At 38.3% G+C, this 54,270-nt stretch overlaps 6 protein-coding genes across 10 annotated transcripts; 4 read left to right on the forward strand and 2 right to left on the reverse strand.

Moving 5' to 3' along the window:
- The first annotated feature begins 7,305 nt into the window (after positions 1-7,305).
- On the forward strand, positions 7,306-26,038 carry LOC131436249 (angiotensin-converting enzyme-like). Of its 2 annotated transcripts, none has more exons than XM_058604883.1 (7): positions 7,306-7,705; positions 13,922-14,137; positions 17,956-18,514; positions 18,583-19,940; positions 20,005-20,088; positions 24,460-25,556; positions 25,611-26,038. In XM_058604883.1, the coding sequence occupies exons 1-7, from the start codon at positions 7,700-7,702 to the stop codon at positions 26,005-26,007; spliced, it is 3,717 nt and encodes a 1,238-aa protein (XP_058460866.1). In that variant the 5' UTR covers positions 7,306-7,699; the 3' UTR covers positions 26,008-26,038. The 2 variants fall into 2 exon arrangements, with proteins under 2 accessions (XP_058460866.1, XP_058460858.1); XM_058604875.1 differs by lacking the exon at positions 7,306-7,705 and adding an exon at positions 7,767-8,234.
- A 3,014-nt stretch (positions 26,039-29,052) lies between these two features.
- LOC131436267 (prostatic acid phosphatase) lies at positions 29,053-31,510 on the forward strand. 2 transcript variants are annotated; one of them, XM_058604904.1, is made up of 4 exons: positions 29,053-29,128; positions 29,533-29,731; positions 29,789-29,887; positions 30,157-31,510. In XM_058604904.1, the coding sequence occupies exons 2-4, from the start codon at positions 29,597-29,599 to the stop codon at positions 31,228-31,230; spliced, it is 1,308 nt and encodes a 435-aa protein (XP_058460887.1). In that variant the 5' UTR covers positions 29,053-29,128; positions 29,533-29,596; the 3' UTR covers positions 31,231-31,510. The 2 variants fall into 2 exon arrangements, with proteins under 2 accessions (XP_058460887.1, XP_058460878.1); XM_058604895.1 differs by lacking the exon at positions 29,053-29,128 and adding an exon at positions 29,191-29,340.
- A 3,582-nt stretch (positions 31,511-35,092) lies between these two features.
- LOC131436276 (endonuclease III-like protein 1) lies at positions 35,093-39,016 on the reverse strand. The gene is made up of 3 exons (XM_058604917.1): positions 38,898-39,016; positions 38,261-38,839; positions 35,093-35,662 (listed from the first exon to the last, which is right to left on the reverse strand). Exons 1-3 carry the CDS (start codon positions 38,931-38,933, stop codon positions 35,219-35,221), a joined length of 1,059 nt encoding a protein of 352 aa, XP_058460900.1. The 5' UTR covers positions 38,934-39,016; the 3' UTR covers positions 35,093-35,218.
- Positions 37,704-38,269, forward strand: LOC131436285 (ubiquitin-like protein 4A-B). The gene is made up of 2 exons (XM_058604928.1): positions 37,704-37,818; positions 37,882-38,269. Exons 1-2 carry the CDS (start codon positions 37,771-37,773, stop codon positions 38,233-38,235), a joined length of 402 nt encoding a protein of 133 aa, XP_058460911.1. The 5' UTR covers positions 37,704-37,770; the 3' UTR covers positions 38,236-38,269.
- Positions 39,017-40,205: 1,189 nt separating the features above from the next.
- LOC131436291 (uncharacterized) lies at positions 40,206-42,103 on the reverse strand. 2 transcript variants are annotated; one of them, XR_009230610.1, is made up of 6 exons: positions 41,918-42,103; positions 41,498-41,855; positions 41,020-41,440; positions 40,860-40,958; positions 40,471-40,797; positions 40,206-40,387 (listed from the first exon to the last, which is right to left on the reverse strand). XR_009230610.1 is itself a non-coding variant. In XM_058604943.1 (5 exons), the coding sequence occupies exons 1-5, from the start codon at positions 41,924-41,926 to the stop codon at positions 40,752-40,754; spliced, it is 933 nt and encodes a 310-aa protein (XP_058460926.1). In that variant the 5' UTR covers positions 41,927-42,103; the 3' UTR covers positions 40,206-40,751. The 2 variants fall into 2 exon arrangements, 1 of the variants encoding a protein (XP_058460926.1); XM_058604943.1 differs by having other exon boundaries at positions 40,206-40,797.
- A 5,823-nt stretch (positions 42,104-47,926) lies between these two features.
- LOC131436302 (nuclear pore complex protein Nup107) lies at positions 47,927-50,988 on the forward strand. 2 transcript variants are annotated; one of them, XM_058604957.1, is made up of 4 exons: positions 47,927-48,068; positions 48,113-49,381; positions 49,435-50,035; positions 50,108-50,988. In XM_058604957.1, the coding sequence occupies exons 2-4, from the start codon at positions 48,206-48,208 to the stop codon at positions 50,923-50,925; spliced, it is 2,595 nt and encodes an 864-aa protein (XP_058460940.1). In that variant the 5' UTR covers positions 47,927-48,068; positions 48,113-48,205; the 3' UTR covers positions 50,926-50,988. The 2 variants fall into 2 exon arrangements, with proteins under 2 accessions (XP_058460940.1, XP_058460948.1); XM_058604965.1 differs by having other exon boundaries at positions 48,128-49,381.
- The last annotated feature ends 3,282 nt before the right edge of the window (positions 50,989-54,270 follow it).

A 54,270-nucleotide genomic window follows, 5' to 3' on the forward strand; every position in this document is an offset into this window, starting at 1 on the left:
AAACAAACTTGTTCTTTTATTCCACATGTAACCATTCGCTAATAAAGACGCAGTTAATCTATTCGTGTGTAATTTTCTTATCGTCGCGTGTTCCGAAGTTCTTTCCTCGAGTTGTTTATTGTTCGCCTGTCCCTGCGTAACCTGTTTCGTTGTCCCACATAATCCACTTGTTGTCTATAATTAAACTACATATTAGTTATAAAAAATTGATTTCTTTTACTTGAGTAGAAAAGATATTTATTTGAATCCAAAAAAAAAGGATGCCACCTTCTATATCTATAGAGTAGAGTGCCTATAACCAGAGTGACGACTTCTCATCCGTGATGTTGACAACAATTCAAAACATTCCATTAGCTTTACATTGAATTGACAGGTCGTTTGCTCGTTTGGAACTGGTAGCTGTCATTCCAAACGAACAGCTGTCGTCACTCTGATTATAGTCACTCTACTATAGAGTAGATCAACATAAAAAGAGCTTAGCGCTTTTTCGATTTGTTTACTTTTATGATTCCTGTGTGGATTATGAAGTTACGCCCTTGCGCATTTTTCGTGAAATTGGTTGGTTTTTGCGACTAAGATAAATCTGCGGGTAATTTTATAGTATCATTTACTATTTCCAGTAGTGATAGGTTCGTAAACCATCTGAAATAAAGAAAATAAATAGTTTCGCCTTCCTTACTAACAATTAAAGTATCGCCCTGTTTGTTGGCATGGAACACGGAGGGCGAAACTAACATAAACAAATGGAATTACAGTTTCGCCCTTTATAGTTCTTTGTATTACTAAAATTGAGATTTTTGTAGAAACCGTATTTTTAGGCAAAATTGTAGGATTTTGAAGCATTTATTGGTAGGAGAGAGTAACTCGATTTGTTTACTTTTGTAAGATTTGTCCTACTTTGAAAAACAGCTGATTTTTCCAATATTTCTCTACCAACAACTGTCTTTCGTGATCACCTTTGTTCGTTCTTTTTCGCTGATCTAATTTTTTACCAGTATTTAGAGTTGTGTTATTATTGTGGTACAAAGTATTTGGTAGAATTCTAACGTTTAGTATATTTAGAAAATAATTTTATTCCGACCTGAAAAACTGTTTCGTCTACTAGTGTTACAATTGTAGTAGAAACACCTAGAGAAAATGAGCAGCTATCAAAAATTGAGAATTAATTTTAGTTTTGTTGACTGTGAACAATCAGGCAGCTAAGGCGAAGATTTTCTGGCATAATTCAGAAAGCCGAAACGATTCTTTCAACGGGCAGACCGGGCAAACGGTTTGCTTGCGTGGGGCGGCCCCACGCAAGCAAACCGTTTGCCCGGTCTGCCCGTTGAAAGAATCGTTTCGGCTTTCTGAGTTTCGGCCTTCTGAGTTTCGGCCTTTTGAGGTTCGGCTTTCTGTGACGTACGGCTTTTTGTGTTTTCGGCTTTTTGTATTTCGGCTTTTCGTTTTTCCGCCTTTCGTATTTCGGCCTTTTGTAGTACTCCCGGTTAAAACCGGAACTAATAAAACGATAATAACAATAATAATAATGTACACGATACAATTTCGAAATTCAAATGATTAACACAATGTTTATGTAAGGTGGAAATGTCTCGCATTTCTTGATTTTGGGTAGCTCCGAACAGACAATGGGTAATGTTACAGACATAACTGGAGGACGTAAATACGAATTAAATTGTCATGCTTCTTTCACATTTCCGGATATTGATAATCATTCGTATTAATTAGCGGACCTTACACGATCATTAAAAGTGACATTACTAAAAAAATAATATCATTTTAATGAATGTGTATGGTGCAGTAATGACGAGTGTTCTATGCAAATTTGAAATATCATTACTCAGTCATCATTAAAATTAACAAAAATAATTTGTAAAGGCCGCTATTGATTGATTGTGTGAACTATGCAACTTTTACTGCTTGGCTCCCCCAATCGAACGACGTGGAAATATTGAGAGTAACCAAAAATACAACATACAACGTTATAGTTGTAAATTCACATAGGGGAAAGGGGGCAAATCGGGGTTTTCTTGATATCTCTTCTGGTTTATGGTTCCAGCTTCTGGTTTATGGTTCCAGCTATCGAAAAAAATTGGAAATTCGTTTCGAAACACCCTCGAACTTTACCATGCGTTTTCGTGAATTTTCTTGAAGAAGTATTATATTTATGACACTAGTATTTTGTTTCGGTGCGTCGTTATAATCGTTCGAAATTGCTAGGTCCATAATTTAATCGATGAATACCGGCATTCATGAATTAAATTTTTGATCTAGCAATTTCTTTTCTAAATGGAACTGGCTTCTACAGGAGACTCGATTGAGTCACGTACAAGTTCAGTGCTGTTTCATCTGTTTCAGAAGGCCAAATTCATGTTCAGAAAACCACAAAAGCGAAATAGTAGTTTCAAAACTGTGTTCTTTGTTACATTTACCCTTTCAGTCATTTTCGGTTTTCAGTGAAAATCGTCTACTGGGCAGTGCACCGAAGCTTCGAGAATCGGAAATGATAGAAAACGATGCACAAGGATTTTTACCTCTTGATACTTGTATCTATTGGCTTTTTAACGACAGTTCGACATGTAGATGGTGCTGTTGTACAAACGATTATGTTTTCGAATGAAGCTGTCAAAATACATAAGAATATTTATTCTCCAGTAAATTTTTATTTATTTGTAGTTGAAATTCGATGATCTAAATGACGAAAAATATATCATTTTTGCGATTTTTTTTCAGAACTATTGTTCAACGCAATACATTTAAACGGTCATGTTTTTCATGGAAAAATATTGAGAAATAAGTCAGTGAAGAGGTATTTTTGAGAACACTTCCTAAAAATCATGATTTGCGGTGTCCACTATATCACAGCGCTGACTAATCAGAAGTCAACAAATTAAAGCAGTATAGATAGAGTAGAAGTTTTTCTAGGCCCCAACGTTTTTGTATGATCTTTTAAATATTTTTTTATTTTTGGTGATTGTTTAAAGTCAAAACTACGATTTTGCACGAAAAAATCAGCCATTATGTAGCTGTAAAACCTCCCCAAAGTAACAAATAACAAAAACGAAAACGTTGGGGTCTGGCATTCTACCTGTAGAAAGTGTGTTTAATGTTTTTTGTCTGTAAAATCGAAGGGAACAATTTATTACTCTAGGAAGCCCGTAGGGTCTAACATTTTCAATATATACTAATTTTTCATTTGTATTTAGTTATAATGAAACATTTCAAGAATGTTTTTTCAAGTTTTCAAGTCAATTGAAACAGAAATCTTGAGCCTGTGCGCCGAGCTCTTACCTCTTCGCAGTATCAGATAAGCAAAGATAAAGGCCCATAACTCGCTGAGTTTTGTTCCGATTGGCTTGAAAATTCCACAGAATATTCTTGAAATGTTTTAATATAAGAAAAAGTAAAGAAAAAAAATGATTTTTTAAAAGTGTTAGAGCCTACCCGCCCCTTAACCACAGACTAACAGACAGGACACTCAAATTTGATTCTTCAATCATTTTAACGGTCATTTCGAATATTCCATTATTTGGGACAGTACTCACATGTGTCATGATGGCGCCACGTTACCCTATCAAAAACATGATGTCTGTCATCTAGACTGCCTTTATTTTTTTCATTTACCAACAGAGTTGCCATTCATACAGAATTACCTGTAATGTATTGATTTGTATACGTCCATGCGAATTTCATGCAGGATACAGATTTAATACATATTGCCAAAGATAAACTGAAGATTACAATGTTCCATACGTTTCATTGAAAAATGTTGGGTCAGTAATCGTGAACCAGTTGGTTCAGTAATAATGTAATTTTATTGACCCTCCGTTAACAAGCGTCGACTAGTTCCGACAAAATGCCATGGAAACAATACAAGTTAGAAAGGAAGCACACATATGTTTACATTCAGCATATAATGATTTCTTGCCACAACTGATGCTTCATGGGATGAGGCTATAACAAACTAAATAAATTCTAGACAATGGTTCTAAGTAGTTTTCACTTTCTTATTCTAAGAATCACTGATATAAAGCGAAATTTCTCAATATCGTTCATACTGTAACTTGATATTTTTCCAAACATAAACAATCATTGTCATAGTTACGACGCATCTAGTGATCAGACACTTGTTGTTTTGCTTCAAAATACTCAAATTGACAGTGAACCGAGCTCATCGAGGGGTCCTATTCAAATGATACCTAAGAAATCGCAGACTACTCTATCTTGAGTTTATCTTTGATATTGCCTAAACTATATACATAATTGCGCCTACTTCTCATCCTCCAACTCAATAAAAAATTGAACCCGTTTTGTTACAATATTTACTTGCTTCTGGTCTGCCGCCACTTAATTTCGGGTGAAAACTACCAACACAATAAAAAATAGTCTAGATGAACAAATTTGAATCGAATAAATGGTTACCCTCCAACATCAAGAAAAAGTTAAATATATTATCAACATAATCCAATAAATCATTGTGACGATTCATTTTCAAATATTTTGATGAAATCAGGCATCCCTGCAAGCAGCTGATCGGTGTTGACAAACGAGGGGAAACCAACTAGTAAAAAAACTTTTACATAACACAAGGGGTGTACATATAGTAAATAGTTCGCGCAGTACAATATAGGTGGAACTAGTGCATCACGAAAAATAATTTTTATTAGAATTTACTCATACTGTCATGTCTGTTAGTCTGTGCCTTAACATAAGAGTTATCTTTATACAAAAAAGAACCAACAAAAAGTCTTAAATTCATTCCAACTTCAGCGACGGCATAAAATTTTTAATACTTTTCACCCTGTAACTCTGGAACTGGAAACCGAATCCGAATGAAAATCAGTAATTGGATTATAAGGCCTTTTGTTTGATCCTACGTTTGTGAAATCGGTCAAGCCATTTTCGAGAAAAGTGAGTGAGTTCCAGTGTGAAGTATATGACCACTATTTCTTGTGCTTCTGGAATCAGAAACCGGAACCCAGGATAGCCAGTATCAATTTATTTGGCCATCAACTAACATTGATTACTGAATTCCAATAATTTTGACTCATTTAGATTTTTTTAACATTTTTTGCTTCGTTGGTTTAAGATGGGGGAGAATTTTTTTTACCACTGCATATTTGTGAAGGTTGCATGAAGACTACATGGTTTAATATTGATCTATTTTCACATAAATTTAAGAACATTGCGTTTTATAAAAATAAAAAACAATGTAGGTCAAATCTTGGGCTGACTATCAATGCAAGATCGGCGATTTATACCCTAGACTACCGAATGGGGTTTGTTATCGCAAGTTGAATGCAGCTAACTCAATCTGTCAGGGTTAACTTTCGTTTTGATCAGAACTTTTAGAACCCAAGATGCACTCGACCGAGATGTGTCATCTGTAAAAATCGCTCTTGTTTCGTATCACTCCATTATGAACAATCGAGAGGTTACATCAAATATTTATAACTAACCTAGCCAGTCAGCATTCGGCTTGCGGATTTTGAAAACAAGGTAAATTAAAAAAAACCTTGGCTGATAATCATTTGTCGCAGACTTGTCAATCAAAATAAATATTCAAAAATTGCTATCGGTTATCAGTATTCGACATTCCAGAAACCTTTTGTAATCCACCCAGTGGTTCTGTAATGCGTTTCTCATATAACATATGTTTTTAATAATATTACCATTTACCAATAAGCACTAATAATGGCATTAAAATAACCTTTTATGAGCACCAAAAATGCCTCTAGCTCTATATCTGCAATCTGAAAGCTCATCTGTTGTAAATCAATCAGAATTCAGCTTTCAGAATGCACATAGGCATTATCTATGAATAGCCGTATATTTTGCCAAAGTAGGCCTCAATTCAGTCTCAAGTGCGATTGAAATGCCAATAACGATTATTTGCTGTTATAATACGGCATTAGTATGTGCTTATTGGTTACCAGGGTACTAAGGGTTTTTTTTCAAAAGACTTCTCTTTGAACATTGAATAAGAACAAAAAAGCATAACCTTTTCAATTTTTAACAGTTTTTTCCTAAGTTGATAGGAATTATTCGTTTTTTTGCATTTTCGCTCTGAATGACGGTTTAAAATTTCAAACACATCTCACCCTGTTGTTCCGGAACCAGAAGTGAAGTCTGAGCAAAGGTCAAAAGTAGTCTATTTTTTGATTCTGAGAAAATAAAGAGAGTTCCGTTTTTAGAGCTTTCGATCACTATTTCCGGTTCCTCCAGAGCAGTGAGTTAGAAACCTGTATAGCTGAAATCGGTTCGTTTGGCCAGCACCTAGCATGAGACTTGTTTGAGCTCAATTTAGAGTTTTGAGCTCAATTTAGAAGATTTTTTGCGTTTTTTTTTGTTGCATATTGCCCTCTATATAACCGGTGGCAATTTCATACACTCTGTATTTCCGGTAGGGGAAGCCAGATCTAGATAAAATTCCACATCAACTTATAGAAGAATAATACTTTTCATTTAAATCTGAGTTGGCGAAGATCGGTCTGGCCCATTCTGAGAAATTGGAGTAATTCTCGGTTTGGAGCACACGAATACTTTGGAATATTTGGTCATCCATTAACCATACCTGCCTGATTGAAGAATTATACGGCAATTCAAATGCATTTGGCTTGATTTTCCCGCTTTGGCTTGAGTTTTTAGACTTCTTAGCCTATAATTCCGGAATCGGAAGTTGTATACGGATGAAATTCAGTAGGGTCATATAGGGTTGTAAGACCTTTCATTTGAGCCTAAGCTTTTAAATATTGGATGAGCGGTCTTTGAGAAAATCGAGCGCATTTATTTAATTTATTTTGCACATTTTACCCCGTAACTCCGGAGCCGGAAGTCGGATCTGGATTAAATTCTACAACAACTTATAGAAATATAATTTGGATTAGAAATCTGTTTGGTGAACACTTAAGTACTAAGTTTGTCCCAACTATTTCTACCTCATTGGGCGAGCATTCCGGAACTCCGATATATATGGATCACCGGGATTAGAGTAATGTCAACGTAAAAATCTGCCATCAACTTCTACATAGTAATGTACTGAACAGCGCAATTCATTTGGGAATCATCACACCGCGATCAAAAGAGTGTTATCAAACCCATTGAGCTGAAGATACGAGTGTGCTAGATGCGTCTTCGATGGTACATATATCAATCAACGGGCTCGATTTTGTTGTTGTACCCAGTCGAAGCCTTATCATGACGTAGCTCTAGATCCTACTTAGTCCCAAGTGGGAGGGGGTTGAGCTGCTCGGGTGATTGAGAGATGATTGTGCTTTGATGGGCTTAGAAAAGTACATGTAAATAATACTGGAAGTTGAAAGTCATTAACCACCAGTCAATCGCAGCTTGTCGGAGCGTGAAGGTGGTGCAAAGTTAGCTGTTAAATGAGTAAAGCCGGTTGCCGGTTCGCACTTAGGCCATAGTTAAAAAGCGGTACGACGAAAAAAAAACACACACGAAGCGGAAGGTATAGGTGGCTGACGGAGAAATTATGTGATTGAAATATTTAATAGGGCTATTGTTGAGCAATTTGCCTACGATCGGTGTTGTTTGGCTTAAACTGTTCGAAGGAGGGAATTTTCAGTTCAGGAAAAGATTTTCGGCAGTTGCCCAGCTAGCCGTAACTGAGCGTGTGACCAAAGCGAACTGCGGAATAGCGGATTGATTGAAGGTGTTTTTCGAATGATTACAAATCACTAACATGCAGGTAATGGACGATAAAGTTTTATGTTAATTGCTGTAAAGTGCAACCAAAGAACGATAACAAAGTGCGAGAGTGTCAACTTGTTTGAGAGAACATTTTTGGATGTTCGACAGAGAAAAAAACCGAATTCGCTTAATGTTTGAACAAATGGTTTTTATTGTTTGATGTGTTCTGTAGTACAACAATGGTTAAAATTGCATATGAAGGTCAAGATCTAATTTTTTTTGTGAGATGAGTATTTGCGCGTTGAGTTTGTATATCAGCTATCATTCTCGGATAACTGTTTTGATAAATTAATGATCGTTCAAACCAATTAGATTGCCGTTCAATTGAAGGCGGCAAATTCCCGACGCAGTGTGTTTTTCGGTTGTCTGACATGAAAATGATCGAATACAAATGTAAAATCAATCAGCCAACATCCGATCAGATCAGATAAAGCCAACAAAGCTGTCCGTTCTTTTGTGAATACGCTGGAAGCAAGGTAGTGATGACATGTGATTACGCGATTATTTCGGCTTTTGTGTGTTGGGAGGTAATTGTTTCGAAGTGCTTAACAAGTACCTCAATATATACAGTCAAACGTAAAATTATTTGTACTCATAATAATTCATATGACCAGATATATTGTTATTCGTTTTAATTCGAAGGACAAACCTCAAGTTCTGAATGTAGTAAATTCAAAGTAAATTGTAAATTAAAGGAAATTGAAGCATGTGTAACCGCTTTTACAGTACTAAGAAAAAAAAAATTATAGGTTATAAAAGATATAAGAAGTTACGGTTTTTGTCTCCCGGGATGAGTAGATGTTTATTAGAGTGGTATTACTCTTGAATACGAAAAACAAAGCGACCTTGAAACGTCATTAATGACAAAGATGCTTTTTTAAGTTGCCTAGTAAAACTTCTCAATTGGTCTGATCTACACATGTTTTTAATATTCAAAAAAACATACATACATTCATACATACATTGCTGTATTCCTTTGTTCTGAAAATGTGAGCGTTTTATTTTATGATTATGCCTATATTTAATACAATTTATTTTTTCCATAAACTGATTTCTCAGTGATATTTGTACATGTGCATTTTTTCTGCTAAAATTCATTGAATTACGTTTCGACCTTTAAGTTCCTGTAGTCCATTCCATAAGTTGTGTTATGGAAAAAGCGCAATCTTACCACAAAGGCAGTAATAAAATCAACCAAAAAACAATTGTGAAACTCGTGAAAACTACTGCGTAATGTAACCAAGAAATAAGATGAAGTTTAAAAAAACATAACAATCTCAATTTTTAGTGAATAAGTTTCACGTTTTATTTTCAATACAACTGCTCTTAACACAAACATGGAACCTGTAAAATAATCTGCACATGAAAAATCGACAACGAATTGCATCTTTATGGTGAAACATGTATTTTTACGCCTGAAATTCTCAAGCGCCTTTGAATTAACGTGTTTTGATGATTTTACATCATTTTCTGCGAAGATAACAGTCTGCTATTTTTAATGAGGATCATCAAGATAGTGTTTAAAATATGTATATTCAAACATTCTTAAAATTTTCAGACAATTTTAATCAAAGTAATGTTTTATTGAACCTGAAATATCTCGAAATGAGTTTTTCTTGAATATTTTACAATATGGCATCGATGGTAACAGTGAGTTGCATAGAAAATGGTTCAGCAAAGTAATGATTTATATTATCAAAATAGCAGGAAACATTAACATGTTAATATTTCGGAAAGAAATGCTCTACGTTTTGTTTTATCAGTTCAAATCTTCTATGTAGTTGTATTAAACAACAATAGAGTATGTAGTCATTCATCTTAGCGGGCCCGACTTTTGTGATACGCACTGTAGGTAATATTTGGGTAAGCTCATGTGCTGGAGTTGCAAAAACAAGTTGTTCAAACGGTAATATATAACTATGAGAGTAACTATGATGAACTTAACCTTTCGTTCAATATCTTTAAAAAGTGATGTCAGGTTTGCTCATTTTTTTACGAGAATACAAATTATCTGATTGATTTTGGTTTTCATTGCGTATGTAATGCTGTATTTCTGCAACTTCTATGATAATATTCTCATGCCTGCGAGTTTTGCGTTGATTTCAAACAGATAAATCTTGCACTACCTTTTTGCAAGTTTTGAATTTTACAAAATTATTTTTCTAAAACTGAAGAAAACTGCACACACACTGATTTGTAGCAATTTCGACATATATTGTAGCCGATACAATTATAAAAGTCGTTTGTAAAATTTTTGATAAGTTGCACAATTGTTATAGTTACTCCCATTTTACATGACGATGTGAATTTTTTTTTGCAGAACTTCTATAACTGCTAGTAGAACATGAACAAGTTGGTGATTTGCTGCCTAATTGTTTTAGATGTACTTCAAGTTGTTCTACAGTGATTTTTCCGGTAGTATTATGAAACTTAACAGTGACAAGTTGCACAACCGATTTTAAGATATTTTAAAATCATTCTGAACATATTTAACATAAATTACAATTCTAAAACAATTGTAGAACATCTTGAAAGTTACGTTTGCTACTTGGGTAGGCTTAGTTGATGTATAAATCTATTTAGTTAGACATAATTAGTTGTAATAATGCAGATTTTGATTGCTTGATTTCTGTGCTAGTAATGTTATTGTAAAACCCAATGTACAAATACCAAATTAGAAAAACCGAAAATAGCTACGCTAATATACCACAGACTAACAGACAGGACACTCAAATTAGATTCTTCAATCATTTTAACGGTCATTTTGAATATTCCTTTATTTGGGACAGTACTCACATATGTCATGATGGCGCCACGTTACCCTATCAAAAACATCCTGTCTGTCATCTAGACTGTGTTTATTTTTTTCATTTACCAACAGAGTTGCCATTCATACAGAATTACCTGTAATGTATTGAGTTGTATACCTCCATGCGAATTTCATGCAGGGTACAGATTTAATACATATTGCCAAAACTATATACATAATTGTGCCTACTTCTCATCCTCCAACGCAATACAAAATCGAACCAATATTTACTTGCTTCTGGTCTGCCGCCACTTAATTTCGGGTGAAACTTCCAACACAATAAAAAATAGTCTAGATGAACAACGTTGAGTCAAATAAATGGTTACCTTCCAATATCGCGAAAAAGTTAAATATATTATCAACGTAATCCAAAAATTTATTGTGACGATTCATTTTCAAATATTTTGATGAAATCAGGCATCCCTGCAAGCAGCTGATCGGTGTTGACAAACGAGGGGAAACCAACTAGTAAAAAAACTTATACATATCACAAGGGGTGTACAGATAGTAAATAGTTCGCGCAGTACAATATAGGTGGAACTAGTGCATCACGAAAAATTATTTTTATAAGAATTTACACATACTGTCATGTCTGTTAGTCTGTGAATATACTTTCAAACACATTTATAGAAATATCCAACAAATTTCGATAATCGTTTTCATAAGTTGATGTGTTGTGAACCTGGATTCTGGACCTGGAACAGAATTTTGAACTTGGATCTCGGAACTGAATGCTGCACTGATTCTGGAACTGAGTATTAAGCTTGAAGCATCTGATCCTAGATGAAAATCTGGAATTAGACGACCATCTCGCGAATTATTTTAACTTTAAGTTAAAATTTGACAGCAGTTTTTCTTGGTCCAGTAGCGTCCTAGGTCCTAGCAACATTTGAAGGGGGCGGCAAAGTCATCTTTGGGAACTTTTTTTTTGCTCTCCGAAGATCTTTGCGGATTTCCGGATTTTTGTTTTTTGTTCACTAATCCAACGATGGGAGCGGCAAAACTCTTATTTTGCCCTGGGCGTCAAATTTCCTCGTTACGCCACTGTCTTGGTCGAGTAGCTAATTTAACTAATACTTCGGCTCATTTCAAAGTTTGACAGATGGAAAGTTATTTCAGTTTATTTTGTACTGCAAATAAGATGCTATGAAGTAGTATAATAATTGCAATAGCGAACGTAAGAAGAACTTCCAGATTAACTTTGTTTGACAATGCATTGGAATTGAGTACTTTCTTAAACTGAAAGTATAGAAAGAAATCACACAGAAGACATTTTTTCTATTGGTTTGAAATTAGAATTTTCTAGCCAGATTTTTTTCATTGTCGGAAAATAACTATCGAGTTGTCAAAAATAACCATACTTTCGAACAGGGTTATTTTTGACAATTACAAAATAACTGGTCGACTGTCAAATTTTAGCTAAAAGTTAAAATATTTCCCGAGACGATATTTGATGCGTCTCGAAGACAACAAATTTGTGTTGAATGGCTTCGATGCGATTGATGTCAACTTGATAGTGAGGTGACCACACCACTACTGAGTATTCTAACGTAGTACGAATCAGCGCAGCAATTTTAGGCAATGTTTGTTAGAGAAATTTTTAGTTACACAAATGATGAAGCCTAGAAGCTTCGAGGCTTGGGAGATTATATATTCTATGTGATTTTTAAAATTCAGCTTGGTGTCTAAAATAACGTCTAAGTCTTTGATAACGGAACTATTTGAGAGAAGTTATAATCATACGATATCAATGAATGTTTGCAAGTATATGACATAACTTTACAGAAAAGTTCAAATCGTTGAGATAGAGTAAAAATATGAACGGTCCTAAATGGCTGCCCTGAGGAACTCCAAAGTGCACAGTAAAGTATGCTATTATACAATCACCAATTTTCACGGACTTTGCACGGTTGGTAAGATATGATTGCAGACAATTCAAAAATGGGCCATTTGATGGTTAATTTTATCGAAAACTGCTGAGAAATCTGTATAGATGGCATCTAATTGCTGACGGGATTCTAACGAACGGATAATGAATGACGTATATGATATTAGATTCGTGGAAGTTGATCGATTGGGCATAAAACCATGCTCAGGTTTTAAATATGTAATTACAACAGTTATGAGTAAGAAAATCCAGTACTATAACTTCGAATAATTTAGACACTGCACATAAAGACTCCTCGGTAGTTACGGACGTCGGTTTTATTTCCTCTGTTGAACACTAGGAATATATATGATTCCTCCCATGACTCTGGGAACGTGCCTGAGTTCAAGGAGATGTTAAATAGTATTGATATCGGAAGCGGAAGGCTAGTTGAGCAATTCGTCAGAACAATCGTTGGGATGCCATCGGGCCGAGCATACGATGTTAAATTCAATTTATAAAATGCAGAACTAATCATGTCTGTTGTAATAGATGGATGAGATCCAACCGAAGAACGGCTTGGAACGTTGTTCGCAGCATTGGGAATCTGTTTACTGCATGAAATCTCATTGAAGAAGACACTACTAAAGTACCTGCAAACCAGTTCAGTGCTATCGCATAATGCTTGTGATTACTTGAGAGGTGATACGTGCATACATTGTATCCATATCTTGAAAATTCACCTCTTCTTCTGATTTGCATCTGCTATCATTCTGATTTGCATCAAACTATAAAATCAAAGAAATGAAGACGAATCAGTCGAACTATCAGGAATTAGTTTTCGCTTATATTGGCTCAAATTAACTGGACAAACTATTCGGCAATTCTAATCACAACGAAAATGACATCAGAAGTAGCATACTCAGTAGTAACAAAGTGAGAAATCATGTTACTATCGGACAAGTGAAATTCAACCTTGAAACAGTAGCGGGCAGGTAGCTGCTTCAATTATGCTGATGTTGAAAGTTCCTAAACTGCAAGCACACTTCGCTTCGCTCGATAGAATGCTTTATCTAAAAAGTATGATTGATATTGGGTTCGTAATTATTACGAACAATGTGGGTATTGTTCAGAGTTTGTTGATAATGCAAACACGGCGGCTGATCAATGTAGAGACTCATCTAAATGATATTCGCAGCTGTACTGTAGCTATGGTGTATAGGATAATGGTACCCATGTTCATCTTAGTTTGCGTGTATATTGTCCATAACTAAACTTATGTAAAGTGTTTGATTAATTTAAACACGTTAAGCAGAGTGGAGATGTAAACAATTATCAACACACTTTTTTCAAACCGGCATGAAGTACGCTGGTATCTAAACAGTTCGAGCGCGTCAAACAGATTCACACCTGTAACGATAGTCAGAATCATTTGATCTGTCACTGGACATCGCAAACCTTGTACAATTAGGAATAAATCGATTCACTCATAAACAAATTAATAAACATATAATCTTTTCCGTTTCTTCTTTTGACAGTTCTTGTGGCGTGTTTTGCCTTCATTGCTTTGCGTACTACCGATCACGTGTGCCATACCCCAGGTGGTGGTGAAAAGTGACGTCATACCCGAAGAAGAGATCGTCGCCATATTGCAACAGTATGACACTGAAGTGCACGAGTACTGCAATCGCCAAGTGCAGGCCAACTGGAATGTAGCTACCGATACGGAGAATGTAGAGTTCCAGAACGAACAGGTAGGCTTCCTTAGATATTGGTATGATATATTTTTGGGCATATTTTTCGTGATTATTTTATTTTTAACAGTATTCAGCAGAAAAAGCTTTGTATTCTTATTAGTACCTTTAAGAACCTAAAATCGCCAAAAGAACTATTTTTGCCTTTCTCATATACAAAGGCTATGCAATCACTGTGAAAACCGCCTTTGAACCGAGACCGGGAAGACCAGGGATTATTCAACTCGGTTCGTCGCGTAAGCAAAATGTCTGTGTATATGTTACAATAATATGCGCTCGATGGAACGATTTCCACAAACTTAGATTCAAATGGAATGCTTCTTGGTTCCATAGTCTGCTATTGAATGTTATCCGAATCGAACTTCCGGTTCGTACGTAGCTGGGTGAAATATGTAAAAAAAAACAAAAATAAGTGCTCTCGATTTTCTCGTAGCCCGATGGACCAATTTTCACAGGCTAAAGTTCAAATGATCTTTATAAGCGTATAGAACCCTATTATATTTCGTTCGTATACGACTTCCGGTTTCGGAATTACAAGCTGATAAGTATAAAAATTTCAATTTCAAGAGTATATTTTTACACGTGACTCTGAAAATCCGAGCAAAATACTTCCAAGTAGCCGTATAATCCGTCAATTAGGCAAGTCTGGTTAGTTGATGACCAAAAACATTGATCTTCCAGTATACCAGATAATCGTTTCCGGTTCCGGATGTACTCCAATTTCTTTGAAACGGCTGGACCACAATTTCCACAAATATAAATTCAAATGTAAAGTATTATTTTCCCATAAGTTGGTGTGGAATTTTGTTCGGATCTGGCCTCCGATTCCGGAGTGTAAGAAATTGCAAGCCGTCAATTAGAGTGATAATGGAATACACAGTTTTTTTTTCTAAATATGGCTCATAGCTATTTAAATTTATGGATTGTAAGAATACTAATATGTTAGCTTGTGGCCAAGTGACCCATTTTTAGTTATATCGGTTACCAGCTCCCGGTTCTGAAAGTACCGGAAATAGTGGTCAAAAAATCAAAAACAGAACTCTCTTAATTTTCTTATAAGGGTCTGGGTCATTTTTCACAAATTAAGACTCAAATGAAAAGTTTTACGGTCTATTGACTTCAGTTCAGTAGTCCAAGGGACTATGAAACCTTTTTCTCTGAACGACAAGAATGCAAAAATCTGATGAAAATACTGAGTGTAAAACCTGGACACGGGTTTTGCAATGCACGAATAGTTTAAGAACATATTTTTTGCAAGAACCAGACAAAAAAAACAACTTGGAATGCAAACATTGGACCAAAGCTGCTTTTATTCGATTCAACTGCCGCTACGGACGAAGCATGGTTTGCTTGTTTGTAATAGGCGGCCAGATCCATACTGCGCTCCACAGCGACAGACGGCAGAAAAACTTCGAAGGCAAGAGCCGGATAAAAACATTTATTTCGGAAGAACTGGTTATATTTTTTTTTCGCAAAAAATATGTTGTTAAACGATTCTTTCCCTCCAACATACTTAAACGGATTTTTCAAACTGAGTTGGACCTATTTAACTCCGCAACGTATCGAGTTCTCTCTAACATTCATGTCTTTTTTTTGTTTGCTGCAATTAAAGGGCGATCTAACGTTGTGTTTCACAGCAAGTAGCTTGTAAAATCATTTATAACTTATTTACAACGTCATTTGTTCAAGTGAAGGGTTAATTTTAGTGCGAATAAAATCGTTTTCCACCTCTGTTATTTTTGCAGCACCCAAGATTCTGTTTTAAACGATGAAAATTTTAAGTTCCAATTTTAGCATTGGAGAAAATGTTATGTTGATTATTTTCAAATGATTTTATTTGTCGTGTACGTCACGAAATGTTACTTGAAGGACCGTACAGATGCGCAAACCGAACCAAATATTCAAGATTATGATGAGAAATAGTGTTTCACCGATTTATTCCTCTAGCGTTCAAACAAAGACATCATATTAACAAGATATCCAGCTCTCACATTTCCCGAACAAATCTTTGGTAACATCCTTTTTTGTGAGCATGGCGCCCTCAGGCGAGGCCGCATCGTACATAGAAGTAGGGGAGAGAAATGTCAAATTCGTACGCGCCAAAATAGCAGCACTGCGCACCCATACAATTGACATGACATGTTGAATGAGACGCCGTGCGATGGCATTGCTGTACTGAAGATTGATTTCGCTCCAAGCTGGGTCTGGTTAAAAATAACCTAAACCGACCCGAAATAAAATCCGGATCTCGATATTTGTCTACATATCTTCTTATAAAATCAAAACTGATTACAAGAAATAAAAGAAAATTAATTTTCCTACATTTTCAAATGAACACTTCTTGTAACAGGAATTATATGAGTTCACCATAAGAGCCTGTGTAAAATTCAATTATCATCCTAAGACAGGTTCACATAATGACAATTAGATGGCGCGACAGGTAGAATTAGTTTTGCGTTAAATTACCAGCGGCCCTCACACGATTGGAAAATTGTTGCAATTGGAACAACTGAATTGTAGAGGCGCTGCTTGTTTAGAGATGATACTTTCAGCAAGAGCTGTCAAATCGGTGGGAAAACTTTTAATTACTACACCTTTTCAGCGATTTCTTATAAAAATGGGCAAATTTATTTGAAAAATCATAGTAGAAGTTGAAGAAAAAGTTTTTACTCTGAGGTGGTAATGTTGATCTTAATCCATTGTGCGAAATCTACCGTTTATTCAGAATGGAGCATTAAACTTGGTTTGATACAATTTTCAAATGCCTGGAAATAACAAATAAAGTATCCAAAATAAATAGTACTCGATCGCTATACATTCTAGTACTCGAGAAATCAACATTACACTGGTTTCGGTTTAAAAAATGTTAATCTGATAAAACCTAACCTTACCCAATTTCACACATTTCTGAAGATTTTTCATGTTTAATCGAAGTTTGCCCTAAAAAGAGTAGTAGTAATCACTTTGAAATCGATTTTCTTCTACTCCGAGTGTACTTTTTTTGCTGATATCTATTTGTACTATTGAATAAACGATAAAAATGGTGCAAATCACTACTGCCGATATGAAAATTTTCGAAAGAATCCTCCCTTTCTTGGTTCCATTTTTCATTGGCAGGTGTCGCTACCGGTAATTCAGCTTTGCGACAATGTGCCAATCATTAAAAGTGTCATTAATGAAAAGTAATTTCATTTTTAATGAACGTGTAATGGCAGTAATGATGAATTCTAGCGAGATGGACCGTAAGCGGTCTCAGCTGTCAAAAAGACATAGCAAAGAAAAAAAAATGATGAATTCTCCATACAAGTTTGGAATATCATTACTTTAGTAATCATTAAAAATGATATTTATAATTCTCGTGTAAGGGCCGCTAATGGAGCCCTGTCCGCTGTGACTGAAATTAAATGAACTGTCGAGTTTTGCATCGCTTGCATCGGTATTGTTTTAGTGTTTGTATGACCAACAATAAACTGGTTCAATTGGAAGTATATTATGCAAAGAAATACGCATTTTTTTTGTCGTACCAGACCTAAATAACATTTGCTCGAGACCAGATGCTGCTTTGAACATGAGTACCAGACTTCTATGGGTTTCACACTTTCCACAGCTAACATACCAAATGATCAGCAGATCCTCCTGGATTAGTTACTCAATTTTGACCAAGTTTAGTCACACCCGACCTGGTGCCATTCGACGGCTTTGCCAAACACTGGCATTTTACTTTACACTCAATAACAATTATAGAATAAGCCTGATAGATTTATTTAAAAAAGTAGTATCTTCATCACTAATAAACTTCTTCTCTATGTTTTTCTAAGAACGAGGCCAGTTTGGCGTATGCGAAGTTTCGGAATGACTACTACGAACTATATTTCAAGACAGCCATGGTGGAGAATTATCAGAATGAAAGTGTACGAAAACAGCTGGTTCTGTTGAAGGATCGTGGCATAGCCGCATTACCGGTGGTAACACTGGAGGATTTCAACAAGGTTATGCGAAGGATGGATTCCACCTATCAGTTGGCAGAGATTTGCCCATACAGCAATCAGAACTGCAGTGCCGAGGATTCAAAGTGGACACTGACACCGGAGATGGAGGAGGTAATGGCAAATTCGAATGACTATGAGGAACTGCTTTATGTCTGGAGTCGATGGCGCGAAGAATCGGGCAAGAAAATTCGAACAGATTACAAGCAGTACGTTGACTACGTGAACGAAGCAGCTACACTGAATGGTTACAGTGACCATGGTGAAATGTGGCGAGCACGGTATGATAATCCCGATCTTCGGGGAACGTTAGAACGCTTATGGACGGAGGTAGAGCCTTTGTATGATGAATTACACACCTACGTGAGGTATAAGTTATTGGAGCACTACGGTAAGTGTTGACTAACACAACATGTTGGCAAGCGTTACTTAACCTTTTTAATTTTTTCTTTCGACTAGGCGACAAGATGGATCGCGATAATAAAATGATTCCAGCGCACGTGCTTGGAAATATGTGGGGTGAAACCTGGATTCACTTGTACGATCGTATTAAACCATTTCCAGACGCTAGCACGGTAGACATAACATCTGAAATGAAAGAAATGGGATTTAGTGCGCGGAAAATATTCGAACTGTCGGACGAGTTCTATCAGAGTTTGGGATTACCCAGCAGTGCTATGAGTTATGGTCCAAAAGCTGTCATTGAGAAACCTGCGCAGAAAATAGTGTGTCATCCATCAGCTTGGGACTTTTGTGATGGCGAAGATTTTCGCATTAAAATGTGTACTAATGTAAATAAGGAAGATTTCGTAACAATCCACCACGAGATGGGTCATGTAATGTACTACATTCTATATAGGGATCAACCACAATTGTTCAAAACTGGTGCAACGCCGGCATTCCACGAGGCAGTTGGTGACACCATTGCACTATCCGTTTCGACTCCCAAGCATTTGCAGAAAATTGGACTTCTGACCGGCTACACGGACAGTGAAGCCGATAACATCAACGCTTTGTTTGAAGCTGCTTTGGAGAGGATAGCGTTTCTTCCGTTTGGATATCTGGTAGATCAGTGGCGTTGGGATGTATTCAGTGGAGCAATCAATGAGAGCGATTGGAACAGACATTGGTGGACTTTGCGGGAGAAATACCAAAAAGTGTATGCTCCTGTGGCACGCACCGAGGAAGACTTTGATCCGGGTGCGAAATATCACATTCCGGGCAACGCCCAGTTCATCGCGTATTTCCTAGCATACGTATTGGAGTTCCAGTTCTACCGGTCACTTTGCATCGAGTCGGAACAGTACGATCCGAATAATAGTACATCTAGTCCATTGAACAAGTGTGATTTCTACAACAGTCGAGCCGCGGGAGACAAATTAAGGGAAGGTCTATCGCTGGGTTACAGTGAAGATTGGCGGTCTACACTGGAGAAGTTGACCGGAGAACGGGAGATTAGTGCACAAGCTTTACATGAATATTTTGCACCTCTGCAGACGTTTTTAATTGAACAGAACAAAAAGTTTAAGAACGCAGAAATGGAAGCTATTATTGAAAGGTACAACGAACAGTACTCTGTTGCCTGCAATCGTCAGGTGAAGGCGCAGTTCGCGATGCAGGTGGATGTGGGAAACACTACATTACAACAAGAGCTGGCACAAATACTCAAAGAAAATACTCAATTCGTTCTGGAAAACTTCAACAAATACTTTGCTGACGTTGATATTTCATACTATGAAAAGCCGATAATTCGGCGTCAGCTTGAATATTTGACGCAGATTTCTGTGAATCGCCTTTCATCTGACGACTTCAATGCGGTAGGTTTTAGCTTTATTTAGAAGAAAAACGCAGACTAAAATCTACTTTTTTCTTTTCTTTAAGCTTAATAGTGCTCTCGGAAGAATGCAAAGTATCTACAGTAGTACTTTGATCTGTCCCTACGACCAACAGAACTGTACCAGCGGTACAATGTGTTGGATTAACAGAGCGTGGATATAATAAAAACACGTCCTACGTGACTGACTAACAAACTTATAATGGTTATTTATTTCTGCATTGTATTATGTACAGCGGTTAGTGTAATTGTGTGTGTGACAGAGTGTGAGGAAACTGTGTAATACACCGATGTAAAACGATCCTGTCTTTGTTGTGAAAGATGCATATTGAGAATCTAACACTCCTCCTCAACGAAGACGGTATCGGTAATGGGTTTGATCCCCATCGCGTTTCGATGTCTCTCTAATTTGACCCGCTCTAGAGGCTTGGTCATAATGTCCGCTTGCATTTCGGATGTCGGGATGTACTTGACATTGATCATCTCACGTTGTACCAAGTCTTTAGCGAATGCGTGTTTGGTATCGATGTGTTTCGATCGCTTTCCAATGCGATCCGACTTCGCCAGTTTGATGCAGGACTGGTTGTCTTCCCACACAGCGATTGGCAAAGGATGTGCTTCGTTAGTATCCTTTGATAGCTTTAGATGCCATAGAAGTTCTTGACATGCTTCTGCCAAGGCGATGAACTCTGCTTCTGTCGATGAAAGCGCAACGCACGATTGCTTGCGCGTACCCCAGTTCACCAATCCGCCGCCGTACTTGATTAGGAAACCAGAGTTTGATTTTCTGTCTCCTTCGTCGCTGGCCCAATCGGCATCTACAAAACATTCAAGGTTTCCGCTTCCGGGGCCTAGGTGCAGTCTCAAATCCTTTGTGCCGTTGAGGTATCTCAAGACACGTTTCGCTTCCGTCCAGTCACGGTTCGTCGGTTTGGAAACTTTCCTCCCGAGTAGTGAAGTGCTAACGCAGATGTCTGGTCGAGTATTGACCGCAACGTATAACAAACTTCCAACCAAGCTACTATAGGAAATGTTGTTAGGTAGCTCCTCCTCCTCCTCCTTTTGTTTAGCGTATGCCGGGTCAAGGGGAATTTTCGATGTCTTCGCGTGTTCATGTCCGAATCTGGTCACGAGCTTCTCTATGTAATTTTTCTGGCTCAGTGTGTAGTGGTCGCCTACTTTTTCCACTTGAATGCCGAGGAACTGCCGCAGCTCACCAAGACTGGATAGCTTGAAGTGTTTCTGTAGCACGCAACGGATTTCCTGGAACTCGCACTCCGAATGGCAGAAGACGACAATATCGTCGACGTAAATTAAGATGAATGTCGACTTTCCGTTTCGCTTGCGCACGTACATGCAGGAGTCCGCTTCGGCTGATTTAAACTGCATCTGTTGAAGCACGCCGTCTATCTTTTTGTTCCAGACTCGCGCCGACTGTTTAAGACCATATATACTGCGTCTAAGGCGGCAAACAAGTCCGTTATCCGTGGCGAACCCCGGTGGCTGTTTCATATATATGTCTTCGTTAAGTTCTGCGTACAGGTATGCCGTTTTGATGTCGAGGTGCTTAACCATCATACCTTCTCTGCTCGCGATCGTCAGCATAGTTCGAAGGGTTGGCTGTCTAACTACGGGGGCAAACACCTCGTCGAAGTCACTGCCATATTGTTGTGAGAACCCTTGCGCCACAAGCCTGGCTTTATATCGTACTTCCATTCCGTTTTCATTTTTCTTTTTCTTAAAGATCCATTTGCATCCGATGACCTTTTTGCCTGGAGGGGGTTGAACTAAATCCCACGTTTGGTGTTCGTTAAGCGAGGTCATCTCATCTTTCATCGCTTCTTGCCAGTATAACTTGTCGGGGCTGTTAATCGCTTCGTTGTAGTTCTTAGGCTCATCGATACTGTGCGTCGTTGCTCTGGTAACGTCGGCGTATCTTGCAGGAGGTTTTCCTTTATTTGAACGCTCGGAACATCTTGTTGGTTGTTCGGCTTCCTCTCCTTCTATGGAATCGTCATCGCTGAATCCATGAAAACTGTCCTCTGAACTATCTGTTACAATATCGTCGAGATCTTCCTCCGGGTCTGCGTGTTCGACGTTTACCGGGTCTGCGACTTTATTGTTCGTCTGATGAAGTTCGAATTCGACCGTATCGCTGTCCTCATTGCTAAATGTATTTTTTCTGTTCCGGACTGTAGGAGTTTCTTCTACGAATCTTGCATCGCGACTTATAATGATTTTCCTCGTTGTCCGGTCTAGGAACCTGTAGGCCTTGTGCTCTGAAGAATAGCCGACGAACGTTAATTTTTGGGATGTTTCGCTGAGCTTCTTGCGCTTTTGTTTCGGTATGTGCACCCATGCGTTGCTGCCGAAGATTCTCAGATGACTAACATTCGGTTTCACGTTGAACCACAGTTCATAAGGGGTAACACTCACGGATTTGGACGGTAACATGTTCTGGAGATACACTGCTGTGTTTAAAGCCTCCGCCCAATAGCACTCCGGCAGGTTCGCATCAAATAGCAAGCATCTTACCATCTCTACTAGGTAGCGATTGCGACGTTCCGCTACACCGTTCTGTTGTGGACTATAACCCGCTGTGAATTGAGCACTAATGCCGAGTCGTTTGTAGAAACGTCGCAAATGTTTGCTGGAGTATTCGCCTCCTTGATCCGAGCGCACGATTTTCGGGTAGTGACCAAATTGATTCTTCGCGTATGCGACGTACTCTTCCATCTTGTCGGCTACTTCTGACTTTTCCTTCAGCAGGTATACGGTACAAAAACGGGAGAAATCGTCGATTACTGTCATAAAATAGCGATATCCGCTCACTGAAGGGACTTCCACTGGACCGCACACATCTGTGTGAACTATATCCAAGGGGGCCGCAGTACGTGATTTCGATTCCTTAGAAAATGGAATGCGTGTGCTCTTACCCTTTAGACAGCATTCACAGGAATCATCGATGTCGCACTCGGCTATCGCGAGTCCGTTCACTAGGTTGCGCTTCTCCAGATTCCTAATAGCATTCGGCTCCCGATGGCCAAACCTCTTATGCCAAATGTGTCTACAATCCTTACTGTGATGATTCTTTGTGAGGAGAACGGTTTCGTCGGGACGTTTTAACTGGTACAATCCTTGCTTAAGATTTGCCACCGCAACTGTCTCGGTATTACGCTTAATTTGGCAACCGTTGGTACTGAAAACTACTACTGCTTGCTTTTCGATGAGCGCTGATACCGACAGCAAATTCATCGCTAGTGTGGGAATGTACAATGCCGAGCTTAGGAGTATCTTTCTGCGGTTACCGTTTTCGTCGCAGCACTCAATTTCTCCGCGGCCTTCACCTTTGACTTCGGCCACTTTCCCGTCTGCTAATTTGACGGATTTCACGTCACTGGGGCGCAGCTCAATGAAAAAATCTCGATCCGCGACGGTGTGGCTCGTAGCGCCAGAGTCAATAATCCAGCTTTTGCTCATGTTGTCGCTTCTGGTGACACAGGTCACGAATGTGAACGAGACACTGTTTGTTTGTTTTTTCTTTGTAAGCTGTGCTTGAACATTACCTTGTTTTTCTGCCTCTCGAATGAACTGCCGGCAAAACTTTTGTTTATGCCCCGGCTGCTTGCAGAAATGACAGATGATTTTCTTCTTTCTGCCTTCCTCCTTAACCTTCAGCACTGCGTCCATTTGAGTGCCCTGGCGCTTGGAAGCTTCATCCAAAAGCTTCCGCTTCACCAGCTCCAATGTTAAATCAGCTTCGGCCCGGCTCTCAAGGGCGGTTGTTAAAGCGTCGAACGAGTTTGGCAAGCTGCGCAGAATCATTGCGACGGTAAGGTTTTCTGCCAGCTCTTGTCCAGCGTTTGCGAGTCTTGAAAAAAGATCCTCCATGGCAAACAAGTGTTCCTCCATATTTTCCCCTTCCGAGTAGCGTTTATCGCAAATGCGTTTCAGAAGGGAGACTTTCGAGGTTAGGCTTGTTTTCTCGTGGTGGTTTTTCAGAGCGAGCCAGGTTGCTCTTGCGGTTCCTACGGCGCGAATCAAGCTATGCTGATTATCATCAATCAGGAGCCCGATAGTTGCTCTCGCCTTAGCGTCTCCTGCGTTCCAAACGGCGGCATCTTCGTTATCCGGCTTGACTCCTGGCTCGACGAATCGCCATAGTTCCTCGCGGATAAGAAGCAGTTCGACTTTGAAACGCCAGCTTGGGTAGTTGCTATTGTTTAATTTTTGGATGCTAAAACGGGATCCATCCATTTTATTACGATTTACTTTATTTTATATGCAGGCCCATAACCTGTTGGATTAACAGAGCGTGGATATAATAAAAACACGTCCTACGTGACTGACTAACAAACTTATAATGGTTATTTATTTCTGCATTGTATTATGTACAGCGGTTAGTGTAATTGTGTGTGTGACAGAGTGTGAGGAAACTGTGTAATACACCGATGTAAAACGATCCTGTCTTTGTTGTGAAAGATGCATATTGAGAATCTAACACAATGAGCTTGGATCCTGATTTATACGGTGTGATGGCAGATTCTCTAGATTACGATGAACTGCTGTACGTGTGGAAAGAATGGCGAGAGAAGACAGGACGTTTCATGAAGAATGACTACGCTCAGTACGTACACTTGATGAACAAAGCGGCAGGAATCGCTGGATTTGATGACATGGGAGACCTTTGGAAACAGGCTTTCGAACAGGATGGATTCGTGGACTCGATGAAACGCTTATGGGTTGAACTGAAACCATTTTATGACGAGTTGCATAAATATGTTCGTCGTAAGTTGTTAACGTTATACGAGGACAAAATGGACAAAAGCAATCCAAACATACCAGCACATTTGTTGGGAAATATGTGGGCTCAATCCTGGGTCAATCTGTATGAACGCATAAAACCGTTCGAGAACGCTTCTGACCTGGACATTACCAAGGCATTAGTCGCAAAGAATTACACCATCAAGCAGTTGTTTGAAATATCCAATGATTTCTACGTCGGTTTGGGACTTCCTGACAATAGTATGAGTTACGATGAAGCTCGTGGAGCTTTGATTGAGAAACCATCGGATCGAACTGTGACTTGTCATGCTTCTGCGTGGGATTTCTGCGATCGGCAAGATTTTCGCATCAAAATGTGCACTCGGATGAATATGGAGGACTTTGTTACCATACACCACGAGATGGGTCACATCAATTATTACATACTGTACAAAGACCAACCGGTTGCCTTGAGAGCCGGAGCTAACCCAGGATTCCACGAAGCTGTTGGAGATACCATTGCCCTATCAGTAGCGACGCCTAAACATTTCAACAAAATTGGATTGTTGGAAGAATACACGGATAGTTACGAGAACGATATCAATGCCCTATTCCAGAAGGCTTTGGATCGAGTTGCATTTCTGCCTTTTGGCCTTCTGATCGATATGTGGCGATGGGAAGTATTCTCCGGGAAGGTAGAATTCTCCGATTGGAACAAGCGGTGGTGGGAGTTGAGAGAGGAATATCAGAAGATTTCGGCCCCGCTGGATCGAGATTTGGATGCTTTCGATCCGGGATCAAAATATCATATTCCATTCGATAGCCAGTACATTTCGTAAGTAGTTAATTCTGGTACCTGGATAAAATTCAAATTTGAACATTTTCGTAGATACTTCATTGCTCACATTCTTGACATGCAGTTGCACAAAACGCTCTGTCAAGTGGCCGGTGAATATGAACCCAATAACTCGAACAAACCTCTGCATAAATGTGACATTGATGGTTCCACAGCGGCAGGTGATCACATCCGAGTTGGATTGTCTTTGGGTCGCTCAGTGCATTGGACCGAAGCACTTCGAGAAATGACCGGCGAAACCGAATTGAAGACCGATGCTTTGCTGGAGTATTACAGGCCGTTACATGAGTTTCTGAAGGAAGAGAACGCAAAGGCAGATCATGACTCTGGTGCCACAGCAGCATTGTCTCTGGTTCTGATCGCAGCAATGAGTGGATTACACATTTTGAGGTTATTGTTAATAGATACGTGGATGCATTTGCTTCTATAGGAATTGCAAATAAATGGTTGTATTCCATTGACATTCAGTTATTTGGTGGAAGCCGAACATTGTTCAAAATTAAAAATGTCATGACGATTGTTCAAGTGTCTCTTGCGTTTAATGTTTGTCTTGTGCACAAGATGAAAACTTTCACTCATTTTTTGTCATTGTATTTTGTATTAGACTTTATTATTTTGTTACACTGCAGCTTTGATGGTGCTGATTAAGGTAGGTCTTATTGAGTCAGAGGAGTTCATCGTTCCTACTGGAATGAATGAATCATTTTTGCTTATACCTTAAAAGGTTTTAGCATATTGTTTGGCATCCCTTATGGGGTGCCGAATTTACTTCTACTCATACATATCGTTGTGCATTCTTCCGGGAATGCAGAATGGTGCCCCTTGTGTAAAATCTCTAAATTCTCTCGGGATTTGGAGGTTTTATTAACTGTGAATTTTGACACCTGCGGATCGTTCCCTTCTCTTCCATATTCCTTCTATCCTTTCCTTCCCATCAGGAAAATGATGAAAAGCCAAGGCAAGGCACAAATCTCCAAATAACTAAGGGAACGTGCAACTTGAGTCATTTAGTTCTGATTCCTGAATGTAGGCCTTTTTGTTGGTTTCCAGAAAGTTTCAACAATTCTACTGCTGGAATTCTAGGAAGAGTTAGTTATTTGCTAAGGTCAATATGTCCGAAAAACTTGAAGAGTTATTTTTTTATATTTAGTTATACAAACATTTTTATTTCGAATAAAAATCAGCACGAAAACGTGCAAAATCGGAGATGAAGCAAGAAAACAATTGACAAATCAGTTAGCTTTTTCTCACTTAATTTCGATAGATTTCCGATCCAATCGATTAGGGCCGAAATTTATCCGGAATCGGTTGTTGCACTTAAGTCCGCATTGATTTCATATCTAATTTCGCATGGAATTCTGAAAGAAAAACTTTCGCTCGGATTTGGTTCGGAATTCATTCCAGGTTAGAGCGTGTTTTTAGCAGCTATTTCGAGCAGATTTTCGATTTGTTTTTAATACATTGTTTCGAGCAGTTTTTTCGTAGTTTTTCTAGAAATTTTTCGTGTCATTTTGAAGCAGTTTTTTGAGAAGCTAGAATATACCTGCACAGAAAAAAAATTATGAAATTTACAGATGACGCAAATCCACATATGACACAATTCATAAGAACGTAATCCGTGAAACGACTGAATTTTACAAGAATGATATAAATATACACCAAACAAACCCCGCCTTTCAAGTAAACGTTTAAATTTATATGTTTTAACTATCAAAAATATATCAGAATGCATTAAATATTAGTTCGATTTACTGTAAAATTGAGTCATTTTTGACGCTCATTTATGGTCTCAGAAGACGTGAATTTACACAAATTTTTCTATGTGTGTATTGAGTCTCAACACAAAAAGAGGAAGAATTTAGAAAAATATGCACCACGTTGCTTGGACTCGTAGTTCTTTCAGATTGATGATTGACTGAAGTTCTGGGGAGGATTGTTTGAAAGAAATCGATGAAGGGCGAATCGGACAAATTATTTGTTGTTTATCAAAAATCGGTTTTAAGTGCGAATATTGTTTAATTTCCAAATATGAATTGAAGCTAGATCCAAAATATTCGGTAGTGCATTTCTAAACATGTCGCTGTTTTATAACGATCAATAAGCTACCTACACTAATTTTCGGATATACAGAACTAATAAATCTCAATTAATTTTTCAAAAGGGCGTATAAGCAAGTGACAGTTTCTCTTTGTTTACTTGCTCGTCTATTAATTACCAAGCGGTTTCCACGTTTATCACTCAACTCTTTGCATGAAATGATACCCGAAACTTTCGACTTCCAAACAAAATAGAGTGATTGAAGAGAAACTGTCACTTGCTTGTACGCCCTATTGAAAAATCAACCGAGAAATAATTAATTCATCTTAGAATTCCAGCGTAAACTGTTGAAATTTGCTGGAAAATAACAAAAGGCCACACCTTAGTCAACATCATCCATTCCTCTAGTTGGAGTGTAATGAAATGGCATAATTTTTACATAGTTGATTAAGAATTCAATTGCTTATTCCGTCATTTCGATGATGTGTTAGTTCCGCCATTCTTTGGAATAGTCGTGGAATCATCACCTTAGCACTAGCTGTGCGCCCTCTGCTTGTCAAAAATAACGTTGAAACGCGAATTCACCCACATTGTTGTATAAAATCCGCAGAAGCTGTTTTGTGTGCAATTTTCAGTGTTGGGCTTTTGAGGTTGTTCGCTTTGTTTGGGTCTTGAAGGTGAGTAATGATATTTATACAAATAGATTTTTTATGTGCTGACTGATATCACGGCTCTTATCAACCAAAACCAAAACGAGTGCTTCAAAATAAATTTGCTTTAGCATAATGTGTTTATAGGTGGTTACTTATAGTCATGAAATCGCAAAAATAAACAGCTCTCAACGATCGGTCGCCATCACGAAATTCAAACCAGTCGAGATTTAAATAACGTAATTCAATAAGCTACCTACACTAATTTTCGGATATACAGAACTAATAAATCTCAATTAATTTTTCAAAAGGGCGTATAAGCAAGTGACAGTTTCTCTTTGTTTACTTGCTCGTCTATTAATTACCAAGCGGTTTCCACGTTTATCACTCAACTCTTTGCATGAAATGATACCCGAAACTTTCGACTTCCAAACAAAATAGAGTGATTGAAGAGAAACTGTCACTTGCTTGTACGCCCTATTGAAAAATCAACCGAGAAATAATTAATTCATCTTAGAATTCCAGCGTAAACTGTTGAAATTTGCTGGAAAATAACAAAAGGCCACACCTTAGTCAACATCATCCATTCCTCTAGTTGGAGTGTAATGAAATGGCATAATTTTTACATAGTTGATTAAGAATTCAATTGCTTATTCCGTCATTTCGATGATGTGTTAGTTCCGCCATTCTTTGGAATAGTCGTGGAATCATCACCTTAGCACTAGCTGTGCGCCCTCTGCTTGTCAAAAATAACGTTGAAACGCGAATTCACCCACATTGTTGTATAAAATCCGCAGAAGCTGTTTTGTGTGCAATTTTCAGTGTTGGGCTTTTGAGGTTGTTCGCTTTGTTTGGGTCTTGAAGGTGAGTAATGATATTTATACAAATAGATTTTTTATGTGCTGACTGATATCACGGCTCTTATCAACCAAAACCAAAACGAGTGCTTCAAAATAAATTTGCTTTAGCATAATGTGTTTATAGGTGGTTACTTATAGTCATGAAATCGCAAAAATAAACAGCTCTCAACGATCGGTCGCCATCACGAAATTCAAACCAGTCGAGATTTAAATAACGTAATTCATCCAATGCATCTCGAATTCGGAAATTGTTACATACTTGCCAAAAAAAAAGGCTGTATTCGATAACTTTTGTATAACAAAATCCGTACTCTGTGCTTGTGATCAGTGAAAATGGAATAAAACCCATCTAGGGATGCTGTTCATCCTTAGTCTAATATACAAATTTCTTCTTCGTGCTCGTTTTAGGATCCTCTGAACCATTGTACTCGATACCAGTGTTGGCAACAGGAACAAAAAATCAGTTCGTAGGATGTTAGTTTCGTGTGACCATAGAAGCAGCAATGGTAGCATGCTTCTATCAGCCCTAATCGTGATATTACTGCACATCACTTGCATTCGATCTCAACAGGAGCCACAGGAAGGTGAACTAATTTTCGCACACGTGGTAAGATGTGAAGATGAAGATCATGTGAAAATAGGAAATAAAATTTTCGTCCTTTAGTTATATCGTCACGGTGACAGGACGCCAGTTGATCCCTACCCGAATGATCCTTGGAAAGATCCTAGCCATTGGACAACCGGCTGGGGACAGCTGACTAACGTAAGTAGTGCACAACTCGTTTAGGTAATACGGTCATTGCTCTGCTGTACGATGAGGAAGTACAGCAAAGCATGCATGCCTGGCCTTGACAATGAAACTGCAATCGCGTTCACGCTTACGTAGTGCTCGCAGTTAGCTGAAGTTGAATATATGACTTATCAGTTGAGAAAATTCAAGCGTCGATTTGTTTTTACTGTATTGAATCGTTTTTGAAAAATTTATTATAGAAATTAGTGATACTAACATTGCACTCTTCTACATACCGGCAGGCTGGCAAACATCGACATCTAGAATTGGGACGTTGGTTACGAAACCGCTATCAGGGTCTTCTTCAGACTACTTACACAAACAACGAAATTTACGTGCGCTCTACGGATGTCGATCGGACTCTGATGAGTGCTGAGTCAAACCTGGCTGGCTTATATCCACCGAACGGTGCCGATGTATGGGATTCTGCCATCCAGTGGCAACCGATTCCCGTGCACACCATCCCAGAGCCACTAGATGAAGTGCTGTCGGCGAGAAAACCTTGTCCGGCATACGACAATGCCCTTCGCAAGTACAAAAGTTCGGACGAATTTCAACAGTACAACAAATCACTTGAGCCAATCTTCCAATATGTCAGTGCCAACTCAGGTAGAAAGATTGATTCACCAACTGGGGCACAGTTTCTTTACAGTTGTTTACATATCGAAACGTTGAATAATTTTACACTGCCAGAGTGGACCAAGAAGGTCTACCCGGAACCACTGCGTTCAATCGGTGCCAGAGCATTTGCCATTAAAACCAATACGCCTCAGTTAGCTCGTCTTAAAACTGGGCCACTCGTGAAAGAAATACTTCAACGTTTTCAGGATAAAGCTAGTGGAAAGTTGAAACCAGATCGTAAGCTATGGATGTACAGCGCTCACGACGTTACCGTTGCCAACTTGCTTAACACACTTCAACTTTTCGAACTTCACAATCCTCCGTTCGCTGCGTGTGTTCTGCTAGAGCTCTATCGAACCGGGAACTCGAACGCGCCGTACGTTTCAATCTACTACAAAAATACTACTGCCGAACCGGAACCATTGTACATTCCGAACTGTGGTCAACGTTGCCCTCTCGATCAGATGTCCAAGGTTTATCAGGATATCATACCGGACAACTGGCAACACGAATGTCAGGTTCCGTTCCTATCGCTGACCTACGTAGAGGCGGACATGCGTTCTTCCACGGGACTTATCGGTATCATATTCCTAACGACTGTTGCCATTCTGTTGGTACTGCTAGGGCTGATGGCGTATCGAAAGCGTCGTAGCGGTTATCACAACGACAAATGGTACTTGCGTATCGACGGATAATGGTGGTGGAATGACAGTGGCCGAACTGACCGCAGCCGGCGATTACTTCTTGAAACCGTCGTTGTTGATGAGCTGGAACAGTACGAGCAGGTTGATGTCTGATATACAAGTATAAACGTTGCATTTGTACTATCCGGTACATACTCAGTGATTGCTTGTTAAATTTATTGTGTGTACATTTTTATATCTAGAATACTAATGTTGCCGTTGAGACTCTAGTGGAACTTTGTAAGAATGAGCATTATAATATTTTAAATAAATTGATAGGACTATTTTAAGACGTTCCGTGCGCTTTTCATTGTAGCTAAACACTGGTCAAGCCATTTTACTCACGTTCACATCGTTATACAAGGTAACTCACTTTTTTCTGAGATGACTTAACCGATTTTCTCGAACGTAGATTCAAATGAAAGGGCTATACGAACCGACTTCGGCAATACCGCGAAATGCAGTTCAGGAAGTACCGAAAAGAGGGATCAAAATATCCTAAATGGAACTCACTCACTTTTCTCCGAGCTGGCTTAACCGAGTTTTACAAACAAAAGGTATTCCGGCACTACAGTGTGAAGAGTGTTTAAAATTTCAAATTATTATTTAGACCGATGCGGCAAAAGGCAGACGAAATTTTTCTAATTTTGGCTCAAAACTATTTCGAATTGATTTTTATGCTCAGGGACGTCGAGAGAAAATATGGACCCGGGGGAATTGCAATATTACGGGTTCCTATATATGAGAATAAACCCTCTGTGTATTTCCCACACCAAAACGCGACTCTCACATGAATTGCATCTTAAAGGACTATTCACACACATCCGGTCCGGTTCAGTGCCGGCACGACATCATGCACGGATACTGATATTATTTCGTTCGTTTTCTATACGCACATTCACATCTATCCGACACCGTGCCTTTTCAGTTCAGCACACCGTCAGTGTAGCGTCCGTCCGGTAAAATCAAATTCGTCGTCACCGATATTTTTTATTTTCACTGAAGTCGGTATGTCACTGCCACTAATAATCACTAATTTTTATTGTGTTGGTAATTTTGCACCCGAAATGAAATGGTGACCGACAAGAAGTAAGTAAATATAGTAACAAAACATTCGATTCGGTTCGATTTTATATTGCATTGGAAGAGGAGAAGTAGGCACGATTCTGTTTTAAGTTTTAGCAATATGTATTAAATCTGTATCCTGCATGAAATTCGCATTGACGTATACAAATCAATACATCACAAATCATTCTGTATGAATGGCAACACTGTTGGTAAATGAAAAAAATAAACACAGTCTAGATGACAGACTAGATGTTTTTGATAGGGTAACGTGGCGCCATCATGACATATGCGAGTACTGTCCTAACTAAAGGAATATTCTAAATGACCGTTAAAATGATTGAAGAATGAGTGCCCTGTCTGTTAGTCTGTGACTCAACATCTTTGAAACTAGCAAGCATTTATTTCATTAAAATATTAGGCAATAAGAAAACTGAAATCTGCCAAACATTGCAACATTTACAAATTTCGTTGAAACCTTTTACAATATTAAAACATCGGATTTTCAGTTTTCTTTCGTAGGTTAATATTTTTTATCAGTTAACAGTTTTCGAAATCTTTGTAACTTAAAGTAAAAATGTAGTATAGGATTTTGAAAATACTTCTGTGAAAGAACGGGTAAAAGGTATTTTATGAAAGAAAAATAACGAATTCATGCGAAAAATCGGATTTGATTACGATTTTCGCTTGCGGATTACGAATTCTGCTTGCAATTTACGTAATAGTTCCACAGACTAACAGACATGACAGTATGAGTAAATTCTAATAAAAATTATTTTTCGTGATGCACTAGTTCCACCTATATTGTACTGCGCGAACTATTTACTATCTGTACACCCCTTGTGTTATGTAAAAGTTTTTTTACTAGTTGGTTTCCCCTCGTTTGTCAACACCGATCAGCTGCTTGCAGGGATGCCTGATTTCATCAAAATATTTGAAAATGAATCGTCACAATGATTTATTGGATTATGTTGATAATATATTTAACTTTTTCTTGATGTTGGAGGGTAACCATTTATTCGATTCAAATTTGTTCATCTAGACTATTTTTTATTGTGTTGGTAGTTTTCACCCGAAATTAAGTGGCGGCAGACCAGAAGCAAGTAAATATTGTAACAAAACGGGTTCAATTTTTTATTGAGTTGGAGGATGAGAAGTAGGCGCAATTATGTATATAGTTTAGGCAATATCAAAGATAAACTCAAGATAGAGTAGTCTGCGATTTCTTAGGTATCATTTGAATAGGACCCCTCGATGAGCTCGGTTCACTGTCAATTTGAGTATTTTGAAGCAAAACAACAAGTGTCTGATCACTAGATGCGTCGTAACTATGATAATGATTGTTTATGTTTGGAAAAATATCAAGTTACAGTATGAACGATATTGAGAAATTTCGCTTTATATCAGTGATTCTTAGAATAAGAAAGTGAAAACTACTTAGAACCATTGTCTAGAATTTATTTAGTTTGTTATAGCCTCATCCCATGAAGCATCAGTTGTGGCAAGAAATCATTATATGCTGAATGTAAACATATGTGTGCTTCCTTTCTAACTTGTATTGTTTCCATGGCATTTTGTCGGAACTAGTCGACGCTTGTTAACGGAGGGTCAATAAAATTACATTATTACTGAACCAACTGGTTCACGATTACTGACCCAACATTTTTCAATGAAACGTATGGAACATTGTAATCTTCAGTTTATCTTTGGCAATATGTATTAAATCTGTATCCTGCATGAAATTCGCATGGACGTATACAAATCAATACATTACAGGTAATTCTGTATGAATGGCAACTCTGTTGGTAAATGAAAAAAATAAAGACAGTCTAGATGACAGACATCATGTTTTTGATAGGGTAACGTGGCGCCATCATGACACATGTGAGTACTGTCCCAAATAATGGAATATTCGAAATGACCGTTAAAATGATTGAAGAATCAAATTTGAGTGTCCTGTCTGTTAGTCTGTGATAGTTCGTCGGGTTATTACTCAGAAAATTATTCGATTGAGAAGGAAAAACGCCTTTGATCTTGACAAATAAGCAAATACAGTAAGAATTAATTATTCTAATTTATCAGTTAAACCTGAACTTAATAAGTACTTTTTAAACAGTGACATTTCCTTTTAAAATATACTAGAATATATATGACCAGAGATGCCAGATATTTTCATAGGAAATCTGTATTATTCTTTATAAAAAATCTGTATTTATCTGTATTCACTAATAAAATAAATTTCAACAATAAAATGATGCTAAAAGATGTTATTCCAACACATTATGGCTGTAGAATGGTAAATTCTATGAGACCAAGACTTCACTTCTCGTCACTGCAATCAAATACTAATAGATTGCTCTTACGAAAAAGTTTTTATTTTGAAGTATGTCAAAATCTTTTTAATACAGATAATTCTGTATAAATGGCATCTCTGTATATGATCTCGACTCCGGTGTTCAAGTCGATAAGGTAGTTTTGTTTTTTATATGTTATCCGGAAGTGTGAGTGAGGGTATGTCTAGGATGACTATAATCAGAGTGACGACAGCTGTTAGTTTGGAATGACAGCTACCAGTTCCAATCGAGCAAACGACCTGTCAATTCAATGTAAAACTAATGGGATGTTTTGAATTGTTGCCAACATTACGGATGAGAAGTCGTCACTCTGGTTATGGGCACTCAAGGTATTTCAATCAATCTCAAAAACGCAACTAGAAAATATTGTACTAAAAAGGTGAATTTTCGGTTTGGAATTTAAATCAAATAAGGATCATTATTAAATCATTTGAACTGTTCATATCAGTCAATTAGGATCGATTTATTTCGAAATTTATATGGCTCTTGTTGAGTATTAAGATATAAAAAACATTTACCAAAACAGTTACACAGTGATTTGGATTTGCTGCAATGTTTAAGTATCAAACTCATTTTCATCTCTAGAACTCCAAATCCTCTTGTTTGATCTCTCTTTTGACCGGTGATTTACGAATTCCATGCTTTCCTTTGGCCGGACAAATATTTGCATTCAGACACTCGTTGCATCGTGGATAGGAGGAGGTACAAGTAGTTTGTCCAAAGCCCACCAACAACTGATTCACTTCTTCCCACAGTTCGAACGGAAGCCACTTTTCCAGGGCAACGCGCGTCTCTTCAGGTGTTTTGGTTTCTTTCGGTACCCACCGTAACCAGTTGGATATACGGTGCACGTGGGTGTCCACTCCGATTCCAGTTACCACGTTCCAAGCGGAACGCATACAGAGATGAGCCATTTTTTTACCAACACCAGGCAGCTTCAGCAGACCTTCCAGGGTGTCTGGGATGTCACCATTGTATTCGTCAATCAGTATTTGCGACGCTTGCCTAATATATTTTGTTTTGTTCTGCGGTGGGACAAGGAAAAGAATTGAAAATGAACGAAATCTGTCAGTATTAGAACGTATAATAGAAGAAAATTTAATACAAAGGGTTTAAGGATAACAGTATTCCCAGTATACAATATCGATTGTAATGGTGAAGCGATTCCCAAATTGTTGTTTAGTTTCTAGACAATCTTTTTTTACCATACTTTTAACGCTTCGATCACCCACCAAGTGCCCGTTATATTGGCTACAATAAATCTAAGACAATACCTGACAACTGGGGGGGCTGCTTTTGTTCCAAAAATGGACCAGTTTCTGATTGGCTGATTTTGATGTTGCTTCCCGCACAATGTGAAAAGAAAAAACTTTTGCAGGGTACGCGAGCAATGATGCCAAGTATAAAGAAAATTAGAAAACAAGTTTATTAAAATGTATAATTTTAGCTCACCAATGCAAATGAAAATTTTCAGAGAATGTTTCACTTTTTTTCCATCTCATTTGTAATAAATGTTCATAGTGGCAGCACTATGTAATTAAAATCGTTTTTCTTTTTAGTGAATTAAAGTGTAACCAAAAGAGATTTGTTAAATTAGTGTAAACTCGAAAGTGCGTTTAGTTTTACGAGAAGAATGAACTGTTGTGTTTCACACTGTGGTCGCACTAAGCATTTCTATCCAAACTTGACTTTTTCCGGTTTCCAAAAGATCCGGTAATACCACAGACTAACAGACAGGACACTCAAATTAGATTCTTCAATTATTTTAACGGTCATTTCGAATATTCCTTTATTTGGGACAGTACTCACATGTGTCATGATGGCACCACGTTACCCTATCAAAAACATCCTGTCTGTCATCTAGACTGTGTTTATTTTTTTCATTTACCAACAGAGTTGCCATTCATACAGAATTACCTGTAATGTATTGATTTGTATACGTCCACGCGAATTTCATGCAGGATACAGATTTAAAACATATTGCCAAAACTATATACATAATTGTGCCTACTTCTCATCTTCCAACGCAATACAAAATCGAACCCGTTTTGTTACAATATTTACTTGCTTCTGGTCTGCCGCCACTTAATTTCGGGTGAAAACTACCAAAACAATGAAAAATAGTCTAGATGAACAACGTTGAGTCAAATAAATGGTTACCTTCAAACATCGCGAAAAAGTTAAATATATTATCAACGTAATCCAATAATTTATTGTGACGATTCATTTTCAAATATTTTGATGAAATCAGGCATCCCTGCAAGCAGCTGATCGGTGTTGACAAACGAGGGGAAACCAACTGGTAAAAAAACTTTTACATAACACAAGGGGTGTATAGATAGTAAATAGTTCGCGCAGTACAATATAGGTGGAGCTAGTGCATCACGAAAAATTATTTTATATAAGAATTTACTCATACTGTCATGTCTGTTAGTCTGTGGTAATACGTCAACAATGGATTCGATTTTGCATTCAACATGAGATATTCCGTGTTTTGTCATCAAAGCCCAATTAATTGTTTTAAGCATTAATATATAATAAAAAAATGCATCCACAAAACTAGAGTGCCTATAACCAGAGTGACGACATCTCATCCGTAATGTTGGCAACAATTCAAAACATTCCATTAGCTTTACATTGAATTGACAGGTCGTTTGCTCGTTTGGAACTGGAAGCTGTCATTCCAAACGAACAGCTGTCGCCACTCTGATTATAGTCACTCTACACAAAACATTTTTCATGTTATTTCAAATCAAAAACCGAGTTTAAAAATTTAAATTTAATAAAAAAATTTCTCTTACCATAGAGTTATTAAAAATCTTTAAATATGGCTACACTGTAGCCGATACGTTTGTATTTATTCCACAGGGCGAAAATGACGAGAAGGATAATTCGGAAGGAAGAATAAGAAGCCAATTGTCAGGTCTTGTCTTAGCAATAAATTTGCTAGACCGCTATATCCTTGGCACCGGGCTGAAAACGCTATTAAAATTTGGGTAAATTCTTATTACTCTAAATCGAGTAACTTGAAGTAAGCGTGTAATTATTTATCAGCTGTTCGTGAAACGTCAAAACCAGTGCGTTTACAGAAGTGAAATTTTTTGTTTTAATTTTAATCAAACTACGACAGGCAATGAAGCTTACAATTAAAATACTCAAGGGAGAAGAGTATGTCGTTGAAGTAAGTAAACTTTTAACATATGAAGACGGGAAAAAAAGATCAAAATATGGAATTCATTTACAGACCACCGAAGATTCCACTATTCTGGATATCAAAGTTGAGCTAGAACGAAAAAGTGCGATACCAGTGGAGCATCAAAAATTACTATTGGTAGGAAAAACCTTGGTGGATGAGAAAACGGTTGCTTCTTACGGCACTATAAGGGACGGAAGCAAACTGACGCTAGTGGTGAAAAAACCGGACTCCTTACGAGATGTAATTCAGCGACATTTCAAGAAATACCTCCAGGAAGAGCAATCTCAGCGATTAACAAACGAGTTTATGAAAGACTTCGACGGCAAGATACAGCAGCTTAGTTTGGATGATTTGGAAAAGATAGCGGGAGATATTTTGGCAAAGAAAGGACAAAGAGTGTGATGGTAAAATAAAAAGATGTACTAACCTTATAAAAGCTCACTGGATAAATAAGTTTCTCAAGAACGTCAGAATCCGTGACCAACACATTCTCTGGTGTTAGTCCGTGCTTCCGCAAACGCTGCATACATTCAAAGTTTACTTGGTCCTTCGTTTGGCTGGACAGCATCAGAGACACCAGAGTGTGGAAACGTCTGCTTTTCTCCGGGAGTTGTTGATCATCTTTAAACTGATCGCATCCCATTGTGTCCACCGGAGCGGATGTTGTTTGTCTCATTTGTCGGATGTTTTCCAACATTTGACGCCAATCGTTTGGTTCCCATTTTACCAGTTTGTTTTGTTCGATCGGAATCGGTTCTTGTTGCTCTTTCCGCTTAGTTTCGAGTTTAATATCTTTACTTTGACGAATTTTACTTTCCGGAGAAATAGGTTCTACTTTGATCTCTGGCAGGGCAACAGGCTCGGTAACATTTTTCCGTGGAAGTTTTTTGCCTCGTACAGATTTTTGAAGAAGAGTCGTTTTTAAAGTGTCGGATGTTTCCGGTCGTCGTTGCATTTTGACGAAGTTTCTGGTCTTCTTAGGTGAGAAATACGGCGACTTTTCTTCCTGATCAAGAGAGAACATTTTTTAAACATGCTTTCAAGCAGTAAACAGGGTAGCTTACCATTTTCAACACTGATATTATTCGTGCTCTAAGCATAAATTTATACACGTACAGGTAGTTCTGCTGTATACTATATACTACAATAATTTTTAGGTTATGATTAATATCAACAAATTTGTTTTGTATTTCTATGCAGCAGTGTGGTCAGTATTTTTCTATTGATTGGCGTTTTGGCGTAAAACGGGATTACCAACAGCGACACCTACGTATGAAATTTTTTTAATAATTATTTTTCATGTCAGTACCAGCACTCGAAACAGCACTTGTGATTTGCGATGATTATTATGCAATTTGATTTGAAATGGAATTGTACTAATTTAATATAATAATAGTAATATTTAACATAGATCTTGTTAGTATAGATGGCCTAACAAATCGACTTTGGCGATTCCATTCTCGATTTCCGGTTCTGGAAGTACCGGATATGGTGGCCAAATACTGAAAAAATGATTAGTCAAATTATTTTTTACAAACTAGGGCTCAAACAAGAGGTCTTATAGCCTCATAGATTACTATAAAAATCCAATCCGACTTCCGGTGTTAAAAGGTGGATAGTGTTAAAAATGTCAAACCTTAATTTAAAAATGACGATGCAGAATGCGTATGAAATCATTTAAACTGATCCAATATATTGGTTTTGTTAGCTGAAGATCATACCAACTTACTTGACTGGAATTAGTCGAAAAAATCTTAAAAATAAGTAGCATTTCAAATTAGTAAAATATGTATATAGAGAATAATCAACGTCTACGCTACGCTTTCGATTTGTTCAAATTTCGAAGATACCCAAGTCAATGTTTTAAAGAAATATGTAGTTCCACGTCAAGAATCTTTGCTTGTTTCTTACTTGCAAAGACATCATATTAACAAGATATCCAGCTCTCACATTTCTCGAAAAAATCATTGGCAACATCCTTTTTTGAGAGCATGGCGCCCTCAGGCGAGTCCCCATCGAATCTCGTACGTAGAAGTAGGCAAAGACATCATATTTACAAGATATCCAGCTCTCACATTTCCCGAGCAAATCATTGGCAACATTTTTTTGCGAACATGGTGCCCTTAGGCGAGCCCGTAACGAATCTCACACACAGAAGTAGGGGAGCGAAATGTCAAATTCGTACGCGCCAAGATAGCAGCACTACGCACCCATACAATTGACATGATGTTTTGAATGTGATGGCGTACGATGGCGTTGTTGAACTGAAGATTGATTTTGCTCCAAGCTGACAGGTTCTGCCTACTTGGAAACAGTCGTTAGACTTAGAACTTCGGATCAGATCGAATTGATTAAAACATAAAGAAGAGTAATTGTCCTTGGGCATGATTATTCAGTATATGTATTTGTCGATAAATCTGATATTCTTACAAGTATAGATAGCTTAATATTGTTTGAGAAACATAAAAAAACGGCTTCGTGTCGAGCACTGGTTCTTCCCCGTAGTGCTAGACTTAAACGCACCGCAGCCAGGTCGGTCGGTTTGGTTTATTAACTATTATTAAATTAATGTGGAAAGAAAAAAATAAAGCTTGCTAGTTGAGAAAAACGAAAACGTGAATTAAGTTCAATTCCTACCGAAATCACGACAGTCTCGTGATTGTAGTTGTGTCTGAAACCGGGTTCAGACATTCGTACAGAACAGTAAATAAAAAAAGATCGGCGCTGCGGTTGGTAATACGGTGTATAGCGCTAATCTGTGAGCTGAACTTTCAAGGGATGAAACTGCATTTTCTTAACACAGCAAATAAACTACAAGATGTGAAAGGAAAAACCTTGTCTAATAACCGCACACTTCCGCGATTCATTGAACCTGTTTAGTTATGCAGACATCCGGAAGTGAGCTCGCTGTTAGAAAGCTACTGCATCCAAGGTTGCGATGGTGGATGCTGTCCACGACTCGCACTGTTGAAAAATGAGAATTTGTTTCAGATACAAACTGAAGGTGTATCTAATAGCTATCTTACCGGGCAGGTTCATTTCCCAATGGTGGAAATGCCTGATTGTAGTTGGATGATTGAAAGCTACCGGATCCGCCAGATTGATTGAATCCTCCACGGTTTCCACTAAAAATAGCATTGATTTAGAAAAAAATATTCAAAACTCGCGCGCTAATCAACGACTCACTATCCGCTCTGAGCCCCAGTATCCCCTACACTCCGGCGAGTAAATGGATCATTCTGCGGACTGATGGCCAGCCCACCGTGCTGAACAGTTCTTCCGGCACTGAATCGATTGGCCCCTTCGTTAGGTAGAGTAAACCCACGGCGATCCTCGCTGTTGAACTGTTGACCAGCGGAGAATCGATTGCCCCCTCCGTTAAATCCACCACCTCTTCCCCCACTACCACGGTCGTTGGAACTTCCTCTGCTGCCACGATTGAAGCCACCACGAAAACCACCTCCGCCTTGATTCTGATTGTCATAACCACCGCCACGACCACCTCCGCCTCCGCCTCCACCACCACCACCTCCACCGTAGGGCTGGTTACGGAAATTGCCTCGGCCCTGGTTATTTCGAACCGGCCCACCGCTGCGATCTTGACCATCTGCAAGATTGTATCAAATAAAACATCCAATTTCATACAAGTTTTACTCAAACTAACCATTATAATTCGCTCTATCTTGGCGGAATCCACCTCTACCCTGGGACGGGCCACCTCTTGAACCACCTCTCTGACCACCACCACCACGTCCACCTCTAGAATACGGGGCAGAGCCACCATCACCGCCACCCGATCGCTCCTTGGATCTACCGTGTTCCACATTGATTGTGACACCCTTGAAATTGGAATTGTGTAATGCTTGAATGGCATTTTCTGCCATATCTGGACTTTGCATGTGCACAAAGGCACACCGATTCATAACATCACACTCCGTAACGACACCGTAGTTCTCAAACAAGCGTCTTACTTCTTCCGGTTTCGTGGAAGGCGGCAAACTGCCGACGAAAATTTTGTTTTTCTATGGTGAAACATTTTTTATAACTGAGGTTAGAATTTTCTGAAATTATATTCCTAACTTACCGGTAGCATAGCCAGTTCGGTGGGAATGCACAACGTCCGGCAGACGATGCACGAAGCTAGTATGCAGGTAACGTAAACAAATTTAGCCAAAAAACTGTCGAGAATGCAAATTTAGCTTGTTTTGCGCGATCCGGCGAAGAAGCATCCGCAAAAAAACGCACGGAGCTGTCGTCGTCGCTCGGTAGTTTGTGAGATACTTGAGTGACTTTGGCACACACTACACACTGACAATGAGTTCCAAAACGCCGCGATGTTGACAGTTTGTACACAGTAATCATTAAATACCTATTTCCGGTATCATAAAATGTATTATCGAATGAAATGAATCTCATTAGAAAAAAAAAACTGACTGTTATTTTGACTGTTTGATTAAAAAAACTCGAAATATGATGAGAAACAGTGTAGCGGTTTTTTGATAACTGCCAATACACAACACATGAACATTCACTTTGAAAAAGAACTGCAAATGAATCATTGCATATTAGGTTTTTTTACCATCATTGCTAACCTCAATCGGATGAACACATTTTGACAGTTGTGCAGTACTGTTTGTAAACACAGATTTTTTTGTTCGTCTATTCACAAATCGGATGAGAGCATTTACGGTCCATACCGTCTAAATAGAGTTTCAAAACATTTGTTCACGATTGAATACGGTTTGTGTTTAAGATTTATTAAATAAAAGTGACTAGTAGCAAGATGTAAAGATGATTGTTTGAAATGTGTTCTTCGATTTTTTTTAAGCTTGTTTGTAAACAGAACCGCTGAACAGTCATGGATGAATGCTTGTTCATTTGTAACGTCACGATAAAAAATCTAATACAGCATCAATTTTAACATCGCTGGGTATAAATAAACGACACAAAAAAAATTAACATCAGAGTGAAAATTTTTCTTTTTTATTTATTTATTTATTTATTTATTTATTGTAAAATCAACAGACACGATGTGGTCCTAATGATTAATTCTAATACTATGTAAGAATTTGGTCCTTGTTTTATGCCGTGAAAGATTGAAGTCGAACTCAGATGACACTCGATTCAATCGTTGTAAGCCGATTTCTTTTTCATTTGTTGTTATGAATCTCAGTGAGAGTCAGATCTCTCCTTCAAAGTGAATATTGGCAAGTGGTTTAGTGATCGTTACTAAAATATGGAAGAGGGGGGGGGGTGTATACATCGTGCATGTTCGTTTTATACATTCGTTTGACATTCGTTCATTTACTTTACTCCTCGAATTGGTTCGAATAGCGTCAATGCGATGATCCATTCTTCATGTAATAAATTCATCATACCTCGTTATGTAGCAACAATGGGAGAGTGCTGGGATACGGTTCATCACATACACACACACACACACACACACACACACACACACACACACACACACACACACACACACACACACACACACACACACAAGACTATGGTACTAATACAGAGGAAAACGTCTCAATTTGCTTGTTTCAAAGACAGCACAAACGATCAACGCGAATTGAGCTTCGTCGATTATCGGTGTGTGAATATCCCCATTCACCTTAAGTTATTTGGGGGTTTGTTTTATGCGAATAACAACTGTAAGCAATGGACCTTCATGCAAGCAGCGTCGGCTTCGTTCGCATCCGAATGTACGGACAAGTCCGAATATCAGAGCGATTATCGAACGATGATCATTGACGTTGCATTTTTGATGTTCAAGCAACATTGTATTGAAAAACTAAATTTTATACCGAATTTATATAAAATCAACAGAATTTTGCACAAAATCGAAAGAAGAACAAAACGAATTTACAATTCAGTTCGGTTTCATTCAGCTATGCATCTAGAAAAATTTGCGCTCGGAGCCAAATATGATTAGTCGCATTTAGCGAGCGAAAAACAACGGTCTCCCAAAAACTTGTACCATCGAGGATTGTTTTACCGCCAAAAAAACCGTTTCACCCGAGGCGTGTTAGACCTGAAAATGGTGCATATTCAACCCTGTTAATTTTTGGCATTTAATTTTTGGAATCGTGTTCACCCTCACTCAAAATTGAGTGACACACCACTCAATATCATAAGAAGTGCTCGTAATCTGAGCTTGAGTTATTACCTATCTACACATGGTTTAAGTTGCGATAACTCAAACTCATAAACTGGAACAACATCAAAATTTCAGTATGGATTTACTCAAACCATGAGTTCTTTCGCATTTAATCATACATTAGAGTGAGCGTTGAGTTTTCAAACTTTGAGTAAAATAAATACTTCTTGCAGTTCAGTGCATTTTCATTCTCGGAATATACTCATCGAGATTAAGAATGCAATATACATAGTTTTTCATTGCGGTTTCTGGATCCGGGTTTTGAAATCATCAATCAGATGTTTTCAGTTCGTGTTCGTATCTCATCAGACACAGTCGAAAATTGCTTACGGTAGAGACGACAATACAGTCTAGTGAACAATAGAGTATACGAAATGAACAAACACGATATACAAAAGCCTGGAACGTGACCTACAAGACCCAATTCAATTTGTATTAATTTCATACGCTGCCAAGTCAGACCAGCAGCAAACGAAATTGAAAACTTACTTAAGTAACGAATGCACCTAGACGTTAATGATGTAAGTGAGATTTAATTCAACAAGGCGTTAAACTCAGTGTGCATTATATTCAATCGTGAACGAGTTAACAACGAGGTGCACAGTGTTACCGACGACACGACCAGGCACTCCGAAGAAAAATCTGAACAAAAAGTGTTCGTGACTGGTTTACCGCCAGTTACCATAAATATAGCGACCCCTCGATAATCATGAAAATAATCTTCTTGAGCCACACTGTTTAAGTTGCTATGAACTAGTTACCAAGAAGCGCTGTAATAAATAAAAAAATCATTTGAGAAAGTTGTGAAACTTTTATTTAAATTTAAATTTTGTTTCAACGTTCTTTTTGATTTGATTTGCGCCGACAACAAGAGTACAATAATCAAATCTGGTACTAGAAGTAGTGTTGCGATAGAAAGGCGTCATCCTATATCATTCACAGCTACCCAATAGCTCTATCTGCAGTGTAGTCATCTAACTCATCCATGATGATGGTCTTTCTTTTTAGAAATATCCAATCGAGTTTCCGAAACACATCACTTCTGCTTAACATACACTCTTACATTCGACTACTTCAACAAGTTCCAGCAGCTTTACGGTAGACCATAGTTACAGTCTGTTTTCTATTTGAGACACAAATAATCAAATTATTTGAAGGAGACCTGTTTGCTTTCGATGTGCACTTTAAAACCTATAATTTCGATCAGATCTAATATATTGAGAAATTTGATTCCCGTGCTGTTCAAGTGCCTTTCATGTTCATCAATGTATACACGCACTTTGCGAAGAGCTTAAATCACTGAGAGTAGAAGTAGAGGAGTTTCCAAAATATGACAGCCCATTGTTTCACAACATGTATGCTGATTAGCAACGAGGGTTGAACGATTTGGAACAAGGGGCGAATTGAAATGGTTTTACTTTGGAAAGTCATTAGAAAATAACAAATATGCTTTCAATACTAAATTCTGATGATGGGACTGATAAAAAGTTTCGCAATGACGGATTGAATGACTGCAAAACTTAACACCATTTCAAAACTCATTTACATAGCAGATAGTAATTATATAGATCTAAGTATGGTTACGTTGAACTATTTAACAAACATCCAAGAATATTGAATTGTCTGGAAGTCATTTTTAATATGCTCGAGCACCAGCAAGCCTTTTTTCAGTTTTTCAGACGATTTCGTTTTGACATTACCAGCTACTGATAGTGATGGGCAATACGGCTCATTTCAATGAGCGGCTCTGAACCGAATGCTTTTCCGTAATACAATCTCATCTTACATCATTTGTGGACAAAGCGGGAGACATCCGTGTAAAACGCTGATTACCTATGAGAATCAGCTGATTACATGTCAGTTTTGTAGACAACCTACACACTACGGTAAAACTTGTACTGAAACTGCGAAAAGAACAAAGGAAATATAAGTTCCTCTTCCCCTAGAACAAGGGTGACAACGAGGTCCAACATAATTTTTTTTATATCGTTTATTTTACTGCGGCTTTAACCATTTTGGTCGTTCATCGGGGATATAAAAATAAATTTATAAAAAAATCGGCTCAATCAGCCACGTACAGATTGTACGCATATATGCCAGAATAAAAACTACTTTTAAATAAAAAAAATCGTTGATATTTTCAATAGAAAACTCGTGGTTTCAATTATGTGAGAAGTCCAACATAAGCGTTTTAAAATCATTCAACTCTTTGTGCTTTGCATTTAAAAGAAATGAGAATGACTTTAACTAGGTATGTATATAATATATATGAACATAAAAGAAGATGTTCTTTCTGTTGAGTACAAGGAGCTCGAATCTTGAGTTAAACTTAAATAATTTTGAAAAATAATATATTTATATTTTAAGTTAGAAGCACTCAAATTAACTCAAAAATGAGTAAGAAGAGGGTACCTCAAGTTAAGACTACACTCTCATTGAACGTAACTCAAAATTGAGTGACACATCACTCAAATTCATAAAAAGTGCACGTACTCTAAACTTGAGCTACCACCTATCTACTAGAGGTGTGCAAAACAGCTCATTTTGGTGAACAGCTCCGAACCGATCAGCTCACCAAAGTGAATCGATTCGATGTATCAGCTCATCAGCTCTTTTAGTTTGAACTTAAGGTTCATTTTGTGCGCCGTTTTTCTTATGCACCGGTTTTCTTTCATATGCATGATCGAAATTGAATCATTGATTTGCAATGATGCAATGAATGCAATGCGAATTAACTTATCTTTAATTGATGTCGACTAAATTGAATCTCTTGAAGAGCCGAAGATCCGATCAGCTCGTAGCGTGTTCCCTTCGTCATAATGCAGTGAACTGGGTAGCAAATGAGTGAGCTGGTGAGCTGCGGTTCTTTTGAAAAGAGCTGTGAGCTGTCAGCTCACTTCAATGATTCGATTCACTGGAACAGCTCAGGAGCGAATTGCCCATCTCTACTATCTACTCATTTTTGCGTGAAGGGACGAAATTGTTAATACTTGAGTAATTTTTACTCAAAATAAGAAAACAAATATTTTGTTCAAAATTTGAGTAAGTTCAAAATTTGAGTAAGTAATTAATAGAAGAAAAAGTAAACAAAGAGAAACTATCACTTGTTTATAGGCCCTAATGAAAAATCAACCGAGAACTCAAGTTTAGACTACATTATTTTTTTATCACGATGTAAAATACACTGGTGATCACGTTTTTCTATGTGTTAGTGCGGTGTCATTTTATTATTGAATTTATTTTGGAATAACAGAGAGACGCGAAGAAGAAAAAACATAAACAAGTGACGTTGCGGGTCACGTTGTGTTAGAAAAAATATAATAAGTCAAATAAAACCATACTTAAGAGTCAGAAAAGCTACAGCAAGACATTGTTAGATCGATTAGGAACTGTAAAACCAAGATGTATTCATTATCGGTTAGCCAATCGGTTAAGCAACAATCAACATGTGGTCTCCATTGTTTATCAGTTGAAATTATCAATAAGTGCATCATTTTTCTCATCCAATTCGGAATCATCTAGAGCATCACCAGCATTTGAAATACCACCTACAGCACAATCACTCCATTATCCATGATAGATTCCAAAGTGCGATCCGTCAAATACTTCCTCCAACGAAATGAACAGAATCGGATGTGTGTACAATTTTCTATATTTCGACGTTACCTTGCAAGCCCTTGAAGAAAACATGTCCAGATTTTCAATTAGTGCCAAAGATTCGCCAAGCCAAAATTACCAACACAACCAAACAACCAAAAATGTCTTATCGTGCCACCAGTGTATTTTACATCGTGCTTTTTTTATGAAATTGAGTGGCGGGTCACTCAATTTTGACTTTAAATTAATGTTTCTGTTTTAAGTACAAAAATGCACATAAAATGGCAACACTGGTGACGAGTTCGGAAAAGTCATTTGAATCAAAATAAATCTACTTATACATCGTTTTCGAGCTGGAATAATTTCGCGCTAGTTACTGTTTAATTCTATTCTGATTACGCACAATTTCATAGTTACTGACATTTGTTTAAAAGTTTAAGCTTAAGTAATGAAATTTCGCAATATTTAGCGAGTAAGTAGCAAAATAGATCGTAACAATTTTCTATGTTAGAAAAGTTGAATGTTTTACAGGTTATGTTAGTGCGGCTTCAATTCTAGTGCTTCACCATAAGAACCGTATAGTTGTAAGCGGTAACTAACTAAATCAAAATGAGTCAACTGGAACGATCATTACTGCTGCTGGATGAATCGGCTGTTAAATCTAGACGTGGTTTGCTTCGAACGTTAAAACCCGACGAATCGGATTTCGATATGTCGCTTACGGTTGGACCCCAAGAGATTCGAAGCTTCATGCTAGATCAGTCGCATCATGTGCATAATATTTCGGATAGTCGGCTGAGTTTGGCTGGAAGTCAGATCAGTGTGGGTGGAGCGAATGTACGTTCCCGAACGGATGCACTTTTCGGGCAGTTTTTAGAAGTATTACAGCGAAGAACCAGCGAAGCAGAAGTCTTCGAAACCGTACAGGATTTGATAGAAACACTGGAAGAAACACTGGCCGGAATTGAAAAAGTCACAACACAGGCGGCTGGTATCGGTAGGGAAAGGAAGATTCTGGCCGAAGAGTCGTGGTTGAATGTGGAACGAGACACTTGGAAGCTGCTGTTTGCACTATACAAAGATCGCCTGTTGGTTCAGAAGGAGGATATGGAGATGGATGATTTGCCATTGGTAAATAGTGAACGAGCAATTGTGGAACACTTGTACGCGGCGAATGCCAATTTGCGTGAATATCAGCTGATTGTTGATTGGCTAGAGCAGACTGCACTGGAGCAGAATCGGATGCAAATCGGTCATTTTACAGATCGAACAATCGCTTGGGAGAACAGTTTGCATCAACTGCAGAATGTTGGTGTTACTGCTTTCGGTAGTTCACGGGAAATCGTCCGCAGTTTGGATCCGGACGCACCGGTTCGAGAACGACGTCCTCTGCATGATTTAGACGTCGAAGATCAAGCTCGACTGTCGCGACAGATATTCCAAGAGATTAGGTTTGGTAGAATCGAGGAAGCGCAGAATCTCTGCGAACACTGCGGTCAACCGTGGCGTGCGGCCATTTTGGAAGGGTGGCGTTTGCATCATGATCCAAATTATGAACCGACTGCAGCTGCCTCGGGAGGACCACTAGCTCTCGGAATGAAACAGTCCATCGAAGGAAACCCTCGTAGGGATTTGTGGAAAAAGTTAGCCTGGAAAATGGCAGAGAGCCGAGCTATTGATGAGTTTACCCGGGCCACTGTGGGAGCGTTTTGTGGTCATCTGGATTCACTTCTAGCCGTTCTGGGAGAACACAGTTGGGCTGATGTGTTGTGGGCCTATCTGAAGGTAATAATCGTATTTCAATTAGTTTGTTTTTATGGTCAAATTCTAACCAACAGGTGCAAATTGATATTCGCGTGGAAAGTGAAATTCGTTCGCATTGTGTCAAGAGTTACTTACCGATGCCGGAAAAGTACTGGAACAGTAAAATGACACTGGAGCAGATCTTTGAGGAGCTAGAAGCTCACAAAAATGGTCGCATTAAAACCACCGCCCGGGATGTAGATCGTGTAATTCAGAAGTATCTGATTCTCGATGACATCCCGGAGTTGATGCGTCAATTTGATGGATGGTTGTCGGATGCATCATTTCCGCTAACAACTCAAATGACTCGTTTCCTGGCACATCTGGTGCTGTTTGTCAGACAGATTGGCAAACAATGTCAGGAGGACATTGGCGATAAGGTCATCAAGAGATACGTGGAGTGTTTGATCAAACATGGCGATCCTCAGTTGGTGGCATTCTACACGGCTGCCTTGCCGGCTGATTTGCAGCTACTGATGTATTCCAATTTCCTGGAAGTGGTCAACGAAACGCAGGCTCGTAGACGGGCGCTAGAGGAAGCGTACAACTTCGGGTTGGATGTACCGGCCATTACGGTTTACACAGTGGAAAAAATTCGAAACCGAGAAGATGAATCAGATGCAAAACCTCAAGAAGGTAGGCAGAGGGTGCTTTGTAACTAGCGGAGACGGCTTCTTAAACGTGTGTTTTGTTGTTGTTCTATTTCAGGTGATATCATTCCGTTGGATCAGGCAAAAATTTCATCACTGGAATGGCTCATCTTCTATCCGGATCAGCGGGGCGAGTTGTTGTGGCAAACGAATGCTTTGGTGCGAGCGTTTCTGGCCAAAAGAAATGTTGAAGCTGCTCGCAAAGCCTTTGCCGTCGTTCCGGCGGATACCATTCAACAAATTATCAATAACTACGGCTCGAAAGATGATCTGCCACATAAAGAGGAAGCCTGCATCAAGGAGTACCTGTGCCATCAGACTTATCTTGCGGCAATCGACGGCTACAACGATTGGGTGCAGTATTTCTACAACATGAAACCGAAACCACCGCAGGTGGTTAAATCGAGCAATTTTACAGAGCGGGTGGCTTCTGAGCACCGTGAGCAAACGTATCGCTTGGACTTGGAACGCTGGTATGCACAGCTACAGGAACAGACCAGTTTGACGCGGGATTTGCTGTACAACATTTTGCTGTTTCCCGAAAAAGGTTGGCTCATTGATCCGGACAATGGAGGAAAGGATAGTGAGGATCTGAACGACGAAGAGTGGCGTCATCGAGCGATTCAGATGGATAATTTGCGAAAACTTTGCATTCCGGATGTGGTCCTGTTGTTACATCAAATATTTACGCAGTCTGGAAGGTTCAGCGAATGCTTACAGTTGGCCGACGTGATCAGTTCGGAGCAACGGCAACTTTACACCGTCTACTCGAAACATAAACTAGCGGAAGTGATGACAAAGATTGCCGAATCCTCGCTGGCCCTGATGAACGAGAAGCTGGACCCATTCGTGGGAGATGAGGCGAAGAAAAAATAAGCGATCGGATTTCAATATGAAGCTAAATGGTAATAGTTTACTAATAAATTTTTGATGTTCTTACGTTTTGTTTTGTTTTGAAATGATTTGCATGGGTTTGAGAAACTATGAAAACTAAATTCAATTGTCAATACTTTACTGTCTCATTCGTAAATGACCGACACCAGAACAAACGAAGAGAGACGAAGCATTTTCGTTTCTCATCGAAAAAAGTAGAGAGTAGAATTGCCAACGTCACTCTTTCCTCTATGGCAAGACGAAACCAAAGTAACGTCTGCAGGCAGCATTAGCAGAATTTCAATTCTCATTTTTTCATCGATGTATTGAAAATCTGCGGCGCTTGGCTATAAAGAGTGACTAAAATATGACAAATCGGAGCAATTACATCCCAGAACCTCTTTGGAAACCAAAACTACTACAAATTCGAGCACCAACAGGTAAAAGCCATTGTGCAGCTCTTTTCTGTCATTTTCGATTCTCAAAGCTTTGGTTGAATACCGACACTGCATACTATGGGATTTTCACTGAAAACAGCAAATGACTGAAAGGCAAAAGAAAGAAAGCACACAATTTTGAAACTACTGTTCCGCTTATGTCATTCACCCTCATTCTTGTTTACGTCCGTATCGGCAGTACGACGAACGGGTACTTTCGAACGAATACGAATAAGCCATTCTTGTTTTCACTCGAATGAATTTGAACGCGACTCGTTTGTCACAGAAAATTCAAATATCAGTAAACTTCTTCAAATAAATGCTAAGCCTTGATGAAATCAGTCCAATTCTTGTGATTATCCATATGCTAAACGCTAATAGGTATGTATGGCAGTTTAACTTCAAACGATACGTGTATTCGAACATCATTCGTACGAATGGAAAATCCCATTCTCGTTTACGGACGAATAGACGAAATGGCGTGGTTTCGATTCGTCAGTTTTATGTTGCGAATCAATCGTTCGAACACATTGAAACAAGTTTAACCGATTTCTAACAAATTTATTTTCGAGTCTAAAGGTGATTTGCAATCAAATCATAAATTTGTGTATTGCAGAAAACATTTAGAAAGCATAGCAGTATAGTAAAATACTGTTTTTTTCTGGCGAGCTTTCGAATATATGCGCGGTTCCAAGTTTTTACGCATCAAATTTTACATCCATTAGGTACTGGAAAATACGCCATGGGCAAATATGCTTTATTTTATGTTAAATGCATGATTTTACCAATGTAATAAATATGAAGACTATCGAAAACATGACAAAATTGCAAGAAAAATGCAACATATTTATCTCAGATAATACTGATCGGACTATTTTTTTTTATTTTGCACGAAGTTTAATTTGAAAATTTCATTTACCGAGTTGAATAAAATTGGTCCTGAGTACGATATTTATTTATTATGTAGCATTCGTCACTTCCTTGATGCTTGGAATCTTCCTAAAAAAAACTACCTGCGCTGCCGATTCTTCTTTTGCACAGGAGTCGCGTACGTACACGTTCGAGTGAAAACAAGAATGGCTTTTTCGCATTCGTTCGAAAGCATGTGTTCGTCGTATGGTCGATACGGACGTAAGCAAGCATGAAGATACAAAGTCAGCGAAAAAAACAAGTCAAATAACAAATGATAGCAAAGATTTTTAATTACAACTAAAATCTGTACCAGAACTGATAGTTTAAAGTTGGATGGGCGTTGTTTTTATGCATGTGCGCTGTTTAAAATAGTGATTGATTCGAACGTAAACGGGAATACGAATTTGATATACTTTCGAACGTATCGCATACGGCCGTAAACAAGAATGAGGGTGATTGACTGGACATGGATTTCGTTCTCATACCTAGTTTGCAAGCGAAGCTGAGAGTGACATTAATTTCTCGTCATTTTCGTCTATTTTGGCTCAATGAAAATTACTTTTGTTCACCCCATTCTGTATTTCGATCGAATCGGATTTTGTCGAACGAATGTAAAAATTTGCATTCTGTAAATCGATCGAGTGATGCTTTTGTATGGCAAACTCGAACTCGATCGAGCTAGTGAATGCAAAATTTCGTATTCGATTGAAACAATCCGATTCGAATGAAATACAGAATCAGGGTGATAAGCACTGGCTCGAATGTGAAAAATGACACGAACGCCAATGATTATCGTTCGCTTCCCTTCGCCCAGTGGCGTACCGAGGAAATTTGGCACCCGAGGCAAAGTAAAAGATTTGCCGCCCCCATCGTTGGTTTAGTGAGCAAAAAAAAAAACAAAGCGCAACGTCATATCCGGAATCCTGACTTGGGCGAGCAAAAAAAAAAGGTCCCAAGGATTACTTTGCCGCCCCCTTAAAATTGTTGCGCACGGGGACCATGTAAAATTGTGTGATTTGACAATTACATGGCTTCAAATCGAATGGAATAAAATTCAAAAGATCGACAGCAACAGAGCGACTTGAACCGAAAATATTAGATCACAAAGCACACCAGTTAGTCGACTGAGCCACAAAAGCACATATCAGCTTAATGATTATTCGATACATATAAATTCAAACAGTAGGACTTGGTAGCCGAGTGCAAACTACACTCGGAGCCAGTGAAATTCTGTACGAATGAAATATTGCGTCATTTGAAAATTTAAGTAGTTATAAATTGTATCGTGTGTAGAATTATGTCACCTGTTGAATTCATAATTTCTTTCTGTGCATATTTAAATTAACACCATATTTCTAAACGATCGCAGTTTACTATCTCGGCGCCGAACGACCATTAAAATTAAAACCGAAGTTAATTGAACTAACTTACTAATAAACTCTCTTATAGAGTTTCACTTTTATCTATTTTGAAATAATAGTATTTTGAAATAATAATATTTACTCTTGCTTTCTTCATAGCAAGTGCGAAAACCGGGTCTTTTGTTTAACTCCTTCCATCAAGTTTTTATTCAATTCGAGGCACGATTGTAATCACTTATTGCTACGATTTCGCAAAATCTGGCATTCGTTTTCCTCCCAATTCAGGCTTGCTGGCCGTCGACAAACGCTTACTAAATTCTTTTATTACATTGATAACAGTTAGTGTGGTCACATTCATCCATTTCTTACCCTTACTACTTTTCATGCGAGTAGCTTGGATTTTAGAGATGCACGAGCAAAACTTTGACACACTAACAACCGAGAAGCAAATATCAAAATTAAACAGTAGGCATCACGCTTGTTGAAGTCGAGCGCGACAAAGCATACTCTAGGTCTACTTGTAATTGCAACGCGATCAATTCAATAAGGATAACATCTTTTGAGCTTCACATGGAAGCTTCTGAAGGTTAAACGCAATATGGGATTTCAGAAGATTACATAATCACCGTATCTTCCCC

Source organism: Malaya genurostris, chromosome 1 (genome assembly GCF_030247185.1).
Source record: "Malaya genurostris strain Urasoe2022 chromosome 1, Malgen_1.1, whole genome shotgun sequence".
NCBI classification, from domain to species: domain Eukaryota; kingdom Metazoa; phylum Arthropoda; class Insecta; order Diptera; family Culicidae; genus Malaya; species Malaya genurostris.

Excerpts from the sequence above, each read along its gene's own strand:
- LOC131436285 (XM_058604928.1), top strand. The coding sequence starts at position 37,771 with ATGAAGCTTACAATTAAAATACTCAAGGGAGAAGAGTATGTCGTTGAA. Across the intron at positions 37,819-37,881 it reads GAGAAGAGTATGTCGTTGAA|ACCACCGAAGATTCCACTAT; the intron begins GTAAGTAAACTT and ends ATTCATTTACAG.
- LOC131436249 (XM_058604875.1), top strand. The coding sequence starts at position 8,190 with ATGACATGTGATTACGCGATTATTTCGGCTTTTGTGTGTTGGGAG. Across the intron at positions 18,515-18,582 it reads TAAGTTATTGGAGCACTACG|GCGACAAGATGGATCGCGAT; the intron begins GTAAGTGTTGAC and ends TCTTTCGACTAG. Across the intron at positions 19,941-20,004 it reads CATCTGACGACTTCAATGCG|CTTAATAGTGCTCTCGGAAG; the intron begins GTAGGTTTTAGC and ends CTTTTCTTTAAG.
- LOC131436291 (XM_058604943.1), bottom strand. Across the intron at positions 41,441-41,497 it reads AGATAGAGCGAATTATAATG|ATGGTCAAGATCGCAGCGGT; the intron begins GTTAGTTTGAGT and ends ACAATCTTGCAG. Across the intron at positions 40,959-41,019 it reads ACTGGGGCTCAGAGCGGATA|TGGAAACCGTGGAGGATTCA; the intron begins GTGAGTCGTTGA and ends TGCTATTTTTAG.
- LOC131436276 (XM_058604917.1), bottom strand. The coding sequence starts at position 38,933 with ATGCTTAGAGCACGAATAATATCAGTGTTGAAAATG. Across the intron at positions 38,840-38,897 it reads TAATATCAGTGTTGAAAATG|GAAGAAAAGTCGCCGTATTT; the intron begins GTAAGCTACCCT and ends TCTCTTGATCAG. Across the intron at positions 35,663-38,260 it reads ATCCAGTGAGCTTTTATAAG|AACAAAACAAAATATATTAG; the intron begins GTTAGTACATCT and ends GTCCCACCGCAG.
- LOC131436267 (XM_058604904.1), top strand. The coding sequence starts at position 29,597 with ATGTTAGTTTCGTGTGACCATAGAAGCAGCAATGGTAGCATGCTTCTA. Across the intron at positions 29,732-29,788 it reads AACTAATTTTCGCACACGTG|TTATATCGTCACGGTGACAG; the intron begins GTAAGATGTGAA and ends TTCGTCCTTTAG. Across the intron at positions 29,888-30,156 it reads GCTGGGGACAGCTGACTAAC|GCTGGCAAACATCGACATCT; the intron begins GTAAGTAGTGCA and ends ACATACCGGCAG.
- LOC131436302 (XM_058604957.1), top strand. The coding sequence starts at position 48,206 with ATGAGTCAACTGGAACGATCATTACTGCTGCTGGATGAATCGGCTGTT. Across the intron at positions 49,382-49,434 it reads TGTTGTGGGCCTATCTGAAG|GTGCAAATTGATATTCGCGT; the intron begins GTAATAATCGTA and ends TCTAACCAACAG. Across the intron at positions 50,036-50,107 it reads AGATGCAAAACCTCAAGAAG|GTGATATCATTCCGTTGGAT; the intron begins GTAGGCAGAGGG and ends GTTCTATTTCAG.